This window comes from Chrysoperla carnea, chromosome 4, assembly GCF_905475395.1.
Source record: "Chrysoperla carnea chromosome 4, inChrCarn1.1, whole genome shotgun sequence".
Classification (NCBI taxonomy): domain Eukaryota; kingdom Metazoa; phylum Arthropoda; class Insecta; order Neuroptera; family Chrysopidae; genus Chrysoperla; species Chrysoperla carnea.
The window spans coordinates 32,610,122-32,682,207 of record NC_058340.1 but is presented as its reverse complement, the minus strand read 5'-3'; the positions used below and the strand labels follow the sequence as shown (position 1 = coordinate 32,682,207).

General features: G+C 27.6%; 1 protein-coding gene across 1 annotated transcript; it reads left to right on the top strand.

The window, feature by feature from the left end:
• Positions 1-42,883: 42,883 nt before the first annotated feature.
• Positions 42,884-67,867, top strand: LOC123298678 (ankyrin repeat and death domain-containing protein 1A-like). The gene is made up of 11 exons (XM_044880770.1): positions 42,884-43,093; positions 50,340-50,438; positions 51,024-51,326; positions 51,827-52,024; positions 55,657-55,755; positions 55,813-55,911; positions 57,256-57,450; positions 60,485-60,737; positions 64,335-64,463; positions 66,471-66,537; positions 67,813-67,867. The coding sequence occupies exons 1-11, from the start codon at positions 42,899-42,901 to the stop codon at positions 67,865-67,867; spliced, it is 1,692 nt and encodes a 563-aa protein (XP_044736705.1). The 5' UTR covers positions 42,884-42,898.
• The last annotated feature ends 4,219 nt before the right edge of the window (positions 67,868-72,086 follow it).

The following is a 72,086-nucleotide window of genomic DNA, read 5'->3' as shown; positions in this document are numbered from 1 at the left end:
AGGAACCTCCACTTTCTTGTGTGTTATTCTCAAATTATCTTAAAGGTATGAATAGATATCTAACAAGATCTATAAAAGAAAATGTCAGTGCTAATAAAATTGAATGATTTGCCTCCACAGGAGATTTTAGTACCTTTTATATACGATGGTCAAAAGGTCATGATGATACTACTTGTAGCTTCATTTTTACATATTTTATATATGTTTTTGATTGGGTATTGTTAACTTTTTTTATAGAAAGATATTTCGCTATATACTGAAAATTGAAATAAAATATTTTATATCACATTAAAAAAGATAAAAAGGTTGTGTTAATTTTTTAGAATTCTTTGCAACTAGTCAAAAATTGTTCTGGGCATAGTTCTTTGGTATTCAAATAATACAGAACATGGGCGTTATTGAGAGAGCTTATCTTTTTAAGTTGTGGTAAGTTTTAATTTTCATGGAAATTTTTTTTTTTAGCCTGATTAGAAGATAGATGAAAAATAAATGCAAAAATTATTTGCCCGGTACTAAACTTTCTATTAAAAAAATGTCAAAGAAAATATGCAGATATTCATCAGTGTTATGTTAGCGGCGCAATTATAAATTTGTTGGATCCAGTTAGCTAAAAGACGTGGCGCTTTCAAAAACTTATTAATGATTTGGTCTGTACCTACTACAGCTCATTATACTATGTTTTTGATTGCGTTTTATTTAATTCCAAATACTGTGTAATATAAAATTGATATTTATAATATAATTACAATACATCGATAATATAATTATTTGTAAAATATAAATTGAATGTAATTTTATCCTATATAAACATCGACAAGTTTTGAATTATAAAACCACAACAACGGCTAACTAACTAGCTATATAAAATAGATGCTTTTAGAATAAATAATAATATGTTTATCCAAGTAAAATTAATTATTATTTACGACTAAAACTTCATAACCAATAACAATATTAGGGTTGTTCTACAGACTAAAGAAGATAATGAATCCGATTTCGATTTGACATTTTTTATACATTCTAGTGGAACAGTCAAAATATTCCAGTCAAATAGTTTTAGATTTACGGCCGTTTAAAAGAAATTAATCGATAGGAAACTGAGAGCGTTTCAGGATTAGGATCACGAAGAAATAAATATTTTCTAGGTGTTTAAATAAAAAACAAAAAACACGCATAAGAAATCGATAAAATATCTGTTATTTCTTTATCCGATCATAAAAAATATACTTTTTTTTTCAGAAAAAGTTATCTCTTTTTATTGTTTTACACAGGTAAAAGTATATGTACAGTTTGCAATTTTAAAAAAAGGTAATATAGTCATATGTACTGAGTATATCAGAAAACCTTGGTTGGACAGATGGCCATAAATTGAACAGGATATCTCTCTTTTGACAGAAATATTTGATTTATGATTTTCAATGATGTTCAATGAGGGTACAGTGAAATATCAAGAAAATAAATTTAATTTTATCAAATATCTTTATAAATTACACCTCATGTGTTATTCTGATATATATGCTATATTGTCATAAAGTTTCATTAAAATCCATTGAAGAGTTTTTGCATGAAAGAATAAAAAACTAACTTTCATATTTATAATATATAGGGATTCTTTTAGAAAGTAATTTCTCGCTTCAGTGTGATTACGAGCCCTTTAAAATCTTTTAGAAATCACTTCAGTTAGTTTTCTGAATAATTTCAATTTGAGTAACATTTATCAATCTAACTCAAATTTACAAACGATAACTAGCGGACTCATATCTCGTTAATAATAAAATATCGAATTTAAAATTGCAAATGAAATTATTATAGAAATATTATCACGCTAATTGATACGATATCTACTTTAATCTTCAATTGTACAATTTAAATTGATGATATCATGTATGTCATACCAATTGGCATGACGATTAATTGTATTAGGAAGAGAAGGATAATAAAATAAAGATATTAATAAAATCTTTTATGTATACCAACTGATGAGTTTAATTTTAATAAATAAATAAATAATTAACAAGCCATTAATTCTTATATGTTCATTATTATCTTTTTTTTTTAATAACGAATTATTTTTATTCATTCATTAATTCTTTTCATTACATTTTTTATATATTCTTTATTTAACGTACCTAATTTTAATCTCAACAAGAATATACAATTCAATGACGTCATTATGATATATTTATTAATTATCAATGGATTTCAATCTCAATGAATCGTTGACGAATGATGATCATTCGATGAAAATTGTAGACAATAATAGAATTGGAATAAAAACCCACTTATTCTATGATGATTTATATGAAGTATTAATGTCTTAATCAGGCGCCCATCAGTATTCTTGGTCATTATTACACTTTTAGAAATTGGTAGACATTGAATCTGTTAACCAATCGTAATTTGTATAAGAAGGAAGATAATGAAATAACAAAAATAATAATAAAGGCTCTCCTACAAAAAAAAGGAATACAAAAAAAATGATTAAAATTAATTGAGTTAAAAATAGCCATGAACACTTTTCGATAGACAAGCTATTTTAGGAGTGTTCAATCAATATAATTTCATAAAAAATATGTCTCAGCAGATGGGTTAAGGTCGACCTTAAACCGTCTCGCCAGCTATTATAAATTTTTTAACGGTTACCGCTTAAACTCGTTTCTTTTCATCATCGCTACAAAATTTATTATAAGTTATAATATAAACTGATGAAAACTAGCCTGTAAATGAAAAAAAATTATGATTTACATAATCTTTTCTTCATCCAAATCATTTTGTTTTTACCAAACTTGTGAAAATAACAAAAATATTTTCACTTCGATAATATTTTAAAAAGAAAAACACATATTTCTTAGACAACTGTCTTGTTTATTTCCAAAAATAACAAAAATATTGGAAAAAAATTTTCTTTAAGTACTTTTTGGACTAAAATAAAAAAAAAAAAAAGTTTGTAAGAATATTATAAAGAAGTAATATCAAGTGTATAACACCGTTATATCCCTCTTGATTTCTTTCATCAAATAACATATAAAATTCTCATTACTTTAACGAAGTTATATTTTTATGCTAAACGCAAATAACGAAAACCGTCGTTGGAAGCGAAAACTAACCAAACAATTTCTTATGGTTATTAGGTTTGGTTTGTCAACTCTAGTAGCTCAGTTGGTTAAGGCGTACCCAATTCCGTTCGCAGTATGTCTAGGATAGCGAGTTCAATTCTCGCCGACGCAACAAAAATTAATTTTATTAATAGTTGTGATGGGCTGGTGAAGTGCATGGTATATGCATGAAGGAGGTGCACTCAGCCTCTGAAAATGATTGAGAAGCTGATATTTGCAATTATCAGCGGAAATGGTGGTAAAACACATATATGGTATCACAATAGGCTCTATAGCCTAAATGTGTCCTTCGTGGCCAGCCAATATAACTTAACCTAACCTCACCTAGGTTTAGTTTCCATATTTAACTCTTCAACCTATATCACACGCAAATTTGATCTTATTTTGATCAACCAAGTTAATAATTCTACTGAATTTTGATTATATTTATACCAATTTTACTGGGTCAACTAAATTAAAATTGTCTGGGTTAGCCAAAATCGAATTTTAAAAGCTGATGACGTAATCAAAATTCAAAAAATGTGATTACGTTTAATCACACTTATGTTTTTACTAATATTAATTCATCGAGTTTAGTATGTGTAGTCTGAATTCAATTGAGTCATGAATGATTCAGAAATGAATTAGTATTCTGCCCACATTTAGTATATCGATTAATATAGTATCAAAATTCAAAAAATCTTATTTTGCTCTATCATATGCAAATTTCATCTTATTTTGGTAGAAAATGTACTCATACAATCTTGCTTAACTTGGGTCATATTTGGTTAAATTTAGTACATCTGTATATATTAAAATGAATCTCTATTTTCCTGAATCATGGCATCACGCGTGAACGGATGAGACAATTTCTTTACATCTTTTTTGTTGTGTTAAATATAATCAGGAGCAGATTTTTATGAAAGAACAAAATTAAGAATGTTGAGCGAAAATTTAAGAACAAAATTAAATACAATAAATGGTGGAAACGCATAGAAATAATGCATTTATATTATATAACTATGTACTTATGTATTTATTTGCGCTCCCACCATATTTACAGAGAATTGTAAACAGGTAGGTATTTGAATACTATTGAGGTTTAATATATTCTTATTTATTTATTGTGAATATGTAATTATTAGAGCTATATGCGACATTCTAGTAAAAGCTTTGTTAAGTTGGCGGGCTAAGCAGAGGGCGGGCTTGCAGCTGGGCTTAACGGACTTAGCGGGTTCGTTGCAAGTTAATTAAGATTAATAATCGTTGATCTACAGTAACAAAAAAATAAATTGTAAATTAAAAAGTTGACCGCGTCATTTAATCTTTAATTAATTTCTAAAATATAGTAAGATGATTTCCAAATTTAAAATAACGGCTAGGTAGTTAATATTAGCGATTAGCTAATACAAAAAATGGAAGAATGGTCTAAAATTAGACAGTTTCAATTAGATCGTATCAAATTTGTCTAAAATATGCAAAAAATGACCTTTAGAATTCTATCCATAAAATTTGATTCTGCTCAATTTTGATAAAACAAGAATGTTTGAACTTATGTTGGGCATAAGATTTTATTCATCGAGAATTTTCGTTCATTGATTATTTCAAAGACAAATACAAAGTTTTTCATATATAGATAATATTTACGTATAGAAAATATATAATTTTACCAGAATAGAAGGTATCATCAACGATATGAGATGATATCTGGAGTTGATACATCTGTTGTGGATATTCTAGTGATATGAAAACATTTCATATCTCGTTTTAAAACTTATGAGAACAGGATATTCGATTACATTTACGTTTATCTTAATATACAAAAGTTCTATTTATTCAGGTTACTATACACGAAGATAAGATATGTAATATGCTTTCCGTTGCTCAAGTACATCCTAGATAAACAAAAATTGAGCCTATCTAGATGATAAACTCAACGAAAAGAGCGTTATGAGTATCTTTTTGTAAAATCAATTATCAGTTTTAATAGACGTGCACTTCAAGCTCAAACTGAAATTCAAATTACTTACTTCTTGAAAAGCTGAAATTTGATGAGTTTGAATATCCTAATATATTATTTTTATCAATAAATAGGATGAATTAGAAAAAGTTTCACAGAAAGCCATTTTCCAATCTAATCTTGCCGGGTTCTTTAACAACTTTTACCAGCAAATAAAATACAATATGCAAGTATGCTCGTTCCAGTTTTCAGGGTAATTCTAAGATAACGTAATTTTAACAGTAAACGTTTCTTTAGAAATGATTTCGGGACGGCTTTTTTAAAAACAGCAAAACAATAACAGAAGATTTGAGAATTTAAAGTTTATTTCATATTATCATTGTATAAATTGTTTTTAATTTAAACTTTTATCTTTCTGATTTATAGAGACATGAATTTAAAGAGACGAGGTGTGATGTGAAACTTTAAGTACCGTAATTTATCTACATTATTCCAGATCAATGAATATTTACTAACTTTTGATATTAGCTACAGCTTAATAATTAAAAAAAAGTCTACGTGTAAGAATGGTTAAATAAAAAACTAAAACAATTTCATTATCATTGGTGAATTAAATAATCGGAGTAAATTTTTGGCAAGCTATTTATTTAGTATCACCTGTCTGTCGTTTGTGATCAAATCTTACAAGTCAATAACAATTTTACTTAAATTTAAAATCAAATCGAATATCTGCGAATTTGATATGCATTGACTATTGCTTGAAAGTTTGCCTCGCCCTAAAATATATAAAAATCCTGACGTAATTCATCTGCTTTGAAAAGGTTTTTAATTCTTTATCGATAGCATTAACGGTCAAAATCTCATTTGATATAACTCAAATCTAATCCAAAAAAAAATCTTTAAATTGATATTTTCCGAATGAAACGTGATTAAGACTAAAAATGTTATTGGAAGACGTTTGATCAGAGTCAAGATCTCTTTTTCGGGCTACATACCAGCCTGGCAGGTTCTTTCGATATTTTAATTTTCAAACTTCAATAATTTGAAAACTAAGCTAGATATCGAAGGATTTTACTCTTGCTTCTTCGTGTAATTGCAAGGAACTTTAAATAGATTGAATATGAAAATAATTTTTATTTTCTTGGGAATTCCCTTAAGATATACGAAGTAGGTACTTGTTTTGTGTAGATCAATCTCTATAGATATAATTTCAATGTGTCTGATTGAATGAATTCAATTCAATGATTTCCATCATATTCAACAAAGATACTATTCATTGAGTTAATTAAAAATATGGTTTCTCCTTATTCCATACACCTATATAGGTATGCAAAACATAATTTGTAAAATTTCTCAACACCTGTGTTTGTAGTAAATTGTTACACTATAAGTTTGTGTTATTTTTTTATAACAAGAATTTAATTAAATCAATTTTCTACATCAACACTAAAGCATCTACCTATATACCAACATTGGTTTTTAGAAAATTGAATTATTTTTGTTTAATTAAAAGTTTAAATTGATATAGAAAATTTACAAAAACAGAAGGAATAATTTTTTTTAAAGAAATAATTAAGTTTTTATTTCGAGTTATAAATAAATTGGAAAATACTTGAAGACCTATTTTTTATTCTATGTGTACATCCCTGCAATTTTTTGTAAATGTTATTAATAAATATGCACTAGGCAAAAAAGCAAAGCTGTATAGAAATAAAAATTGAGTAGTAAGAAATTAACTGCAATTTAAAACAAAACAAAAAATGCATTACAAAATTAATTAATTTTTTTATGTTCACTAAGCGAGTTGTTGTTATTGCTAATAATGGTTGAGTTTCTTTGTTCGATTTTTTGCTTTAATATCTTAACCAATAATTGATTAAACCGTCTAGAAAAATATACGAATTTTATTGCGGTTCATGACCTCCTAATCTCTATGCAGTAACTCTATATTATATTGGATTTCAAATATCGATCTTTTTACCTTAGTTTCTAAATAATTTTGTAAATATTATTTTCTTTCTGCTTTTAATCGAGTCACAGTCGAATCACAGTTAAACATACCAAATTTAATTTAACGACTTTTAAATTTTCTTTAATTAATTTTACATCAATAATAATCGAATGACTTTTATGTTTTAAATTTGTATACAAAATTTAGTCATAAATACCAAACTAACCTTTGTAGATCCACCAAAAGACAAGCAAAATGAGTCACATAATTTTTGATTCATTATGAACTATTTTACGAAAGTAAGCTTCTTCTGAAGAGCTGACAAGAGATTGGTCTATTAGTTTGGCTACTCTAAGGGTAAAATAATGAGTATAGAATTCAAAGACAAAAATGGACCATTCTTGAAACAAACTATATTTGAAATTTTGATTCCGTAAACGGGATTTATTTCAACTTACACTCTTGCGCTCGGTTAGACTTCGAAATAGAATACTGCTATTTTGTTTTCCCCGTTTTTTACAATCAGTTGGTAATAAATATTTTTAAAAACAACTTTCTACAAGTGTAAAAATGTGATCTATCTTTTTACATTTCAATTACGAATACAATACATTTCAAGATTTATATTTATAATATCAATTCGAACACATTATTCTACTCAGTTAATACAAGGCTACATTTTAATGGCCAATAAAAGAAAAATGTGTTGTTATTGAAACTGACTGTAAACAGTAACCATGTTCTAATAATTTTGTAGAAATTTATTGTATTATACTACTTTTTTTTATATATATATTTTTTTAATTACTTGATAGAAAATTATGTTTTTCACTCCGAAAACCAAAATAAAAAGTTTGTTCTTTACGTTTTATGGTGTCTACAATAAGTTGACTCCCTTACTAAAAAAATGTATTTGGGTTGTGGATGTTTGCAGATCTAATGAGGGACAAATTTCATGGCAAATAGGTTTTTTGCATTTACATTCGGTACGTGATATTGAACCTATTTAAATAAAAAAACAAGTGAAAACAAACAATAGAATGAGTTAATTGTTGAAATACCATGTATAGACAGTGTTCATTAATCTGTCACATTCCATATACATGTCACACATATATATCTTACGGTTTACAAGATGAGTCCTACGGACCCAAGAACCAATTGACCTATGTTGCTCATTTACGTCCTCGGCACGCTATAAAAATTTCAGCTTGATATCTCTTTTCGTTTTTGAGTTATCGTGATGACAGACGGACGACAAACAGAGGACCGACAGGCAGACAGACAGACAACTGGAAATGTACTAATTAGGTGATTTTATGAACACCTCTACCAAAATTTTGTTCATAGCATCAATATTTTTACAAACTTGCGACTAAACTTAGTATACCTTGGTATATTTAATATACATGGTATAATAGTCCCTGTAATTTAATGCAGAAAAAATTTCTCTGTTGTCTGCAATAATATTTATCAAAAATTAGAAATATATCTTTCTAAAATTTATCACTTTCGCTGTAAATTTAATGTTTGTCCAGATGATTGTAATTCTAATATCCTTAAATACAGAACTTATTCAGTTTGCTATCGTTAACTATGTTTACCTATAAAAAATTGAAAAAGTTGTAGAAATGAGATTATAGTATAATTTTATCGATGAATGCAATAATTTACGATTGAACGTAATCAAAATGTCGTTGATCACATGTCTAAACGTCATATGAACTTGTTTCAATTCTTTTTTCATCTATACGTTCGTCTAAGTGGAAAACAGAACCATTAAAGAAATGCGGAAATACCAATTTACGATGAGCTTTATATACGGATTACTGTATACAATTGTGAGAACCAAAACACTATAAATACAAAATTGTTAAAAACAACACTTTATTAGTTATATACAGAATGTTCGATTTATATCTAGGCATATAAATATCACAAATTACATGCGTTAAGCAATGTATCTAAGTAAGGGGTAGGTATTATAGGTGTTAAATGAATTAGTAACTTGTTACGTAATTAAGTAATTAGAAAAAGTAACTTGTTACGTGGCTTATCTGTTGTAGTTCATCTATTCAACTAAGAAACTCCCATTCTCTAAGCGTTTTACAACTATCTCAACGCATATCGAAGCTTCAACTCATGTATATAATACCTCTTACTTAGATGCATTGCTTAACGCATGTATTCTGTCATACTCGTAATATTTCCTAGATGTAAATCAAACATGCTGTATATGTATATGTGAATCTGTAACGGAAATCGTATCTATTAACCCGTAGATAATTGTTCAACAATTTTCTTTTTTTGTTTCAAATTAATTGTTTTTATTAATAGGAAGGTTGAAGTATCATTTCAAGTTTTCAATTATAAAAGATGAAAAATCAATCACATCATATTTTTTTCAAGTAGGTTATTTTGATAATATGAAATATTCTCAAGTTTTTGATTAAAAAAACTTTTCACGATTGAGATATACAGGGTGGACGAATTTAATATATAATGGCAAATATTTCGTTTTGTAGTTAGCCAATAAAAAAGAACTATAACAAATATTGCAGAGTTTAGATTGCACCTAGTACTTCTGATTGCTTTAATAGCCAATTTAGATCCTAAACAGTATTAGATAGAATAACATAACATAAATTAGAAATTTGATCCTCATAAAAAAAATTTACAATTGTTATTCAAAACATGTCATTATTATATTTAATCAAAAGAAAATATGCTTAAAGTTTATTGATAATTGTAGGTCAAAGTTATAAACACGGGCGAATGTTCTCTATTGACCTGGACAACTTTTATCTAAAGCATTTTTATGCAGTTTGCGTTTTTTCTTTCAATTAAATGCTGGCTCCTAAAGTTAACGATTTTCGAAAAAAAATGGTTTAGATTATAAACTTTAGTTTCTTTATGAGGAACAACTTTCTAATTTAAATTGCTATTCTATTTTTACCGTTTAAGATCTAGTTTTGCTATTAAAGAAACCCGAAGGACTAGGTCCAATTTGATGTCATCACATGATGGCCCGCATTAAACTCTACAACTTTTTTAAAAGTTATTTTTTGATTGGTTAACTACAAAACGAGCTATTAGCCATTATTGAGTAAATGGTTCACCCTATATACCTGAACAGATAATACATAGAAGAAATTATGGATTTAAGCTTTGGTTTGCTGGGAGAACGATGGGTGTACTTAGCGGCTGTAATATAATGATGACTCATTTACTATAGCAGTTAGAGGTACAGCTAGCTTTAAACTAAGAACGATTTTATAATAAAAGCTTTAAATAATTTTTTTTGGGAAACTTCAAGTTTATTTGGATCATCCTCGAATTGAAGATAATCTTTTTGCTCGAAAAACAAAATTAATGCGTATCAGAATAGCATTTGATTTTGAAACATGTTAAAAATATGTATTATATACATGGTGGAACCACTCAAACCATTCTTTTATACTTTTGACCGAAACTCATTTTAATTTTCAACAAAACTTGTTAACCTATTTTAAATTTTATAAAATTATTAATTAAAAGCGCTCACATTTCCCAATATTATATATTCCATCGAATATCGAAAACTAATTACAAAGCATTTTTTATTTTAAACAATATGAAAAATGAAAAACTATTGGGAAATTTTAACATCATATTTGCCGCTATCCATCTGGCTAAAAAACTTGCGCCTGTATTTGATTCAAATTATAGCGCCCTTTCTATATCTAGAATGGGAAACAATGCATTTTGAACGTAAGATATTGATACAATAAGGCCCGTCACTTTCAAACTTTTATATCTTAACTGTTATATTAATTCATGTGATTTCACTTGTATTGGGAAAATTATTTTGCCATGCGCCAACCGATGTCTATAAATAGAACTACGATAAAAGGCTTAAACTTAATTTTCATCAGGCGTTTAATAAATATTTGAATATTAAAATCCATAGTAATTTATAACAGTACTGTTCAAGCGAACTGTCATAAAATAGCCTACTTTTTAAAAAATCACTTCTGTTTTCTAAAGATTAACGCTGGCTTAGGACAGCCATATTGACTGTTTGACGCCATTAGTCACTTTCCCAATAGTTTTTCCTGTATATTTTCATGTTTTCGGCCTCTATGAGCTCTGCAAGTTTACATTTTTTTTAAGAAACTATCGAACAAGTTTAGTAAGTTTTTAACAAATAAATTTTACTTAACTTAGATTTCACGTTTTCAAATAACATTTAACAACTAAAAAATAAAAATTGTTTGTGAATTGTAAAAAACAAAAACATTCTTTTATTTATGACTTCGTTCGTTATTTTTGCGTTGTTGTTTTTTTGTTTTTATTTTGTGAGCAATATTGATATTGTTGAATTTTTGTTTGTTTATATACAACAACAACAAAAAATATAAATATTTTTTCGGTTCCTTATATACCCTCGAGAATTGTTTTATTCCGTTTTCTGTTGTATTTGATACATAAATATACCACCTATATATCTAAAATAACCTGTAAACAGTAATGTTATAAAAAGTTCTCTTTCAATGTTCGAGGTATGTTTACAGAAAATACAAAGAAATAATATCCTTTTATTACAAGAAAGAAAAGTTTCAGAATATTTTGTTTCAATAGTTTTCAATTTTGATAAACACAGGATTTATTTCTATTCGCTTCAGAAGGTGGAAATACACATCAACGAAATGTATAAGAATAAAAAATTTACAAAAAATAAACATTCAAAAACGAGATTTTGTTCAACATACGAAATAGGGCAGTTGCTTGATGTCGAATTTGCTATATTCCGCATAAAAATGTAAAACTAGACTTGATACCATGACAAAATTTGAAAGAGATAATTAAAATTGGTTAAAAAACGAAGAAGCTATCAGCATTCAAAGATTGTTGCCCATCTCCTTTTGGCAAAACAAAGTTTTTACATGTATTTTATTTGAATCCTTGTGGCGATATCGGATATTGACGTCACTAACCAATATCTTCCTCTTCGATTAATTTGGAATTCTAAACGTTCACATTTTGCGTACTTCACAGCTCAAAAAATCAGCTAAGGACTTTCAAAAACAACTTCACTTTTTTGCCCGGGCAGAGAGAATCTTCATCTCCAATAAACATAGTCTGCGCTTTTGAATATACAAGATAGTGATACATCATTATTCTTAACATAATCAAGGCTTCCAAAAATACTTTTTTTATTTTTGACGAATTTATTAAGTTTGGGAAAAATTTTTCGACCAAAAGTTGTTTGTTAAATACTGCATAAATAATATCGGCCTAATATAAGGTTGCTCAATCTACTATCAGTAATAGTTTGAAACGAACATGACCAATCCCTTTATCTCGAATAAGCTAATTAAATTTTTTGAAATATGTTTTCTAATCCACTCTGCACGATTTTATCGTTTTGATAATCTTAAATATTTCTTGTGTGCGTGTGTATGTAATTGAACTCCTCCTAGACGGCTGGACCGATTTTGATGAAATTTTTTGTGTGAGTTCAAGGGGATTCGAGGATGGTTTAGATTCACAATTTGGTCCAGTACAACTGTTTTTGAGGGCTCCGTACCAAAAAAATGAAATTTCATTAAATGGTGGGAGCGCATATAAATCATATCACATTATTTTACAACTTACTATGTGTACTATGTATTTTTAATAGTATTCAGGTATTGTCAATAGGCATTTATTAGAGCCATATGCGAGCGCAGCGAGCTCTACTATCAAAGACCAGGCCAAAGGTCGAAGGTCAGGCCACTCCAATAAATAGGAGTTAAATTGGGGTTTAGCGGGATGGGTTTAGCGGACAGGCGAAACGTAGTATAGGTATTAATGAATTGGAGTTACGTTTTTACGGGACAGGACAACGTCTGTCGGGACCGCTAATTGTGTTATAAATTTATGTACATCTTAATAAAGCGATGATTTCTGCCTTGAAGAAAATGAAATCGAAACCTATATTATCTTAAAATATAATGTAGGTTATTTAACATAAAATATATTAATTAGTATTCGAAACTCAAATATTCTTGATTTTATGATTTTAGTGATACATTTTGTACAAAGTAAATCGGAATTACTATCGGGCATTCGATAATAGAAAATTATAATACGAACTTATACGTTGGAATAACTATATATAGTTTTAGATGTTTCTAACATTTATGTTCTCTTTTACTAATACATCTTTCTCTACCAAAAGGAAGTTTTGAATGGATTCAGGTAAATTCATTTATTGACTTTTGATTAAGAAACTAATATCTGGTTATGACACGGCTTTTATTAAATAAAACAAATATTACCAATACATTTTCATATATAGAAGTACTGAGCTATTTCAAATAATGATGACAAGTTTGCGATTTTGAAAACGCTGTAAAAAAGAAGAAATTTTTTCATCTATCACCTATCTTTTTACCTACTTAAACTACATAAAAAAATACTTAAGATAACCAACTATTGAAATTGAAATTACTTGTATTGGAAATCCGTGAGCCTTGTAGTTCGCTCGTCTTTTTTTCCCTATTAATTCAGTTACTATAAAGCGTCAGATACTCCAGTATTAGCCAATGAAGTGGAATCGTTAAAAAAAACTATATCGAAACACAAATAGAGCGGATTCAACAAGAAGTACGTCTAAGCGGACGTTATCTTATTGAAGTTAAATATAAGGAACCAGCGATAGGATCCTGTTTCGTGCGTGTGCACTGGAGTTTTTTTCAGAAATCGTAACGATAAGATCAAAGTCGCGGTAACGAAGCACTGAAGTTCGAAAATTTGAACAGTAAGACGGATTTGAATGCGATTTTCTGCATTCGATTCGTTAGAGTGCCAGGAAATTTTCTGACCTAAATTGATTTAAAAGAAATTAAAAATATGCAATTTGTTTATATAATATGTCCTTCAATTCTAAATGCATTTTAGAATTGCATTTTAAATTGACGGTAAATATACTTAATTCACAGTTCAGTTAATAGTGTTGAAAATTATTACGTCTTATTGTTCAAATTTTTCGAACTTTGACTATTTTTATAGTGTTTCTATGTCTGATGTCTATGTGTGATGACCGTACACGTACAACCTTAAAAATAAAAATCAAATCAAATCCAAGAAAAAAAAATTAATTAAGATGTTGTATTTAAATATTTAAATTATAATACAAATTTCCATTTAGTAATACCATTTTCTCTTAAAAATATTTTTAGATTTTTTATTTTTTCATTCTAATTAAATATTCACTTAATGATCCCACATAGACTTCGCATTTACTATCCTGCAAATGATAAAAAAAATGCTGAATAAAGCAAATTTAATTTCATGTTATAATACACTATAAATTAAGAAAATGTACTCATTTTATGGGGAAAAAAATCTGTATATATTATAAATGCGAAAGTAAGCATGTTTGTTTGTTTATTTGTTAAGCTTTCACGCTAAAACTAGCGAATGGTTTTTAATGAAACTGCACAGCAATATAGCTGATATATCAGAATAACACATATAATTTATAAAGATATATTAATTAAAAAAAAAAATATAATAAAAAAAAAGTAAAAATTAATTTAATTTTACATTACCATAAATTACAGATTTCTGTAAAAGTAGTTATTTGAAATTACCATAAATATCTGATTTCTGTAAAAATAGTCTATATAAAATATTTCACGGCCATCTTTTCTGATATACTCAATGAATAATTACGACTATTATACATTTAAAAAAATAGAAAACCATACATATATTTTATCTGTGTAAAACAATCCTTACCATTATTTCGAGTGTTATAGAAAGGGTATAAGCAAGAGCAATCTTTATCAATCTTCACTTTTAAACCCAGCGAAGCGGGTGGGTATCACTCTAGTAAGTATATATTTTATTCACATTTTCGCAAGACTAAAATGTTTATTCATACAGTACTGGAAAAAATTTGAATTTATTATAGCTATATGCTTATATTTTTATTATTTTTAATGGAAATTTAATCCAAGTTTATGTAGAAAGCTTGTTGCATTTGCATTTTAGAAAGCTTCTCTTGAAAAACTATTAAAGTTATTTCTTATAAGCAATAGGCTATGAGCTCTGTAAAACTTCTACCGGATGATTAAGTAAGTATGAACTGGTAAAATGTATCGAAAACTAAACGTAAAAAATGGGTTTCTGCTCGAAAACTATCGGTTAAAAAATTTTGTGGCCTTGAGAGCTTTTGATCGGAGACCGATCAAAAGCTGAACGGAGAACGATCCGGAGACCATTTTACGGTGGGTTAGAAAAAATTTCGCAGAAAGCCATTTTCCTATATATAAACTTGGGATTCTCTTGAGAAAGAGTTCTTTCTCTACATTTCGCTTCCAATTCTTGCAGATTTTTTGTTTAATCTTGAACTTCAAAAAGTTTGACATATATTTTCCATTATTGTATAATTCCGTCTCGCTTATTAGTTCGTTTTTTTAATGTTTAAAATTTAACAACATATACCCACTACTACACATCAGATTCGAAAACGAACGATTTTACTCATAAAAAGTGTATACATGAATGTATATATTTTATTCATATCTGATAAGATTTTCTCTTTTACATTTTCATTCATTCATATTTCTGTAAGTCTGTGCGAAAAATATATTATTTTTCTTCCTACTTTATTTTTTGCCAATTCATGATTTAATATTCAAATCATGCTAATGTGTGAGCTTATTATTAGTGATGGACTGAAACAATTCTAATTTACGATTACATAAAATGATTGTTCATATGAATCATTCATTTCATCGGGTGTTAAAACTATAATATTCTTTGTATGAAAACACAGGAAAATAAAAGAGATTATAGACCGTGGGACAGAAAGGGTGCTTTGTTAAATGATTAATAGTTACTTGAAACTTCGTGATTGGCTTCTTTTTGGTGAGTCAACCAAACTTTTCTCTACGACATTTTTTGAAAGAGCTGTGTTTTCAAATGAGCATGGTAGCGGCATATGAAAGCAAACGGTCTGAAAAAACGCAGCTGGAAATTTGACGGACACTATGGCCACTTGACAACATTAATAATTATTAAACAATAAAATATTATGGCCGACAAAAGTACTGCACCAATGAGCTTGTCTACCACCTCGAACATACTGTACTTAAGTAATTTTGTTTTTGAATACGTACATAGTTCACTTTTGCTGAATTGTTTAATAATTATTATGTTATCAAGTGGCCATAGTGTTCGACAAATTCCATGTCGCTGTTTTTCAGACTGAAGAAAATTTAAATATGCCGTTATGATGCTCGTAACGAGAAGTTGGGTAGACTCGCTAATAGGAAACCACTCACGAAATTTCAAGTACGGTCATACGGTCTATTAATATTACCGCAATTCAAGTCTAAAAATAAAATTAAGAAAAATGTAATGAATTATAAACAACTCATCAAACTTATATTACTATACCAGCCTTAAAATTTATAAAACCGTTAATCTCCGATATCATAGGCAAAATTCCCAGAAAACTTATTATTTTTGTCAATGCTTTAAAAACAGAAACTTCGAACATTTTCACATCATTGATAGATGAAAAGTATACCCTATATCGAAGAAAAGTATACCTGAGTAAGGATCAAACCTACCACAATCTCTGGCTTTTACTTAGTCATCTCCGTTGCCTATGGAATATCCCTGTAGAAACCCTCAACATAAAATGGATCACATACCAATTAAAACGAAGCAATTCAGAAACAGTGCTCTATTTAGTGTAATGAATTGAATCAAACTGAGTATTCCAACACTAATTATAATAGGTGGATAAAGAACGTTTAAAGAAAATTGTGGTAAATTTCATTTTTAAGAAAAACACAAGTGATATTTATAAATACTTATGACATTTAATATAATGGCCATTGTGGGAGTAGGTATCATACATAAAAAGGTATTATTTTACACAATTATGGGGTACTTACTTCAATATTACTGACCTAAGGATTTTTATACAAATGGTTATTAAGTATATTTATATAGTCGAAATGTATATACATTTGTACAGGGTAACTCTTTCCTTATTTAGTCAGAAATTTGAAAATAAAGAAGCATTCTTGTCTACCTATAACATCAAAAACTTGTTTTTCTAAGCCCGCTTTTGTGAAAATCGGTAATGAAGTCAAGCTGTCAATAAATAATAATTAGGTTTAAATTTTAAGGTATTTCAACGTCAATTTTAAGGAATTTGTAGCAAATCCATATCGATTCTCTGTACGGTTTATGAGGAATTAATTACCAAAGTCAGTGTTCTTATAAAAAAAAGGGCACATTTCTCATAAACCGTGTAGAGAATCTGAATTTTCCCCAAAAGACCTACACAAGATGATTAATTTACAAATTAAATTTTAAATTTTTGGTACCATTTTCATTTCATCTCTTTAAGGTATTTCGATATCATAAAAATGAAACCAAAAATTTGAAATTTATTTTATCAATTAATCACCCTTTCGTCTTATGAGAATTCATAACGATTCTCTGTACGGTTAATGAGAAATTAACTATCAAAGCCAGTGTTTTAAAAAAAAAAATTGCCATTTTTATGCACAGTTCTTAATTTTGGTTTTAAACCTTAAAGCTTGAGGAATATTGATAAATATTTTTTATGTAAATGGTAACATTTTTTTAAAGCATACTTGACTTAAAACCAACATTTATTACGACTTCTTCATATACCACCATGTAAAAAGTCTGTTCTTAATATAATTATTTTATCGTAAACCGTACAGAGAATCGCCCTGAAATTTATACAGAAGGTGTGTTAAGTTCTTATTTATGGGCCCACAAAGTTTCAGTTTTTTGGTAACACTATCGTGTTTGTGTCAAAACGCCTTAATAAAAAACGACGCTAGCGGTCTTTTGAATGACTAAACATTAAAAAAATTGGACTATTAGACAGACAAAACATTTATACATTTGAAAAGAATTGTTCTAAAATACTATGGTTTCTGAATATCCTTCTTTTAGAATGCCTTAATCGAATCCTGATCGGGGTATATTTCGCATAATAAAAAATGTACTAACGATACTAAATTCTATACAAGACAAGATAACAAATGTTGAAATTGTGCTCTTAGTATTCAATATTCTGAATACTTTATTGTACAACTTGTGCGATAAATTATCCAAAAACTCTATCTAGAACTTTGTTTACCTGTCGTGATGAAATTAAAAAATTTGATACGAAATTTATAATTAATAGTGATGGATTTAACGGTGGAAAAAAAATTATTTAATTTGAAGAGCACATAAATTAAATCAGTAATTTTGACTCAAAAAGCTTTATCTTTTAAAATCTCTTTTTAATAACTTGTCATGCACGACTTGTTTATTTATAAACCATTTTTGCATGTTTGCAAAACATGCAGTCATGTGCATTTACCTTTAGCATATGTATTTTTCATGTTTTTTATTAAATTTTATTTAATTGGAGCTAATTATAAAATGTAGACTTTTATTAGGTTAACAACACATTAACTATATCCTTAAAGTTTTCTCTACAACTTTACAAAATAATAATAATAGTTCTTATTTAATATTTCTATTCTATATAATTTAATTATTTATAAAACTAATTATGTATATCACTTGAGATTACAATATTTTAAAGTTTACTTTTATTAAATATCTAGTAAGGCCGGTATTTAGCTGAAAAATGGATCGGTACTCTGATCCTAACATAGCTCATATCAACTGTCTGTGTATCTGTATATTTGTGTATCTGTCTGTGGAATCGTAGCTCCTAAACGGATCAACCGATTTTGATTTTTTGAAAGGTAATTTGATTGAAAATGTTCTGAGAAAAAACAATCGAAATCGGTTCAATCGTATAGAAGCTACAATGTCACAATCCAATCGATCATGCCTGATTTTGTGTCTGGGGTTTCTTTACCTTTTTAATTTATATGATATTTTCAAAATATTCTTCCTTGTCGTTTTTTTAAATCCTGTTAGGGTGCCTGTAATACAAGAATGTAATTTAAGCCTGAAAGAAATTAGGTTACTTTAATAGCGTTACTTAACTGTTCACAGGTGACTTTAAGGATTACACCAGGCTAGACGGTAAAGAGGCTAGTCCCACTTTTACTTTGATATATAAATAGTGATTTAAAAGAAAAAGTTTCGAATCGTTTTATTTCGAACTAAGCGTGAAAAAAACATTATCGGAGTTATTTTGAATTGTTGTGTCAATATGTCTCAACAATTGATATAAGTTGCGTCAGGTTCAAGTTTCAACCAATTGTTATAGCTAAACACCGGTCTATGTTGATTAATTATAAATAATATTCAGTTCGTACACTAATTAGAGCAAATGGTTGTATAGAATTTCATTCAGTGTTTTTTTTACTTGAATATGTGGGTATATAGAAAATTACAATGCTTTTCATGCATGATATTACATGAATTGCACGTAGGTAAAATTATTTTTACCTATGGGGAATCATTTTCCCAAAGTAAAGACCAGTTTTACGCACTGATATTAAACTGAGATATATTTTATGATTTTTAAATATATTTTAATGTATTTTTAATAATTTAGAACTTTGTACTAGACCTGTGATATTTTTCGGTTAATGACTAAAACATGTTCATGTTTGTAATTTAAAATCTGTTTAAAACACTACCAATCTTTTTCGAAAGCTATCCAGCTTTATTAATAATAATTGAAAAAGTTTTATTTCAAACATTACTTTAAAAATTTTTTCAATTTAACCATTATTTAGAAGATAGCTCCCACGAAAATAACTTTGTAATCTTATAATAATGTTGTTGGATACTCAATTCTTAATATTGTTTTTGTTTTAATCGAAAAAGAAATTTTGTGTTTTTTACTTTTATTTAGATTCTATTGTTATTATTATAGTCTAAGATCCCAATTAGGATCGACCTTCACCCATCTGTTTACCGAATGAAAGTTATTTTTTATGAAATATATAATGTTAACAAATATCCCTGCAATGGGTTGCCTAAAAAAATGTGGTCAAGACTACTTTTAGTGAAAATATCAAGAGTAAAATTTTTTGAAATTTTTCAGACTTGCATATCTAACGAATATTGATCTACTCGAAAGTAAAAGCCATAAAGAATATGCAGCAGCTATGCTGTCTGCCTCTTTTCGTTCACTATTTTCGCATTTATACAAGTTGTGAATAGTAATTACGTTCATCTGTTAATTCATTGCCTCACATATATAAATAAAGATAATTTTATTGCAAATACGGTGCTATATGATTGTCCACAAAATATCAGTCAAAAAATAAAATTTACAAGCTTTCCAAGTTTTGATATTTTTATTAAAAGTTGTCTAAACCATATTTTTTAGGGCAACCCACAACAGGGATAAAATAAATTATATTCTTTTTTTAGATTTTTTACAGTAGTAAAGATCTGACATGCGATAACCAGGGCAATTAACTATAAGACAAATTATTACTAAGACAATGTCTGAAATCAATCCAAGAAATTGGTCGTCCTATGGGGGTTTAGGACAATATCTCAAAAACTATGCGTATATCCCACCATCCAATAATCCAAATTTTTTTTAAATTTGAGTCCAAATTTAATTACATTATATACGTTTTCTTATTATCGAAATTGAAGATGATTTAATTTTTATTTTTACACTCCTTAAAAAAAAAAGATAACTTCTAGTTTCTTCGGAATTTGTTCCAAGTCGGAATAAAGAGTAATTTTGTTCCAAAAAATGCATAAGTCGAGTACCATTAGACCCCTATAGAAAAAATTTTCAGCAGAGTCTCGAAAAGCACTTATATAGTTTTGAAATAAATACAATTTTGGAGATTTTTATTTTTATTTTTTTTTAAATTTATTAATTCGAAAAGCTGGAACAATGTAAATTATTAGTTTCTTGGTGTCTTTTGAGCGTGCTGGTAAAATTCCTAACAACAGAATCGGCAAATTCGAAAGAATCATAGATTGTTTCTGATTTGGATAAAAATTCTTATCTGACCCCAAAAAGCATAGATGTAAAATCATGATATTTATCGTTAAAACATGAAATTTGTAATTTTAATTTACTGCAGCTTCGCTTCTGAGTCACGCCAACAGATACTATATGGTGGATACCCCCGAGGATATGGGACAAAGAATATTGAAGATAATTTAGATGTACGGATAAATTCATTTCAAAATCAATTAATATTTATGAATTCATGCAAACATTACTGGTTAAATTGATAAACATGTGCACTCAATTTTATGCTAATTATACCTAACAACCAAATTATACTATCGTTAACCATAATATTAATTAATAATTCACTTATACATATAATTAATTAATTATGGATATGTAAATGGATTATTATTATTTTGGCATATATTTATTGCGAGTTCTATAAGCATCTACGTCATTTAATCACCATTTTTTTTTATTTTCGAATACTTAATACGGAAAATATCAGTTATTGTCTGTGTGCGATTTTTCAAAATTTCTTAGAATCTTTGCGGCATCCCTCCAAAAAAATATAGCAGAAAAAGAGATAAAATTCGTACACTTTATTCGTCACATGAAGTTGGAAACGGGTTCTATTAATGTCAGGGGATAACCGAAATGAATTAAAAATTTAATAGAAAGTGCTGAGAAAAATAAAGTAACAATAAATTAGATAAAACTTAGAAACTGCCTAAAGTATGCATTTTCAGTATGGAATTTCTCAGCAGGTATTTCCTTACTAAACAACCTTTGAATTGGAATAAGGATATTTTATGAGAATGCAAGTAGGCTGAAGTTGTCATACTATATTCCAGTTTTGCAAAGGCATTTACCTTGAATCTAACAACATAATGTAACATTGATAACACAGAAGTTTTTTTTTTCTTTTTTTTGACAAGGATTAAAACATGAAAGTAAAAGTAAAACTCAGTTGCTAGGTTACTAGTCTTAAGGACTGGTTGTCTTACAATGTTCATAAAACCTGAAAAACTACAGAAAATTGAAATACAGTCAAACCTCGATAAGCGAGAGTTCAAGGGAGCACAATCTCATTCTCGCTTATAGAGGTTTCTCACTTACCCGAGTTTCACGCTAATGCAGGTTGTAAATGGGTAGCGTTTCTCTCTTATAGAGGTACGCAGCAATAACAAGTCACAGCAAGAACGAATGTAGTAAATATGTAACATGATGATAAAATTATGTGCATAATATGCACAACATATATTACGTATATATATACTGTCGCTTATAGAGGTATAGATAATTAGCAGCCTCACTTACGGAGGTCCATGAGGGAAAAACGACACTCTCTTACAGAGGTTGCTGTTTCTCGCTGATAGAGATTTACGGAGTTTAAAATGATGGGTCTTGGCTATTACTCTCACTTATAGAGTTTTCCCACTTATCCAGTACTCACTTAGCCAGGTTTGACTGTACATATACGTATGTAATCAGAAACCTCGACATCTGTCGGTATTTTAATATATTTTATCATAAAATACAACAAAAATATATGACAGGAAAATGTATATATTTTTAGAAATATTGTGTCTATCACTGTCTTATAACTGAATGTGGGAGTAGTATGTTGTAGGTAAACTCGTATTCTGGTAAACTAAGCTAAGAAATATTACCTTCTTAAATATTTTGATGTATTTATAAAAACGTTATTATATTTCCGCTAATAGTATAGGTGTTGTATTAATGTATATGCTTATACAGATGTTTATACCAAATCTAAATCGCAAGTTCAAGAAATTAGTTCGACTAGAGATGATAATAAATAAGTGAAATACATGATGAAAAAGATATTCCTACTTTTCGAAAAATTTTCGAAGGGCAGAAGATAGTTCTCTCTTTCAATTTCTAAACAAGACGATAATTTTCTTTAGAAATGCACAAGATATTATATATTACTAGCGGCCCCGACGGACGTTGTCCCGTAAAAACGTAACTCCAATTCATGAATACCTATACTACGTTTAGCCTGTCCGCTAAACCCATCCCGCTAAACCCCAATTTAACTCCTATTTATCGGAGTGGCCTGACCTTCGACCTTTGGCCTGACCTTTGATAGTAGAGCTCGCTGCGCTCGCATATGGCTCTAATAAATGCCTATTGACAATACCTGAATACTATTAAAAATACATAGTACACATAGTATACATAATGTGATATGATTTATATGCGCTCCCATCATTTAATGAAATTTAATTTTTTTGGTACGGAGCCCTCAAAAACAGTTGTACTGGACCAAATTGTGAATCTAAACCATTCTCGAATCCCCTTGAACTCACACAAAAAATTTCATCAAAATCGGTCCAGCCGTCTAGGAGGAGTTCAATTACATACACACGCACACAAGAAATATATATATTAGGATATTACATTACTTAAATTTTGTTGTATACTTGTGTTTCTGATCACTGAAAGATTGGAAACCGATTTTTAGTGCTTTTATCGTCAACATGTTGTTCTAAACATGCGTTTTTAGTAGAAAAAGTATATCAATTTTCTTATACTCTTTAATTCTTGCTATATTTTATATAATAACTTAAATGTCAGACAACAACATTTATGTAATTGCTTATTTTCTTGATAATTGTTAGCGATTTCGTTTATTTTAAACATCAATGATTTCGTTTGACATTCAAAAATATTTATGTACTTATATCTAACAAAATAATGACATTATCATTTAATAAAATATTTTATTTAAATGTATAATAAAAGCTAATTAATTTATTTAATTAATGTTTTTTTTAACAAGAAAAAAATTTGCAATAAAAGTAATAAAGCAATTAATTTTTGTTTTCATTTTTATGATGATTCGTGATGATGTTCCTTACCAAATTGAATTGAGGGCAATGGAATTTACACATGAAAATATTCACGCTTAAATGATATTAAGGATGTCAAAATGTACTTTTTTATTGTTCGTAGGTACTTGACAAGTTTTTGTATGTTTAAAGATATTTTGTATTTAGGTCAAATTTTTAGTAATTAATATACAAATTGGTGTTAGTAAAAAAAATTCATAAACCTTGAAGAATCAGAAACTTATTGTTCAATCACCAAATCAGCAAAATTTGCTTGTAAATAAATTAATTTGCGAAATTTGAACGCAAAAATATAAAGATTTAACCAGTTTGACGAATAGAATTTTTTTTTTTCGAGATAGATTCAAATCGATTCGATGTAAAAACTTTTGGAGCGCTATTGTCTTAATAATTCAATAAATACTCACCCAACCGTTATAAGAACTTATTTTTGTACTTATTGAGTCAAAATTATCCTCAACAAGTTTCGTCAAATTCCGAAACAAAATATTTTTTAATTTTTTTTGGATTTTTAAAAAGAGACACTTGTTTATCTCTAAGTAGGTTAGAAATCATTTTTATAGGGTTATTTAATCCTCATAAAAATAAAAACCGGGTCCAATTGAAGACTGGACAATGGATTTCTAAGGTATCGACTAAGAATATATTCGTCGTATGGTATTATTGAGCAATATCTGTAGTCGATAATTCATAAATTCGGCGTAATTACGACCCAAAAGTATAAAAAACCAGGTCACTGAACTGGTTTTTATAATCATATTTATCCAGATATTTCCATAATATTTTCGAAATAAAAATTTTCGTACAAGATCTTAGGAAATATCGTAAAGACTACCGAACCTTGAATGAATTCGAACTCGTACTTTTTTAGTTATAATAACTCTATATACCAAGTTTCATAATATTCCATAACACTAATTTTTTGGTAATTTTCTCAATTATTCAAGGGGGAAAATTACAAAGAATCCAAACATTTAAAAAAAATTATATTTTTAATAAAAAGAAACTTTTTTGGCCCTAATAATTTGGCCACATAAATTAAAATTATCCTAGTTATTTTGACCCCAAAAATGTAAAAAACGGAACTATTTGACGATTTGAAGGATAGTATCTGAAATTCCACTCCGAGAGACGTTTCTGCAAGGATAGGACGTTCCTAATGAAGTTTCTGCAGCCAATATCTCAAAATATAACAAAATAAAAAGTATGAAATTATTTATTGCTCATAAAAAATTAATTACCTTCAAAGATCAAAAATTTATGAATTCCAGTTTCCATTAATAATATATTGATAAATACAAAGGAAAAAGGTAGTCTAAAAACTATTGAAAAAGCGGTCCACTCCATCTTTAATAGTACTAATTTTTATCGCCAGTTGACGGGATTTGTTTGATTTGAATTAAAATATTTTGATTGGCCTTAAAAAATGGTAAGTAAAAGTATTGCCATCTGGTAGTAGAAATTGTAACTAATGAATTCGGGTTTCTTCTGATTTTAAAATAGTACGAATTATTATCGCCAAGTTGGCGAGTTGCAACTCACAGTTATCAATACTTGAATAATTTACTTAATAAGATACTTACTTAATGATCCGTACTCTAAAATTCACCTTCACCACTGCCATGTATTAACAGCTTTGGTTTTAATCAAATAGAATTTATCAATACAATGATTTTACATGTAATTTTAGGAATTGCTTTTAAATTTGCATTATATTATAGTGACAAACAGGATTAATAAATTTTGACAGTCCATTATTTTAAAATTTTAATACATACAACAAAACAAAGCTTTTGGTATAAGACTTTAATAAACTGATTGATTATTATTTATTAAAACATGCCAACAACATTATTGAAATGTACATGTACATTGTACATACTCAATTTTATGCTAATTAATCTACTTAAATATTCAATTATTGAAAATGTATATCAATTTCAATTAGAGATACCACAATTTCACTATAACCAAAATGAAGTTGGCACACCTCCATCAGTAAATCAAACAAAATTTAAACCTTTAATGGACATTTTTTAATCCCCGAACTAAAAAAGGGGTATTATAAGTTTGACGGCTATGTGTGTGTGTCTGTCTGTCTGTGCCATCGTAGCTCCTAAACAGATGAACCGATTTGGATTATTTTTGTTTTGTTTGGTAATTTAAAAAGTTATTTAATGGAGAGTGTGTTTAGCTATGTTTCAAGTGCAAATTTAGGGTTTCGTAGTCGAAAAAGCCAAAAATTGGCGATGATCTCCCAAATCGGCTCAACTTTAAGGAAAAAAAGCAATTAATGGAGGGTGTTCTTAGGTATGTTTCAAATGCAAGTTTAAGGTTCCGAAGCCGAAAAATTTGTTGTGTTTTTTTTTTTTAATTTTGGTGATTTTACTTGTTATATATAGAAATTTTGTAGTTGATAGTATACGGGCCTCGGTAGAAAAGCTGTTCATGTGAGTGTGCTCCATATATTCAACTTCCCAGATGATGTTACGAGAGGTTAGAGATTAAATACTCGTTTCCTGCGCAAGTGGTATTGCGATAATCGGAAAAATATTAATTTTACAAATTTTTAAAATCAATGTACGTTTATATTTCTCTAAATATTACTTCTGCAGAAAAAATTATCACGAAATTAATTATTGTTTAAGTGGTTTTCCATAACTTCACTATAACTATCAATTCAAATTTCTTAATGTTAACAGGAAAAAGCTCTATTTTTGTCCTTTCCTCAATGTCCTAATTTACTTGCTTTTAGCAATCTTTTAAGCACATCTTGATGTTATTACGCTTGGCTCAAATCTAAGCTCGCTATCACCTTTCTTTATACCTGCTGTTACTTCGTCAATATCCACTTTAAAGTACAACAATATTGAAATATCAGTTTGGAGAGTAATTTTTTCCTGAGGGCGGAAAACGATACTATACTCGAATTATTGTCTGTTTCATAAGGTCATTATGTTACTGGTTAGTTTCTTAATATATATATAGATAAATTAAAAACATGTAATTTTTTCAACACTTAAATTATCAGCATCAAAAGTTCTCACATATCAATGATTGTTGAGAAAACTTTGAAAGAGATTTTTCTGTAAATATAACAAAAAATACACATTTGGAAAATCGATCAAAAGCACTTAAAATTATGAAATATTTACTTATATTATAAAACGGAAAACTTCTCATGTCATATTCTATTTAAATAGTGACAAGAAAAAAAAACTATGAATGATATTAAAATATTCATGAGGACGCCACTCAATCTCCATCTAGAGACAAATTTTGTATATAGAGGAGTGCCACATATTGGATTTACGGCATATTGAATGAAATCAGTGTATTAGGCACTGTAACCTAGGTAACCAAGCAAGATGACGAAAGTGCACACTTTACATTTAACTTAAATCATCGCACCGTCTATTATTTTAAATTTTACAAATAATCCATCAGTATACAAGGTGGCTTTTTCAAGTTGACATATGCTTGAAACTCGAAAAATAACTTTTATCGATAAAAATGCTTCAAGAGAAAATGTTGAAGGTGTAGATGCACATCTTATGCAGACATCAACTCGACGTAGTATTTCAAGCTCCTTGAAAGTTCACTTTACTCCAAAACGTGCAATCGATAGAACACTTTAAATTAGAAGTTATTATTGATTAAAAAAGTAACATCTTTAGTTTGAAACATTTTTCCACAAACCTTACAGTTTAGGCCACAACGGACTGAAAAGCTTAACCCAAAGTTGTATCAAAAATTTTTCTGTTTTAAAGACCGTTTTTGTTCAACTTGAATGAACAAACGCACAAGAAGCTAAATTTTTCCTACCAATTACTGTCCGTTACATTCCGTTTACAAAAAAATCTTTGCATATTTATAAAGAACAACTTTTTAATTTAACACGTTCATCTTATGTTTGTCAGTTAGGAATCAGAGTGAGGTTTTGATTGAACTTGAAAGCTAAGATCGAATTCGATGCCGGTATAAAATGTGTGCCATTTAAAATAACATTTATTGTTTGAAGCATTTTCCTCGATAAAATTTTTTTATCGAGTTTCGAGCAAGCACCGTTAAACAAGCACCCTGTATAAGAAAAATTGACTAAAGCCAAATTTGTAGAGTTTGGTGGGCTATACAAATCGATTGAAATGGTCCAGCCATTATATATATCCTTTCGTATTTAAATAAGGGGAATTTTTTGGCAAAAATCTTGAATTGTATAAAAACCATTCATAAAAGTAAATGGCCAAAAATAGATTTTTGCATCGTCGCTTCCCGTAAATTTGAAACATTGAAGTCAACAAAAAGAACATCTTCCGTTTTATAAATATTAAAATTTTTACAGAATATTCTAATTAACTGCAGCTGTATGCTAATATTAAAACCATATTATTATTACAAAAGTATTACGAAGAATAACCACAGAAATAATAAAACAAGTAAAATAATCTGTGAAACTTTTATGTACATAATACATATCCTGGGGAGTATATTTCAAACTTGTTAAAGTCTACCTATAATAACAAGTCTGACATCGGAACTAATTAAACTGCATTTTGTCTTTGGATTCGCTTTGATATATTCAACAACGAAAAATAACATTTTGTAATGATTTTTGTGATTTTATATTATTTAGAAAAAAAAAGGTACAAAAAAAACTGTCATATTTTTCTGTACAGAAATAATAATTAGACAGAGAGCCGGTCTAACTAATTAATACCTCTAAGGAATTAGGAAAACTTTTTGTAAACTAATACAATCCTAGAGGGAACCATTAATCTATTATAAATATCTGTGTGTGAACCTTGTAGGAAAGAACAACTGGACCAACAACGGGACAAGTCTGGATGGAGATGGTCTAAGAATTAGCGTCGTATAATAACATTGCCTATTAATTATGTCAAGGTTGAGTATGTGCCCAAATATAAATAACATCTTAATGGTCAGGACATCAAGTCTTAGTTCAACCTTCGATTATCAGATATTGGCCAAAACCTCATCTCCAATCTTAACCCACGCCTGGGCGCAAGCATAAATTTAATTTCACGTTTTTCATCGTATCATCTTCGAATTTTACTTGAATCCAATCTTTTTATGGTCCGTTATTAAATATACATTTTATTATTGTGTTTATATAAAACCATTTATATGAATTATTAATAATGAACTTGTTTTTTATCCTTGGGCAAGGCTAGAATAAGGCTAGCCCAAATCTTAGTCAAGACTATTATACCCATCTTTGCCAGCTTTTCCAGCTTTTCCCTAAAAAAAATCTTTGCCAGCTTTTGCCTAAATCTTGATTTATTAGCCATGATCATGGCCTGGGCAATCATCCAAAAAACAAGACTTGATTTATTATATTTAACCTCTTTAAGCCCACAGGACTTAGGTAAGATAACTGAAAGATTAAGGTTCGATTTATAAGCCTTTCCTCAGGCGTGGGTAACGAGTGCTGAAAAAAGGCCCTATCTTACTCAAAGTTTATAACAACTTATTAGACAAAAGTAACAATTTTTCAATGGATATGAATACGGCTGGCTAGCTCCTGGTCTATGACACTCTTTGACGAGTGAAATTTTCATCCTCTTGTTCAAATACCTGTCGGCAATTTAAAATAAACATTTTCATTTAATAATTTCATATTATTATAGAATTATTTTATATTTTCTTACAATATTGACTACTGTCATGTTTTTGAAACATCGGTCTACGGTTTTTTTCTGTGCAAATGTCATTAGTCCGTAAAATTTTTTTATACATACTAACTTGCATCTGGAAGTAGTAATTAAATCTTCTACGGAATTAAAGCTTCGATTGGAGATAGAAAATTGCTTTAATTATTAAGTACGTACTAAACATATTAGTTTAATTTTTGAGATAATTTCGTTTCATTTACGACTTTAACCAATGTGAACCAATTCAAATAATTGAAAAGTGCATTGTTTCTATCTTTAGCGACTAATTTATTTAGAGTCTTGTAAGTTATTTGCTTTCAAAGATAATGATATTTTCGCATACACGACTATCCACTAGTTTTTTGCTATCCAGATACACTAGAGTTGCCGTTGCAAATGACTCAACGTTTCGAGAAGCCGGTAGATAGTGAAATAAGTCTAATTATATCATTGAATCCATAATATTTTACGATATGCTATTGATATTTTGTATTCCAAGTTCTCCATAATTTCAAAAAAAAGTTGCTCAGAACTGACGAATTTATCTGAATATATATAATTTTTGTTGATATCCAAAATCGAGAGACGGAGAAACTATTAGATTTCTGGAATGACTCGATCGATAGCTACATTCTCATTTGTTTCCGGAGCTTTCGATACTATAGAGAAAAGATTACGATTCCGATACTATAGAAAAAGAAAAAATTGGCAGATAGGTTCGAGTTATTTATTTATTTTTATCCATAACATTTTCCGATAAAATAAGGTAAGAAATTTCCCGTTTTATGTTTGTTTGTGGGAAATTGAACATTTCTCTGATTTTATGATTTCAAATAACTTTTGTTTGAGACAAGCATTGTCTTTTTTAAGAATGATAATTTGAAACGAACTTTTTCACCAAGACAACTTATATTTTAGTTATAACTTGCACACATTAAAAATATTTATTTCTTAAAATTAAAACTTTGTTTATTTTTTAGAAAATGAAAGATAATTTCCATTTCTTTTGTCTTTATTATAATTATTATGACTATTACTTTATCTTCATGTACTATTATTATTATTGTTTTGAAAGCTTATAAGCGTAAAACGTTAGTAAGTAAATACAGGGCGTTCTGTTATTAACTGCAGATCGTGGGCCTACAGAATAAGCTCATAAAGACGAAGGAAAAAGTCATTTACCAATTTTGGATCTGAGCCCTAATTTGGGCGCTACAGATATGACAAAAATTGATAAATTAGTAAATTCACTGGCTATCATTCGATAAACAGTAGCCAATGATTATAAGTAGATATTAATAAATGTCATTTGATAATATTCAACTAAAGAAGGGGTATGAACTGATTTCAATTGGGTTATATTATTTTGAAAAAAACATTTAAACAAAACTATTATGTTATCTCATTGGCTTGTTCAATTCCCACTTTTTTTATTATTATATATTTTGCAAGAAAACATTAAATTCTTATTAAAAAAACAAATTACGTCACAAAAAGAGTTTTTTTAATTTAGCGTAAATAAACAAAAAACGCCTTCTTTGTGACGTTATTTGTTTTTTTACTAAGAATTTAATGTTTTCTTGCAAAATATATAATAATAAAAAAAGTGGGAATTGAACAAGCCAATGAGATAACATAATAGTTTTGTTTAAATGTTTTTTTCAAAATAATATAACCCAATTGAAATCAGTTCATACCCCTTTTTTAGTTGAATATTATCAAATGACATTTATTAATATCTACTTATAATCATTGGCTACTGTTTATCGAATGATAGCCAGTGAATTTACTAATTTATCAATTTTTGTCATATCTGTAGCGCCCAAATTAGGGCTCAGATCCAAAATTGGTAAATGACTTTTTCCTTCGTCTTTATGAGCTTATTCTGTAGGCCCACGATCTGCAGTTAATAACAGAACGCCCTGTATAATTTATTTTGAATTCTACAATTCTTGTATTATATGAGATGATGTTGGATGGTTATTGTTTCATGAATGATTATATTTTGTTAATTAAATTTTAAAGAAATATTATATATATTCACTTAACATTTCAAATTATTGTTTTATGTTGCTTCTCTCTCAGTCATTATAGAATATAATATACATTAAGTATTGTAGTTTATTGTCATTTATACCAAGTGTTTATTGAATAATAAGTCTCATTCATAAAGTTCACAGGTCACTGCAACTAAAAAGGTTGGTTTTATAACTTCTTCTCATAAATATTTTACTCACTAAAACTGGATACTTATATGTATAAAAAAAACTTCTTTAATGTCAAGTTTTACTGCAAAATTCATTCGAAAATCGAGAATTCGAGGAATTCAGAGCTATAATATGATGGATTTTGACTCAAAAGGGAACTTTTTTACAAATTTATAGTTTGAAAACGTTTTAAATTCAAAAGTGGATAAACTTTTTTCAAAAACAAAAAACTGAAACTCACAATTCAGGAGTTTATAACATTTTTAATATCATCCAATTCAATTTTTGCCATTGACGTTATAGTTTTATATAGACTGAGCATCGCCTTTCTATCCGTACAATGAGAAACGTGCCAACATATGAGGTAATTGCTAAGGTCAACTAGGGATATTTATAAAAAAAATACATTTATCAAAAAATTATAGAGACATTTATCAAAAAAAATATACATTGAATATTGGGACTTTTATCAAAAACACATACATTGAATGTGAAATTTTTATATCACAAAATGTTTTACATAAAACATCGTGATTTCACTGAGGTTTTTCGTTTTTGACTTAAAAAAAACTTATTACATATCACTTTAAATTTTTCCTTACGAATCTACAATGGTTGGTCCTAAATAATAACTTCAGATGTTGGCCCGCTTAAAATCGTTTGACACTCAGTCTATATAACTCAAACATCAATGATGTTTGCACACCTGTGTAATGACAAACTGGCAAATTAAGGTAGTACCAGCATGAAATCACTTTTCGACAGATTTGGCCGAATTTTTTTTCTCGGGTTTATAATAGCTTTATTTATGAATTCCTAAAATTTCATAATTTTTGACCGTTTAGATCGCGAGATATTTAAAGACAAAGTTCGCGATTTTGAGGTTCATGTCCCATTTAAAGCATGTAAAATGTCCGGTCTCTCCAACTATTTTTTATGATATTATTATATTTTGAAGAAAAAGTAGAAAAAAATGTTTATACAATACAATTCTAAAAAAAAAATTTAGAAATTAATTTTCACTTTCGAGATATTAATTTTGACGTAAATTGATCGAAATTGGGACGTTGGCATAATTATTTCCCATTTTAAACGGTCAAAATTTCTGAAACTTTGGGAATTAATAGTAAGCATTATTAAATTCTTAAATTTAATTTTTCGTTAAATTCTGTCGAAAAAAAAATTGTACCATTGCTTTAACATAGAAACTGCAAATACCATGCTGGAACATCCTTAATGCTTTGCTGACCAATTTTTATTACTTTGTACAAAGTAAAGAATTTATTGTATGCTCGAAAAACTTCAATGTAAACTTTTCAACGAATGTAACCCTATATCTATTTTGATTGGTTTTTCTATAAGTGAACAAGGTATTCGTATGGTATTCACAGTTCACAATCAATCCTTTGTTAAAGTGTTGTTGTTTGAAGAATTTCAATTTCTCAAAAAAAATTTTTTTTGAAAGCATGTTGACTTTGCTGTTGTTTTTGTTTTGAGACTAAAATTTACTGGAAAATACCTGAAAATCAAAACTATACCAGCAGTTTTATCTTGTTTGACATTCACCATGAATGAGAATTAATTTATTATTTGATAAATTTCCTGTCGTTAATGAATTCTGTCCCATTTTTATAGACCTTTTAATTGTTAAATACCACATCATGGCCAGTTTTTGTCCTAAAATAAAAGAATTAAACCCAAACAACTTTTATCGGAAGCTTATTTTTTGATAATTTAAAATTCGTCCTTTACACGGTTTTTTTAAAATGCATCCTGTAATTTTTTTTTTTGCAAATTTATACAGAACATTTAAATATGAAATTTAAATGTTATCAAACGTTGCATCTAATTACACACTACTGTGAATAAAATCTGTTTCTATGATAAAAATGGGTGAATGTAAAATTTCTTCAGGGTATGTATAAATTCATTTTCATTTTTTCTTGATATGTTAATGCGATAAATTTTAACTAAATATTCATTATTTGAGTAAGAGGAGTATGGACAAGTGAAATTTACAAAATTTAAAAAACCCCCGACAAATGCGATTGAATTCTTGTAAACTGATTTTTGAAAACTTAGCTATAAAGAGTTCTCAATCAAGTCAGTTCGACCGTTTAGGGGCTACGATGCCACTGAGAAACATACAGACGCACAGTAAACACTTTAAACTTATAACACTCCTTCTTAAATTAATATCAAAGTGATGGTCAAGGACATGAAAAGAATACTAAGAAATCTATCATTTTTTGGGACCGACTTTTGGAAATATTTTAATTGAAATTGAAATATTTGAGTTGACTTTGTTCTTTTGACTAATTATTTTGAATTACTTAATTATTTGACCATTTCACTTTTCGAAATGAATTGAGCCCGGTTTATTTGACCATTCATTTCCATAGTAATTATTTATATGTTAAAATCATATGCCATTCCTTTTCCAAACTAAATTGATTTTAGTATGTAACCCCTTCGCTTGCACTTGAAACATAACTAAGAACACTCTCCTTTACATTATCTTTCAAAAGAAACCAAAAATATTAAAATCGGTTCATCTGATTAGGCGCTACGAATCCACAGATAGACAAACACACAGACACACACACATAGCGGTCATAAACTTATAACACCCCTTTTTTTAGTTCGGGGGTTAATAAAATAATTTTTTTTTTGCTAACGTGTGACTACACAAACTAAATTACATATAACATTAAATGAACAATAAAATATAATATCTTTTTAATAATTTTGATCAATATTTAAACAAAATGACTATTTCAATCACTTTTTATTCGATTTGTTTTCAAATGAATGGAATATCTTTTTCGTTTGTAATTATTTATGAAAATTGATACTTTCATTAAACAGCTTTACGATATGATGAAGTATAATGAATGTTATTATTGTATGTACATGATCGTGTTTTTCATTGGTTTTTATGCAAATTGCGATGTACAATTTAAATTTTATTGAAAGTATCAATTTTCATTAATGATTACATATTCCATTCATTTTTTATTCGACAAAATATTTATAATGGTGAATGCAATAAATTACGACAATGTAAAATTTGAAGTGGGTGGTAATGAAAAAATGAATTTTAATCGACCAATAACCTCATTAGTTCCCCACCAAATGCAAAAAAACCATCCTTTAAATTTTTTAAACATTCCGGAATATTCTAGAATAATTAAAGTCATTTAAAATATCTCAATATGCTTAAGAAGTTTCTTGATCATTATTAAAATTTCTAAAACTATCCAGAATATGGACTCAACTTAACATTTTCAGCTCATTTAATACAGTTTAATGTATTTTAGAGCTTTTGAGATTATTCTCAAAGTTTCTAAATCGATCTGGAATATTTCAGATTATTTTAGAAATGTCTAGACTAATCTGGAACGTTTTAAATCATTTCAAAATAATGGAGAGGAATAATATAATAGTAAGATACTATCGAAAAATACATTTTCAACCTTTTTACCGATCTTATCTTTTAGACTCCTGCAACTATCGACACGCGACAACCATAGAGACACTTAGGAACATTGGGGCTACAACCATCCACAATCATCATTGCTCTGTGATGTGTAGTTTCGGCTAAAAAGTGAAATATATCTACGGCCAAACACGTCCATTTCAAAACGTTTGGATATATTAATCGAAATCAGTGTTTCTGATTCGATAATAACCATTTTACCAGGAATTTATTACAATTTAGTACAGTTTTTATGTTGGCCTGATAGGTGATTTGCTAAGAAGGTTTGGACGGTTTGAAAAATCGAAATCAAATGATAATTTCATATATTTTTAATTCTAGAACCACTTTAATATTGCAAAAAATTTAATTTTAGAGAATTTTAGAATTTTGAAGTTAAGATGGCCTTTATTTATAATTAAGAATTATTTATTTTGCTTTTATTACAATTTATATTTTGTTTATAATGTAAATCATAGTACAGTAATCATGTTTATTTTCACAATCGCTTTGAGGTAGCTTATCAACATGTATGTATGTAAAACAAAGTACATGAAATTGTATAATATGTTTTAGTTGTATTTAACTTTTTAATACGAACTTGTTACCTTTGAAAATACACTCACTCACTCTGGTTTACAATTCCATAGAATTAGCATAACAAACTTGTTTCGTATTTAATACGTTTTACGAACTCATTTACAAATATTTAAATTATAATAAAAACATGGTTTTCAAATTCTAATCAAAGCTGGTAATACTTAAGTAAATATAAAATTAATCTTGGATCAAATAAATCCTTGGGATAAGTTTTGTCAGACTTGTCTGCAATAAAAGATATTATCTACTATTTATTGGACTGTAAAACCTAACGACTTCTTTTGATGTTATCATTATAATGGAAATGCAGTTTTATATTATGTTTTTAACCTGCCATTTAGCTTAAAGGAAAGTCATTGAAAATTTAATATGTAAGGAAAATTCAGACGCCAGGAAGATTTAGAAAAAGCTATATTTAAAGATCCAACTATAAGTGTAAACCGTTTCGACACTTTTGACATCTGGGTATTACCTAATATAAATATTGTTATTTAATTGAAACAAGTGAAAAAAAAATAATTGACTGAGTTAATTGTTGAAATACCACGTATAGGCAGTGTTGATTAGTCTGTCACACATATTTAACTGATATACCCATATAATACATACTATACAATTTGCGCATAATTTGCGCTCTCACGGGTAAAGAGTGATGTTTACAAAAAAATGTTCCAAACAAAAGTTGTTTATTTTTTTATAAGGAACATTTTTTTATATATAAACTTTTGTTCTATCTCTAATGGTTTACAAGATGGGTCCTACGGATCCAAGACTCAATTAACCTATGTTAGTCATTAACGAAGTAGACCTCACTTTTTATGTCCTAAGCACTCTATAAAAATTTCAACTTAATATCTCTTTTCGTTTTTGAGTAATCGTGATGACAGACAGACAGACAACCGGAAATGGACGAATTAGGTGATTTTATGAACATATATACAAAAATTTTGTTCATAGTATCAATATTTTTACACGTTACAAATTTGGGACTAAACTTAGGTATATTTCATATACATGGTATAAAAATTGATCATAATTAAAAGTAAGAACAAAAAATTTAATCTACATAAAATTTGTTTTAGTACAAAGTACACTGTAAAAAAAATTTCTGAATTGAAATATATACGTTTTCTTGACCAATCACGTTATTATATTAAGAAAATATTTCTTGAGTCAACGATTCGATTGCTTAAAATTTTCTTGAAAACTTTTGCTTATTAAATATAAAAGATAAAAATAATTCAAAACGTCAAGGTAAACTTTTCACTTAGAAAATATTTTCGACAATCGATTTGAACACAAACCTTAATATTTCTAAGAAAGAACTCTTAACACAAATAGAATATACATTTTATACAATTTAGGATTAAAGATAAGTGTTTTGTATGTAACATGATAATTGTTGAATATAGTTGAGTTTTTTCTTTTTATTTTGTTTCGTAACACTATAAACTTTACCCCCATAAATACACACACATAATAGGTGATTCATTTAGAGGTATTTTTGACATTTATTGGTTCAACAATTATTTTTTTCAAATGTCTGTAACTGCGATTGACATGGTCCATTTTGCAGTTCCAATTTTTGACAACACGTCCGAGCATTTCGAGTAATACCAGTAATATTGGGTTGTTCAATCGTACACCGCTTATCCATATAAATTTTTGACTATACATACCTCTAAACGAAAACGCCTTGACGTGTGATGTCACTGGATCGAGGCAGTCAACTCACCAAATTGTTCTTGCAATAAACCAAATAATAATACCAAATGTCATGGTGAACATGATCTTCAAGTTCAAGAATCAACTAGTCCGTTGCCATGGTACAATAGCCGTTGCTATTGACAGTTACATTTTGACCGGCCCCATTTTTGAAGAAATATATACCAATGATTCCATCGGCCTATAAACCACACCAAACCGCTGTTTTGTTTGGATATAATGGCATCTCTTAAATGTCTTTAGGTTGTTCTTCAGACTAAATACGGAATTTTGTTTTTTGATACATTCGTTAAGTCAGAAATGTGCCTCAAAACTAAACAAAATTTTTTTCGAAAACAGTAAATTTTCTTGAAGCTTTTCAAAAAATGATTTTTAAAAAGTAAGTTTATTTTGAGAGTAATTTGAACCCGATAATTTTTTTTCTTTATTTTTTATTTTCAGTTTAGTTTTAAAAAAAGTAGCTTTGAATGAATCACTCATTATAAACAGTGTTCCCAGAAAAGATAGCTCATTGTATAGGTACATGTATAGTCGTGTTTCAAAAGAAAATCAATTTTGTTCTGAATGTTTGAATGTTGTTTGGATTAACAATTTATATCACTAAATCCGTACTTTATTATAGTAATAGTTTTTAACACGTAAGTCAAGAAAAGCCACTTTTTCTTTTATTATAAAAAAAACTTTGTTTTGCTTATCATAAATATATTAGAATAGAATTTGACAAAAATGCAAAAAATTTAAATTGTTTCAGTGATTATTAAGTAGAAATACACGATTATAATCTTCCTATTTCCAACTTTTAAAATTATAGAGGGAAAAGTTAGATGATACAACTTTTCCAGCCTGAAACGCTACAAGTGTAAACCACACCCGGCTCCATAACGAACCCTTCCTACTTCAATATCTTCCACGACCCTTGGCTTGAAGAAGATGTAGAAAGAAAAAGCTGTCTTTATTTAATAATATAAACATTTATAAAATTTTAACATTAAAATATATTTTACATTTAATTAAATAAATAAAAGAAAATTGATTGCAACTTTCCCTTTTTCATTTTAAATTTATTTATAAAATACTTACCTGTGATTTTCAACATTTTCATCCAAGGTTATTTTCAATGGATGAGTATGGAAAAGACCCTTCTCACAATCAATGTGCTATTTTAGCACATGTATAAATTGAATTTGAAATGTATATTTTAGTAAAGCTGTAAATGCTGTTTAATAATTTAATATTAGGTATACCAGTTGTTCGTTGGTAAATAAGAAGGTATATTTTCTATTAGTGCAGTATTATGAAACATAAAACGTTATTTTCATATGTAAAAACATAAAAAAGTATGATTCATGGTACAAGATGTCTAATATATCTTACAAGATCATAATAAACCATGAATCACACTTGGATGTACTTAATTTGCAACGGCACAATCTTCCTAGTACTATTAATTACTTGAATAATTAATAGCTAACGGAAAGATGTGTCCGTTACAGGATCAACCCTATTTTTGTGTTTCTGAAGAAGTGATTGGAATATTGAAAACCTACAAATTTCCCTGATTGTGCTTTAATTTGTATTTTCAATGACTCGTACTGAACGACTTTTCTTTTACTACTTATACTACGTCTGGTACTCCAAAAAAGTAGGAAATAATTGAAAAATTTTGTGAATTTATGTCTATTTTCATGTATCAGTGGTTCATTATGTTGTTAAATTCAAGGTACATGATTGTGTCTTTTAAAACTTCATACCCTCACTATTTTATGTTGGCATAACAAATTTAAAAAATTTCTAATTTTATGTTTTATGGCATAACAAAATATCTATTATTAAGCAATGCTTCACGTATAACATGATTTAAAAAACAATTTTAAAAGCAAATTTTTTTACTATAAAACTTTAAAAAATGTTTTATACATATACACTTTACTAGAAAACTTGAAAACTTTGAATGCTTACCTTGTAGTAGGTATACTTTGTCTTTATATAGTTGCTATTTTATATATAGTAGTGACTCTACTTGAGCATTATAAAATTCGAAAGCTTCTTACATCAAGATTAATCATTCATAGATAATTTTATCTATGTATATTTGCAGGCATATGGGTCGAAATACGAAATACGAAATGAATTAGTCAATGAATTCTTATTTTTTTTTAATGTGGGCTATCATAGGGGTACGGACCATCACAGGTTCAAGTAGCATAGAAATAATAGTGATGAAGTGTTTTTTTTTATCCGAACTTTTCACTCTCGTATAGAGACTATGAAGAGATAAAATTTTCAATCAATTATTTATTGTCAATTACTTTGTTTTCATATTCAATTAAAATCGTATTCAAAAACCGGTAATTTTGTCATGATTGATGTGAAATACACGATATATCTTTCCTAAGGTATCTGTATCTATTCAAGTATAAATATTTAAATATTATAATAGAGATATTCAATATATGAATACATTATTGTATAAAAACGAAGAAGAAGCTCCTTTTTCTTTTATTGTAAATAATAATGGAATGATAAAGCAAACAATGTCCTTGTCTTTGCTATTGAACTTTCAGGAGAAAATGAAAAGCGATATAGTATGAAAAGTTCAAATACGTAAATGATTACGTTGATAATATACATTAATGTTCCTTATTTATATAGTTTGTATAAAAAAAAAAATCTTCGAAAAACATGTTGTTAGACAGCTGTTCAACTTTAAAGGCGTTAAGTATCTATTACTCACAAATTTTTACTAAGAAATACTCCCAGAAAAACTTTTTTTGAGGTTTTATTGCTGGATATTCCCCTTTTTTGTTTCTATCACTCCACTGTTTCCATTTATAGAACTTTTACAAACGAAACTGTTACATCTTTCAATGCGGTTTTATTTTAGTAAAAAACTAACTTGATTCAAGTTCAAATAAAATACTCGTAATGAAGACTCGAACAGTTTACAACAAATTAAAAACAAAATAATTTTTTGCTAAGTATTTGTGTAGAAGTCAGGTGATAAATTATTGTTTTAATGATTTTCTGCAACTTAATTATTATCAAAATTTACATTTTGTAAATATTAACACAAAATTTTTAAATTTAATTTTTCTCCAAACCACCCGCCTCTTAAATGCCCCAATTTTTACGCATTACTTTTGGCCATATTTTTAGCACATTTTGATGCTATTATACAACGAATGGAACACATACTTAAGTGCGTGCACACAGACTTCAATCTTAAATTGTTGTCAATAATTTGTCCTGATCTTGAAACGTGAAATTATATTCAAAATTTCGGTTTTCGTACTGATTACAAGAATTTGGGAAGTTAATAGTTATTAGATAATAAGTAAGTGGCTATTACTATTAGTTGGAATTTTAGAATTACTTACTGAATCCTAATAAAAATGACTAAAGATAGGCAACCATAATAGAAGAAGCAAGCAAACTTAAATGATATGATTTATACGTGATATTATTTTGAACATAATACATTGTACAATGTACAGTCGACTAACATTATGGTTATTAAATTTTTCATGTTATCATTTCTCTTCTCTAGATAGTCTGTACATGTAGACAGTATGGCTCAAAAAAACATGTAAATTTTTTGTGTAAAAGCTAAGCATATTTGTATTAAAATAAAATTTATTTAGACTATATTCTAATAAATAAATTATATGATAGAAAAATACATGAAGCATTGAATGTGAACCACACGGTATTCCTGTAGAATTTTATTACATTAAAAAAATATTTATTCTTCTAAGATCAAGGAAGGAGCAGTTTGTTAAAATTTATGTTATTTCATATCCCATATCTATATTGAAGGAATAATGAAAATAATTACGTGTGATATTCCTGTTAAGGACACAATTTTCGATATATTTTCTTTTTACAGGGTGTTTCAGTAATACCAAAAAACGAACTTCTAAATCTCATTTTATTTTTTTTTTGTATAAACTTTTTTAATTTTATTCAACTGACAACTCCTAAGATCTTTTGTGTAATAGTCAGTGCATCAAATACCTACTACCTGTACCTTAAAAAAAAGCTGATCTTAATCTAAACCTTAAAACTGTTCATAGTCGTTAAATATTTCCAAACTAATTTACTTGCCATGGTATAATTTGAAAACTAAGTGAATGTGAGATGTTTGCGATAATTCAATAAGAAATTCCTATAATTTTTACAAGCTTTTGTAGATTTTGTAAATTTATAAACAACTTTCATTATATTCCAAACAACATAAAAGCTATTATAGTGCCTATGAATGACCTTAAGAAGTAAGAGTAATGGCTTTGGTATTTAATGATAAATCATATGACCTAAAATTATTTTCTTTCACTTTGATTATGACAAGTATTTACATTTTTATAAAACATGGACTTCAAAAAAATCATGAGTAATTGAAAAAAATGTTAAAAAAATTATTGTCTAAAATTGCTACAATTGTGCTTATAGTATAATCCAGTACATGAATGATAGATAACCTAGAAATTCGAGCCATCCTTACGAATTTGAACCTTCTCTCTAAAATTTTCCGTAAAATGATGATGTAGACGAAAATATAATCAAATAAAACGAAATCTCCTCAAACATGTAGTCTCATCGAACATCTTATCATAGACTTAAAACACTAAAATCTCAATTTTCGAGGCGAATATAATAATATAAAATTTTTTTCGTTTTCTTTATCTCTATTAGCCCTCAATTCTTTTAAATCTGTTCGATTCAAATAATTGTCTTAATTGACAAGTAGGCAGACAAATCAATCGGAGGAATGACATAACTTAAAGCTTAAAGATGTCATAGAATTTTCGATGTGAGCTCAATAATTTCCTATCAGGAAATTAAAAAAGTTATTTACTAAACAAAACAAATACCTTGTTGTTTATTTTTTTTCTACCGATACAATAATATCAACTAATATTTATATTTATATATTTTTTTTTTTTTTTTTTTTCAGTTATACATTATTTATTGTAACCGGATATCCGTACGTGTATCCACATACATACCAGACGTACGACGTCTATATAAACCATTGTAACAAGCACCACCTACGCAAGCAGCACCAAATACCGGACCAGACCGACAAAAACAAAACCTGCAACCATGTTCAAATGTGATAAAAAATCATCATATCAAAAACTGTACATATTTACAATATTATTAAAATTCTATTCCTTTAAAAAAATATAAACATATCCAAAAAAAACAATTTAGTTAGAAAATAATTTAGCTGAATTTTCACGAGAAAATTCGGTAGGATATTTCAAAGTCAATATATTTCACAAAAAATGTAATTAATTCGCTTTAGTCAAAATTTTTAAGCACAAAGTATTTGATAGAAATCTATTTTGCACACCCTATATATATTTGTAAATAGAAATTTTTATAAAAAAAAATAATAATGGAACATTTGGAATTTAATCGACAATATTTACGACGTACAAGTCGAGCATTAAGTTTGACACCCGAAGAACAAGAACAAAGGACAGTGATTTTAAAAAATGATTTGTTATTACATGAAGCAGTGATCAAATGTGATTTGGATGGGATTAAGAAAGTTTTAAAACAGCCTGTGGATGTGGATTCCAGAAATAATGTAAGTAAATAAATTAAATTCAAGTTCAATTTTATTAATATCAAGTTTCATTCAATAATCTCAAGTTTTAAAATAAAAGTAGTCAGTGTAGTAGACAGCACAAAGTAGACAAAACAAACGCTTTTCTCTTTCATCCTAAGGAAATCTCTATAGCTTCAGATATCGCCATTTCAATTTCATCAAAATCGGTTCAAATGTTTCCCAGTGAAAGCCAAACAGATGGACAGACAGGGTTACTTTCATATTTGCAATATTGATTAGACTCATTTCTAAGAATTTATTTCAATGTTAAGCTTTATATTGTATTCTTATGCTATGATATTTTGATACTCATTTTTATACCATGTATATGGAATATATCAAGGTATACTATGTTTAGTCCCAAGTTTGTAACGCTTAAAAATGCCACGAACAAAATTTTGGTACAGTTGTTCATAAAATCACCTAATTAGTCCATTTTCGGTTATACGTATTTGTACATGTCTGGCTGCCCGTCTGTGGACACGATAACTCAAAAACGAAAAGAGATATCGAGCTTAAGTTTTTAAAGCGTGCCCAGGACGTAGAAAGTGAGGTCGAATTTTCAAAAGAGCAGCATTCATAAATTGGTTCTTGGATCTTGGAAAATAATTTTCCCCGGATCACTTAACTTAGTATCCTAACCATTTCGGCCTGAGTTTATATTTTTATTTTATTGCAATAAAAAAACTCAAGCTAAACAAATTTTTAAATTCTCTTTCTAGAATTGAAGACCTTCTTATATTTGAAATCGGATACATTTTTTGACCTCAGATATTTATTCTATTTAGAATCTAATTGGTCGAGAAAGTTTCCTTTTTTTTTGATAGAAGATGTTTTTACGGTTCATTAAACTTGAAAGGAAATATTATTATCGACATTTATGAGAAGAAAAAAAAAGGAAAAATTTTTGTATTTCACAACAAAAATTGTATTTATACATAAATTATTTACGCAAAAAGTATAAATAAATAAATACAATTTTCTTTCGCATGACATGTTTGAACAAATATTTTGAAGAAATGAATTTTCTTTCTTCATTTCCCTAAAGTTATTCGATCATTGACCCAAAATAAAGATAATCATTCATTTGTTATTTATATTAACTGATTGTTATAGGGATACAAGCAAATTCAAAATTAGTTACCTCTGAAAACTGCTTTATTCTTTATCTTTTTAATTAGAATTATGATCAAACTCATGTGTTTTAAGTAGTTTCCATTTCTTGAAGGTCCATAATTGTCTTCGATTGTCTTAAGGAGCGTATTTCTTCGGTAAACTTTTAAAAAGAATGCATTTTTTGTATTAAGTTTTAATGAAAATCGTTGCTTAAGGAAACTTTGATCCAAAAATAATAGTTTCTGCTTCATTTTATTTTAAATTTGAGATTTGTGAAGGTAATCGTCGAGTTCGCATTATCTTAAAATAATGTGTTCGTTAAATTAGGAGAAAAAAATATGAACCGAATTTTTCCTATTATCTATTTCCTCTTGCCTTTTTAAAAAATGTTTGTATTCAATTTTAATGAAAATAATTTATAAGGGTATTTTAATCAAAAAATTTCGAATCGGGTTTCTTGAACGTACTTTCTCTCTATTTAAAAATATGGCTTTATCGGTTCATTGAATTTTTAATTTGATTGGTGTGAAGCTGATATCTCTAAAACCATAATTCAGAAAAAAATTTTTCAAATTTTTTTATTTAGCGAAATGGTTATCTTTTAAAGTAAGCATAATTAAAACACAATATTATTTTTTATAAAAAATAAGGATTCACATGACACCAAACACTAATCAGAAAGTGTTACGTCACGCCTTGCCAAACGCTATTAATGATGCATATTTAACATAGAACGTAGCAGGTTACTTGATTTATTGATTAATCATACACAAAAAAAGATTGGTTACTGACAACTGCTTATAACTTTCATACACAAAAAGCCTCTCATTCAAGAGGCCATGACTCTCTACACTGTTTTCGAAGTAAATTTGAATTGGTTTTTGAAAATGCTAAATACATATTGCAAATAGTATGTTTTTTTTTTTTAATAACTTTTTTGGTGTAAATCAGATATTAATGTACCGTATAAGCCAATTTTTCAAATTTCGGACAAAAGCCTAGTATCGTAGTAGGCCGTATGTGTTTTTTTGTAAGGATTCTTAACAATGGATGTCTGGTCTATACTTAATTATTACTAATGGCCCCGATTTGTTATTTAATATAAATTTATACAAAGATTAGAATAAATATAAACTCAACAAGTTTTTTTTTTTGTATATCTCTAAAGCTACACAATTTCAACATCGAAACAAACTAACAACATACCTACCCATATTATATGAATGTTTACAAGTTCACACAAATTAGTTTAATATGCGAAAGTTTCTGTGGCTTTATAGAGTAGGAAAACAACAATATTATGAACCCATTAAAGTATATATAAACTAAACCAAGTGACGAAAATGCTCGATAAAGGAAAATACAATCGTAATTTATTGTATATAGTTATAGAAGTGAAAATTACAAAGTTTAAAAAAAAAAGCCGGTACAGAGTACTAAGCTCGCTTTTGAAACATATCTGAGAACACTCTTCATCAAATTGAATTTTTCCTTAAAGTACAATCTGAAACAAAACTAAAAAAATCAATGTTGGTTCATCCGTTTACGAGCTACGATGCCACATGCAGACAGACAGACACACACACGTAGCGGTCAAACTTATAGCACCCCTTTTTGTAAGTTAGGGGGTTAAAAACGAAATCAAACTTATTAACTCGTCAGCACTCGCGTCAACCGTTATATTCTTTAACTTTTTAAATCATAACCTCTACATAATTTTATATGAATTAATTTTTTAACGTACTAGCTTATTAAAAATGGTTTGATTACGTTAATATTGAACTGATAATTTGGGAGTGAAAATATCAATCAGACCAGAAAAATAATCTAATTAATTAAATTCATTTTAGCTTATTTCATCATATTTATATCAAAAGTTTTTTTTTTAATTTACTGAGTACGGCTTTTATTTAACTACCGAAAGTAGACGAACAGAACCGAATATTTCCGAAGTTGATATTTTTTGCTTACACTTTCTTTCTCGTGATGAGATGAAATTCTCAAAAAATGAAGATAGAAAAAGTTTCTACCACATATACAATATGAAATAAGTATTTTATGTTTTAAATTGAGCATGAGCAAAATGCTCAAAACGTGAGTGCTGGCAGATCAAATCGAAAGTAAAGTTTTTTTTTTTTTTACGAACATCATTGCTCTCTGTAAATAAAAAATTAGGCGAATCTGAAGTAAATTTTTTTTCTGGTTTGTAGTGTTTGAATAAAATACCAACGAATAAGCAGTGATAAAATTTAGACCAATAGCTAAGTTGAAATAAACAAACAGTAAAGAAATAAAAAACATTAAAAAATTGTTTGCTAAAAAATGCTACATGCAAACAAATGGACATGGATAATCATTCTCTACGTTGCTTGCCTTCTACTAACTAAATTTTGAATTCGTATACATGCTATCTTCATAATATGGATCGAGAAATAATGCGAATGGACGAACGACCGTAGTCTTTTCTAGAGTGGGGAGAACTTTTTTACTAAGTATTCAATTTCATATTAAAATCTGCACAAGGGGACATCGTAAGAATTTCGATACCATCATCATTTTTAACGATTTTCCACAGCTTCAGCTATAAAATTAAAAATTGAGCTTTCATAAAAATTGAGTCGTGCATAAATGTAGCTATTTCTAAACAAATATAACCTGTACGAGCTAGTAACGTGTTGTGATTCATTTGAGAGACTTCGGTCGCTGATGATAATTTATTTTCATCAGCTGTATTTACAAACAACGGTTGTTTATTTTTCCTGAGTAGTGTTTATTTATTTATTTATTTGGCTGTTTTTTTTTTTAACGTTATTGATAGCGTTACAATAATAATTCATATGAATTTTATTTTTTTTTTAATTCTATACCCTACGGGGGTTTGTTTTTGTGATTTTATTACAGGAATGAATAAATAATTTTCTTTACTTTAATGTATTTTTCCGCTTGGACTTATATTCTGTATTTATGAAAACTAGCGTCTAATTGTCTGATATTTTATTTCGCACACAACAGCCTGATTTTTATATCCTAGACAAAAATTGGTAAAACAGCCGCTCAAAATTGTTTTGAAATAAAAAATCATTTCATGTCCTTATGGAAAGTCCTTCCTCTTAGTCTGAAGTGGTAGATATAATTATAATTATATCTTATTCATTGATGTTCAATCACGCCTTTTGAGCGTCGGTGAAGCTATGAGATCTATTGCAAGGCATAATAACTGGCCGATTACACTTTCAAAACAAAATGAAAGTTGTGATATGTTTAAAAAACCAAAGCTTGATCGTCTCTCTGTACCCCCCCCCCCCACCATTCGAAGGAATAAAGAAGCGCAAAGATTCTATTTCAAAATTGTTTATTAGATAGTTCATTTATTCATTTGAACAATACTGTTGTAAGTTACTATGATTTCCCAATATCTATTTATTTATTCAACGCTTGTTGAAACCCAGTTTAAACCTATTACCTTAGCTCTATGACTTTGTTTTGAAATTTATTGTGTTCTAATGAATACGTTGTCTTTCCAGGTTATAGACCCATAAATTCCATTTTCATTCAATTCAATGCAAATAAATTAAATATAAGAAAAGTAGTTTCTACTTAATCCAGTAAGCAATACTAATGTAAGCTTTTGACAGGATTAAATAACGAAAATCAAAATTAATCTCAGGAGAGAGATTTTGTAATGTTAAGAACTAAATGATAAAAAATATGTGTCTGAGATCAACTACAGTGTATAAAATTTTATTGCAAAAGAAAACTCCCTGATTAAAATAAAGAACTTTAAGAGACTATATATTTACACAAAACTAAAATGTTTGAAGAAGATATGTTTTGTGACTAAAGGAATCCCTTAAGAGAAAATACATTAAAACATATAAAGGCAAACTTACTTTATTATACAAACAGTGATTTCAAAAAGTATCCTAGCATTTCTTCTTTCCTTGCGTTTCTTAGAATCAGGAGAAAATTCGATACTTTTTGAAAACACTGTTTGTATAATACATTTAGTTTGTCTTTTTGTATTAATGTATTTTCTCTATAGAGATTCCTTTAGAAGAAACGCAAGGAAAATTTGAAAGCAAAAATTGATTCCTTACAAAGAAAATGAACAATTTTTGAAGAAAAATCTTGATTTTAGGATATACGAGCATCATGGCAATTTTAAAAAGAAAGTATGATTTTTTATATATGAAGGACTAAGTCTACATCAATTCTCAAAATTATACTGGTAGACAAGCCCCCTATTTATTTATTATTTAAATAAATAAATGACTTCAAAAGTAGGCATATTTAACATGGCTTTTATAGTAAAACAGTAGATGAATGATATGTTTTCATAAATTTCTCCAAAAATAGTCGGTGGAAATTAAAAAAAAAATATATTTCAATTATAGTTGAAATCTTAAAAAATTATTGAAACCAAAAAAAAACCGTTGTGCACGACTAATTAAGGATGTATGAGCACGGTAGTGGAACACAAATTTAATTATGTTATAACTTGACCATATAATACGAAAAGTAAGGACAAAATTTTTCGATATCTGGAAAATTTTCAAAATATTATATTAATCTATAATTATTAAGCTTTCGGTATTTCGAAAACCAAGACAGGTATCAATTTATGCATATTTTTCGTCTACATTCATGAAGATATAACAAAATTCATCATCAAAGTTAAAAATAAGGTATAAATAAATTTAATTCTAAATTTAAAATTATCTTGGTTTTTAAAAGGTAGTGTTCGTACTACCTTAAAAGCGCACGAATTATGAACAAAACTGAATTTTTTTGATTTTCAAAAAAAAAAATTCTAATTTCAGGTGTTCCTTCATTTCTTACCCTTTTCTTTTGTATCTCGAAATCAAATTCAAGGCTGGAATCATATTTCCTCTTTCGATCCAACCTTCTATCAACTTTTACCTTCTATTTTGTCTTTTTCCCCATACTTTTTGAAAACCTAGTACCTATAAATACATATACTTTCTAGATTCATTTATTTGAGAGAAAATTTATAGAATACAAAGTTTAATTGATGCGGTTTTTAAAACTGGTTAATGCTCCAAAGCTTTTACAAATAAATTACGATACTTTCTGTCTATATTCATTTTATAGAGTTCTATACAATAATTCGAAGTTAACTACATTTATTTATATGATTCAGCTATCGATTAAGTATCGAAAAATTGATTTAGTTTGTCTTTTAACAATGTAACGCAAATTGTGAAAAGATTAGCCGACTAAAATTTGAGAACCTACTCTAAAATTGTTCGAACTTAAAGTTAGTAAATAACTAAATCCAATTTTTAATGACTATGAGATAAGAAAACAAAAGTTTAGAAACAAAAAATATTAATTTTTTAAAAACAAAAAACTATGCAACATTTTTTTCTTTTTGTCTACAGATTTGTCACAATATGAGCTCAAATTCTATAAATTCGTCACTTTAATTGTCGATCAAGGTTAGGTTAAGTTAAGTTATATTGGCTGTCCACGAAGGACACACTTAGGCTATAGAGCCCTTTGTGATACCATATATGTGTTTTACCACCTTTCCGCTGATAATTTCATTTATCAGCTCCTCAATTTCAGAGGCTGGGTGTACCTCCTTCATGCATATACCATGCACTATACCAGCCCATCACAACTATTAATTAAATTAATTTGCGACGGTGGGAATCGAACCCGCTACCATCAAACAAAATATGAAAATTATTTTCAAAGAATATTGCTATTAAATTTACAAAAGATATATTATGATTTTTTTATAAATATAAGATTAGATATGAATTCCAACATCTATAATCTGCCTGTAAAACTGGAAAATGAAACATTGTTTTTAATTTTTCTTATGGAATTTTTAGAATGTAAATCCTTTCAAAAAAAATTTACATGAATTATTAAAAAATTTATAATGAAGATTAATTAGCACTATTATTAAGTTAAAGTTTTTAACAACCACAATGAATTTTAATTATTTTACTAATATTTTTTATAATTAATTTTATTCAATTAATAAGAAATATGTAAGATGTCAAATACTAATTTTTTTAATTCAATTTATTGCATACATTTATTTTGTAGTCACATTCAATTTATTATTGATTTTCAGTATGGACGAGCCCCAATTCATTGGGCAGCATCCCGTGGTAATATTGAAATTATGGAATTATTAATCGCCGCTAAATGTGATATCGAAGTAGTAGATAAGGTAATAAATGTTCACTTTATGGTATTTTTACAAGCTTTTATTTAACTTAATTAAATCAGTGATTCGTCTGAAATTTTGTATACACGTTTAGTTTGAATGACAACCTAAGTGGCTAGGTTAGCTTAGTTACATTTTATGCACTCCCACGATATAGGTATCAAATGAAAGGGTTTGTTGGGAAAAATACGAATAGCATATGTAAATCGGATGACAATGCATTGTTATGGTTAGCATGGCCTAATTTTCCTGTCGCTTCCACCATATTTGATAAGCATAAACTTTTTTTATTTTAAATTAAAAATTAAAATAAAAACTAATTTTTATTGTACTAAAAAAGGGCTCAGTGGCCATGCGAGATAAAGCACAATCGACTTTACTCGTTTGGTTACTGACTGGGAGGATTTGTTTGAATGAAAAATCCATCGAGAACGAATAGTTAGTTTTACTCTTTGAAATTTATAAAAAAAGATTTCCCACAAAAGACAAATCATTTAGTTTTGTTTGTGCTAAAATCAATTTCCGAGTTTTAGTTTTAATTAGCATTATTTGATTAAAAATTGATATTTTTTTATTTTTTGTTGGCAGTATGGTATGAGACCAATTCATATGGCTGCATGGCGTGGCCATAAGGATGCAGTTCAATTGTTAATAAATGCTGGTGCTTCTGTGAATGAATTAAATAAAAAACATAATACGTTACTTATGTGCGCAGCTCAAAGTAACAAATCATCTGTAGTCAATTTTTTATTGGAAACCTTAGAAGAAGTGGATGTCAATGCGGTGGACTTAAGTGGACAAAGTGCATTATATTTAGCGGCTGCAAATGGATTTGCTCAAATTGTCAAACGTTTAATCGAATTTGGTGCCTCACATGATCTTCGTAATAAAGTAAGAACAATAACTTACTTTGGAAAGGAAAATCGATTTTGATTACGACTTGGGTCTTAGGGGAGTGTTGATTCTAGTCTTAACTCCACAATCATGTTATACCCTGTGAGATATATATCAAGGTATACTAATCTTAGAGAAAAGTTTGTAACGCTTAAAAGAATTGATGATACGAACAAAATTTTGGTATAGGTTAATTGGGTCTCGGGTGAACCGTTTGAGACAAAACCAAAGTTTAAATATAAAATTTATCCGTAAAAAAAAAAATTTTCTTTGAATAATTTTTTTGGTAAACGTCATTGTTTTTCCGTGAAGGATCAAATTAAGGCAAAACTAAAACTATAAAAGATAGAGAGATGAAAATTTGTGGGTGACTTCAACTTGTAACCCTTATGGAAAATTAAAAAAAAATTTGTAAAATTTCAAAATTATCGAAAACTAGGACAAATGCTGTGAAGGCGCAATAAATTTGAAATTAAAGATATCATTCCTTTTCTCAGAATAAGAAAACACCCTTACATGCAGCTTGTGAAAATGGCCATATTGATGTAGTCAAATATTTATTAAGTCAGGAATCAAGTGTGGAAGCGCAAGATGAAGATGGTAATACGCCGTTGCACTTTGCTGTGGAACATCAATTTAATGAGTTAGTATTATTATTGTTGGATAATGAAGCGAATCCAGATACTAAAAATACGGTAGGTAAATGTACAAAAGCGCAAATTTTTGAGTTTTATTGTTAACTGTTGAAGCACTAGAAAATTTTTGGCTAGGGAGACAAAATGGTTTCAATAGAAAAGTTGTTGATTGCAATTATATAGCCAAAATTACAAAAACATTATACTTTCTTCTATGCCTAATTATCGATTTCCTCTCATCTCAAAGAATTACACGAATATAACAACAACCAAAATACTTATTTCTGCACCGGAATAAGAACTAGGAACTAGCTTACCTCTACATACAAGGAAATTCATACAAAATAACTCACAAAGGAAACACTTTTATTTTTCTTTAAATTGAAAACTGAACAAAGAAAATCTTTCAAGGTTCTTGCAAAAAATTTGTAAAGAATTTCTTATTTTCAATAAATTAGAAGCTTAGTTGGTCATTTAATACGTATTAAATTAAATATTCGTCATACTTAACATTTAACAAAAAAAACTACGTAAATGTTCAAAACATTAATTCCAAAAAAAAGTTGTTATTATCAATAGGCGATCAATAATCAATAGGACCTTTGAATTGGAGGTTAATCAAATAAACATTGAACAAAATCATTATTAAGTAATCGTCATAATTAAATCATTCCTAAAAAAGCAGTAGTAAATTATGAATATTTTTTTGACTATGTAAGTAAACATAACGTAGGTAATTGGACAAAAATATTATGAATAATTTTTTTATACAAAGAATGATAATTTGTTTAAATGTAACTTAATCGCTTCTCATAAGTAAATTTATTCGTTGTGTGCGTAATCATGGTAGGGGCAATAAAATCGATAACAGCGCTTCCAGTGAAAAATTTTGTCGATAAAGGAGGCTGTTATGACTTATTTGCAATTCTTTACATGTTAGTATCATAGAAAATGTCAAATTAAAATTATTGAAAAACACTAATTAATTAAACTTAATGCATTAAAAATTGTGAAAATAAGAAATCAAATTGCACAAATATTATTTTTCAAATGTAAATTATCATAATTATTTATTTAAATTTGTGAGATAATAATATTAAAATTTCAATGTAAGTCATAAATTCAATCCATACAAATATATATGCATCCATAGAATTCTTAAATACAATAATTAAATAAGTGTATCGTTATCATGGAAACGCCTCCAATAAAACTCACAGACGGTGCGAATACTTGAACACAAGTAAAAATTTTTTATGTATTTTTGAACAGATTTAACTTAACGTCAACTTGACGAAATTTTTGACGAATACACACGCTTTCTTACCAAAAACTTAAATTAACCTTTGAACCTTTTTTAAACTGTCAAAAACGCGGGCATCCAATTTGATGACGTAATATGGGTATCACCATACGAAATAACACAAATAAGTTTGACAGATATATTCATAGACATCTAATTATAATAAATATAAATACTTATTGTCTATGTATACATTATACCCAGCTGTCTACACTGAACTAATTAATGGTCTACGACTTATACTGATATGACATCACAGCAGAGCTTACCCGCGTTTTACCTCTCGTGATATACAGTTTAAAAATTACGATTTTTAATTTTAATATTTAAAAAAAAAAAAAAGTGCTTTTATGACTCAAAATCAGAATATTTAAGTATATTTTTACATAAATTTTAACTTTTTTCAAATTTCATGATTTATTTTTGACTAACGATAATACCCTATCCAAGATGCATTCACTCACTTCGTACACCATTTGTTAACTTCGTTTTAGTTTTGAATTTCTTTATCGAGCAGATAAAATTTACACGGACTTAGCAAGGCTGCTTTTTTGAAAGAATTCCGCTATTTTGTTTTTTTTTTTTGTTATGACCTATTGTTTGATATTTAGTACAATATTCAACCATTTTCTCTAACATAATACAAATCTTTTAACAAAATATATTCTGTTTGAATAAATGAATATTTTGCATAAAAATTATGTAAATATTATTAAATTTTTTTTTTCAAAAGTACCTATTTTCTTTTTTAATGAAATACAAAGCAATTTTTGTGCGATTATGGTAATTTACTATTTTTATATTTAATTAATTATAAACAGTAAATAATGATGCATTAGATTTTTACCTAAATCAAATAAGTCTTCCTACTAAAAATTTATGATCTCATATTTATTAGAAAAACCAATATTTTGGTTAATGATCAAAGATCAAAGTTTGTATAGCCTCTTCTCTCCAAAGTTCAATGTATTAACAAATTTGAAAAATTAATCAAATAAATAATAGGGTATTCCTCTATTTTTGAAAAAGTACCTCAAAATGTTGATTTTGCTAATAAAAAGCCACCAAAAATTTATTTCGGAAAAATACACACGCTTTCTCGCCTAAAACTTAAATTCAATTTTGAACCTTTTTTAAACTGTCAAAAACGCGGGCATCCAATTTGATGACGTTATATCGGTATCATTATACGAAATAACACAAATAAGCTTGGCAGATATATTCATAGACATCTGATTATAATAAATATAAAATACTGCTTATCTATGGATATATTATACCCAGCTGTCTACACTGAACTAACTGATGGTCTATGGCTCGTACCGATATGACATCACAGCAGGGCTTGGTGATATACAGTTTAAAAATTATGATTTTTAATTTTAATATTTTAAAAGAAAAATGTGCTTTTATGACTCGATATCAGAATATTTAAGTATATGTTTACATAAATTTTAACTTTTTTCAAATTTTATAACTTATTTTTGACTATCGATAGTACCCTATTTAAAAAATCAAAAACGTGTAAGAGAATTAGCATAAATTAAAATTAGAAAAATGTTCTTATAAATGAAAAACTGTTTGCAGAAATATTATCTCATTTTTTACGAAAAAAATTGTTTTTATGTCGCGTCTACTAGTTCAATAATCACAGCCATGCTTTAGAATTCAATTCACATTAAATATTTCCCACAAACAATGGTATCCACTTAAGTTCTGTCTTACAATAAACATACTTAAAATTCAATTAATTTGTAATTCTAAGTACAAACACTCCAAAAGCCTCCAAAAATATTGTTTAGTACATTTTTAAATAAACAATAAATAGACCAAGCCTTTTTTTATTGTATTGTACAATAAAATTTTTTTTACAAGCCTTTGTGTGTTAATTTTTAATCCTGGGAAATAATAGAACAATTTTTTATTAATATTCAGTCTAGTTAGCCTTGTATATGATTCAGTCTAAGAAAAATAATTAATATTTATAATAATATTGTTATAATAATTAAAAAAATTGAAGATTTTATCTGCTTCATATTTCATCTTTTTTGACTTGGTCAGCCAATAAAAAACTGAATGATTGCTAATATTAATAAATTTTTCAATTTTGAAAACAAGAAAAAATATTCTGCAGTAATTATTGACCTAACTAACACTAACTTTGTTCGCATTTATTTAATTTTGCTCTACTGTTACTTATAACTGATAACGAGTATCTAATTCAAACATTTATATTATGTCTCTTCCCAACGCTTCCACCAAATTTATATTTAGTACGTATTTTTTAGAGAGTAATTCAAAATGCTGATGTAAGCTCTAGCTTCATTAAGTTGAATGAAACTTTTGAATAGCAGTTAATACTAATTTCTTTATTCACTAAATTTTTCAGAAAGGCTTAACGCCTTTACATATTGGGGCCAAATTAGGATGTAAAGGTATTATAGAAACTTTAATTCAACATGGTAGTTCCCTAAATATTCAATGTAATGTAAGTATTTATATAACAATCGTAAAAAGTAGAACTTAATTTTACAATTTTTTTCAGACTGGCGAAACTCCTTTACATCTTGCCAGCCATGCCAATCAAGTGGAAATTGTAGAAATACTAATTGAAAAAGGTGCTGATTTGAATTGCTTAAATAATGTAAGTACTTGTATAAAATTTGAGACTAAAAATGTAAACATTAAATTCAAATTGAATAGAATTTTTGAAGCGCGGCGTCTGTCATAAATGAGGCTAAAAGTTTTTGAATCCATATCAAAAGATGTAGAAGAGAAAATATGACTGATTAAATTAAGATTTCTTTAAAGTACTTTTCTTAGGATAAACCTCCTCTATTTAGGAAATTAAGGTCCAAAAAGTGGGTAAAATTTCACATTTTATACTGGTTAGTAGTAAGATTCGAATAATCTTAAGAAAATCGTAGCAAAACGCGAGATAAATCACGTAATTTGATCTCTTTTACACACCTAATAAATATAAAAATTTTTTCTTCAATTCATTAATAATAATTAAATAAATGCATATTTAATTAGGAAGTTTTATTACAAGTTAATTAATTAATTTAACGATAATTATTACCATGCAGCAATAAATTCATAAATAATAAATTAATAATTACTACAAAGTGTTTTTTATTCATATTTATATGAGACGAGTTTTACCTCTCTAGGAAAGGAAAGAAAACTATAATTGTTTTTATTAAAAAAATTTTATTACATAATTTTTTTGTTTTGAATTATGTAGAATATTCGATTTATAGTGTCAAGATCGTATCATAATATCTTTTTCGCTATGAATGTCAACAGAAAAAAACGAAATAATTGTTGCCGGACAGATTCCAGGCAAAAAAAATTTCAATTTTCAAGATGTAGAAGAACAGGCTCGCTATTTTAAATGTGCCTGGCATAACAACTTTTGTATTTGTTGTTCAATTACCCTCTAACTTTAATATTGTATCCTAAAAAGAGGGGTGTTATAAGTTTAACGTGTCTGTGTATCTGTGTGTATGTCTGCGGCATCGTAACTCCTAAACGAATGAACCACTTTTGATTTTTTGTTTTTCGTTTGAAAGATAATTTGATTGAGAGTGTTTTTAGCTATATTTCAAGTGCAATTTAAGAATTCCGTACCGCAAACAACTAGAAAGAGATGCTTTTTTTGAATCATAGCTAAGAACAGTTTCTATCAAAATTGGTTATTCTGTTTTGGAGCTACGACGCCAAAAATGAATAGATCATATCTGATTTTATATCAGTGGTCCGAAGATATAATATAATATCTTCGACAAGAACCTGTGGAAGCTCTTCTTTCTTTTATAAAATTTAACTCCAAAATGTACCGTAGGCCTAAATCAGTTTCAAACGTACCTTGAATCGCTTATATTTCTTAAATCAATGAAGTTTTGAAGTTTTCTTTCTAGTATCTAAATAGTTTCTTTATTTTGTGTATAGCAAATTTTATCAGCAGGTTTATTTCTATTTATAGAGATTACAGTCTGCTATTCATATTGGCGCCGAAATGGGTCATACTGATATATGCCGATTACTATTAGCGGCTGGTGCTGATATAGAGCAACGTGAACAAACTGGAAATACACCCCTATATATAGCGGCACGAGGCAGTTTTACGGCTATTGTTGATATGATAATTAAAACGGCCCGATTGGATTATCCAGCTCACGTAAGTTGATTGAGTTAGCCTAAATCATTAATTTAATGTGACTGTCGCCATTATGGTTGAATTATTCCCTTACGCCTGAATGGCTTTAATTATCTGCAATAGGAATTGTAGGAACTCTACAGTATTTTTAGAATCTTAGAAAAATGTATTAAAAAACCCCAACAGTATGCATAAAGCAAAATATAAAAAAGTATTTCTATCTACACTAACATCGGTTAACTTTCCCCTAAAAATTTACTTAGGTGTAACAAAATTCCTATCACTAGAAAGTCATTTAAAAATAGTAGAAAATTATAGTCTTTAAAACAAATTTTTCAAAAAAGCCAGTTGGTTTTCGAGAAAGTGTTATAAGTTATTTCGAAGCTAAGCTTTTAGAATTTTATCGGTGATAAAGCTCGTTGATCACTTATTTCATGATATAATCAATAATTCATAAAAAATCATGACCTTGTCTATCAATTAAAAGCTTGTTTATTAACTTTATATGAATAAATTTTATTATGCTATAATTAAAATTTAAAATTTTATTTTCTTGGGTGCAGTTTGATTAAATCTTGTGCATTAGAAATTACAATCAAAAAAATCTACATTTATGAGCATTTATGATATATGAAATACAGTAGCACTATTTCCAAGTGCAGAGATAACCTTCAAAAATGTAATACAAATCTGGAAATGTTTAAATTGCTCCAGGTTAAAATTTAATATTTCTGTTGTTAATTAATTAAATTTTCGTGTTTTTAGTTTATTGCAGAATTCTTACAAAATTATACATATATTAATAATAATTTAAGTATTTCTTGGAAGTAAAAACAAATTTTTTGACCACTTACTAAACAAATACTCTATGTTCAAAGAATCGTTGCAATTAGTAGTTGATAAATATATCTAAATATATATAATTATTTGTTTTTAACTGTTAAATATTTTTGACCTTTGAATCTATTGATCATAATTGGGAAATTTGGATAAATTGACATAAAATAGTCAAAGACTCGGGCAGCAAATTCCATAGATAGGGTGTGAACATGCCACTTACATTTGTTGGAATATGTACTCATTTACAATGTTCTATTATACCGTTAGCCTATAAAAAGGTGAAGTTGGTATGATTCTTTTTGTCTTTCATTTCGCCTTCATTCTAATAGGGTTCGATCATCAAATTTATGGAAATAATGGAAATTAATTCAATTCTTAAGTTTTGATTTTCATTTTTCATATATTAAGAGACTTGACCTCATATTTCGCAAAACTAACGGCAAAAAATTAACAACATTCAAAAGGGTTGGAAATATAATCCAATTTTTCTAATTTTCAAATAGGATCGATTTTTGATCAATTTTTATAATTTTTACTGTAAACGTCAGGCAAATAAGAAACGTTAAAATACAAAAATTGAAATATGAAAAGAAAGAAAAATATAATTTCGTCACTCAAGCCACAGCTAAAAACTTATTTTTCTTTATTACTAAACTTACATGGATTCAATACTCCAAATAATGGACAAAAATAGAGATTTCGATTTATTATGAACTAACGGTCTAAATGGTCAGTTGTCAATTCTTTGCTTCTAATTTATGTCTACAGTAATAGAAAAAAGATTATAAATTTTTGGCATTTAAAAAAATTATATACCTCACCAACAGACAGAATATTCCGGTATTTATTAATCCATGAGTAAAAAGGTTGACTTGAAATGAAGTGAATATTTATGATAAATTACTTGCCGGAAATTTTGAATAAAAGTGAAATGGATATAAATATAAGCCTTCAACTTTACAACTATTAATCCATAATAAATTTTATATAACGATTAATTTTAGAATAATTTTTCTAATAATATGTGATCTTACCTAGTTTATAAATAAAATATCAAAACAATATTATTAATCAGTTCGAATGTATGAAAAAAAAAAAGTTTGACCTTAACATTTTTTTCTCTGGGTAAAAATTCTTTGTGAGTTCATCCATAATTTATGAATGACAAGATATTTACTGTCAACTTCAGTATATTTTGCCCTTTTATTATTGTTAATATTTATTTTAAAAATATTTTTTAACATTTAATCTTTGTCAGGATTATATTTTAATCTATTGAGAGCAATTTATTGTAGATTGTTATCCATTGTCTTTAAATAAAATCGGTGATTTATCTAGAATTAGAATCTAAAGCATTTAACATATTTTTATTAAAATTATGATTTCATATCAATAAATTTGCATAAATTATAATCAAGAATGCAGGAAAATGAAGCAAAATAGATACCCGGCCGCTTTGCTGGGGAACTTCTCCTTTAAAAACAAAGACTATCAAGTTATAGCCCTCGCTTATCCTTCCTTTTGTTCACATTTTTATGAATTTTAATTTTTCGATGGGGAATTCTAACTTTTTTGAAAATTTAGTTTTGCCCATGATACTCGCTGACGTTGTAACTTTCTATAGGTCCAATAATTAAAATTAACCTGATTTTTATACTTTTTGGATCAATATTACCCCATCCACTGTTTCATCAAATTTCAAACTAAAAATTTTTTTTTCGGTTTTCTCGATTTTTTCCCTTCAAAAAATTGCAAAAAATTGAGAAAATTTGTTTATCTCCAATTTCGATAAAACTCAGTATATAAGGTAATTTTAACCAAAAGTACAAAAATCAGGTTTATTTGATGACTGGTCGAATAGTTTTTGAGATACGGACTAAAATCGATCCAAATATTACGATATCACAGAAAATCTGCATTCAATCATTAAATTAACCTGATTTTTCCTTACAACTAGGAAGTATATCTTTGAAACGTGCGTACATAATAGTTTTTTTCTTAGCGCATAATCTAAGTTTTTAAGTCTACTATTTATGTAATATTTTCGGTTGGATCGTTGGATCAAATCAAACGTTTTATGGAGTAACTTTATTAAGGAAGCTATTGGTCAAACTACATCTTTAACTTTTTATATACCTTAATTTTTTTTATTTTACCATTTAGCTTGGATCAAAAAATTTTCAATAAAATTCAAATTTTTAAAATTTTGGTACAGGAAGGAACTAATGGTAATACAAAAGATGTCCCAGCAAAACCAATATTAAATACCGCACGAAAAAGATGGAAAATACCAGCAAATAATTGTGAAGAGAATGGTAATCATTTAAAAGATGATAGTAAACAAGGCTTAAAAAGTATTTTATGGAAATTAGCATATAAACAATTGGGTCCAGGTGAATGGAAACGTTTAGCATTACATTGGGCATTCACAGATGAACAAATTCGAGCCATTGAACATCAATATACCGGTAAATTAAATTTATCATAACCATTTTCAAATTTCGATTTTCGATTTTATGATGTAAGATATTAAAAAAGTTTGATTTTAAAAAATTTTGCTATGAAAAATCTTATCAAGCATTCCCAGTTGAAGTCTAAGTCACTAAATTGAAAAATGCACCATTTTATTCTTAAAAAGGTTCAAGGTCGAAAAATGAAATGTTTTGAATTTGTTGTACTTATTTTGAGAACCAAATAACGAAGTGCATCATAGATCAATTAAAACAAAATTTACATTAAAATGTTTACGATTTTTTTTAACAAAATTTGCATTTTGATGTCTTCCCTATTTTTATGTTAATTATTTGCAAAATTAGTATTTTATAAAACTAATTAATACAATAGTTGACGTAAATTCAAATTTTATAGTTTTTTTGAAAATTTTCCAAGGTTTCTTTCTTAATCATTGAAGAATTCGACATTAAAATTTTCAGTAAAAAAAGAATATATTTAGTTATTTAATTTAATAATCATACTTAAGTTAAATTAAAATTTCTTTAATATATAAAATGGTCAACTTTTCGAAATATTAAAATAAAAAAATTCATTTTGAAAACAAAATTTGTGACCTTAAGAACAAATATTTATCATTTTATTAATAATGTTCAAATAATAAAATTTTCCATCCCATAAAAAATTGTTTACAAAATAATAAAAGTTTTAAACTTAGCATGACAAAATTGGCATTTTTATTTTATTTTAAGTTATTGCAGAATATTTAAACCGATAAAATTATAATTATTTTCACATCACTTCAATTCATATTTAATATAAATTTTTCTGAAATTAAATTGCTTATATTTAAAAAAAAATAAAATCAATTGTTATTAAATCAATTTTTAATATATTTGATATGACAAGGAAGGTCAAATTCTCAAATAATTAATAATTTTTTTGGGAGAGTTTTAATTTGTAGGTATACAAATGTTTTTTTTTTTAATTTTCTAATTGGACATTCAATGTTTATTTACTTTAGAGCTATTAGTTGAATCCTATTGAAATCATTGTCAAGTGTAAATACAAACTCTTAATCGGACTCGGCACTCAGGCTGTTCAAGTTCTCGTAGGTTCTCTTCGGTTCTCTAGTTAGTTCTCGTAATACGTGGAAAACATTTTTTGGAATATCTACAATTTGCTTTGAAGAAACTGAAAAGCAATAGTTATGGCGGACGAGTCAATGCAGTATAGACGTCAGGTCCATACTGCTTGGCGATACCCAAAATACTTCTGGTGGATAGCCCTGCAATATAAGATACTTATGTTTACATAGATACTTAAGTATGTGTCTCTATACCATACCATCATTGTAGTAAACGCTTACTAAGGCACATTTCTTACCGTGTATAGTTAGTTATAGGTATGATATTGTCAACTCAATAAATTTAAAATTTTAACCTAGTGAAGCTATAAATTATGCAAAGACGTCACATTTATATAGATTTTATTGATAAATTTCACCTCAAGCAAATTCTTTCAAGTTCATTCAATTTTAAGTTTTGACTCCTCTGAAACGCACAAATGGTTTCGTAAATCGAGTTTCAGTGATTCATTCTCGCTTGATTTTATTTACACGATGTTTTCTGACGATATTGAAAGGAAAAAAGATTTAGATCCGTGGTAGTCCAGAACTTTCTGGAACAAATCGAAAACGTTGAAATTGTTGTTTAGTTATTTATTGCTTCATCTAAAAAAAAAAAACAATTAATTTAAATTTATTCGAAATAATTAACTTTTTTATTACAACAAAAATTTTGTTGCATAATAATTTTGTACAAAATTTTACTGAACCCTAAAAATAATAATTTTGTTTTTGCTTACTAGATTTCAATTAATAATATTTATTAATATCAAAACATTAAAAAAAAATTAATTTATAATATATTGTTAATAAAACCTCATTTAAATTAATTATTAACCAGTTCTATTCGGTAATATAAAATCGTAAAATTTTTTGTAATCAGAAAATTTAAGCATCATTTATAATTTAAGCTTATTTTTTTCTGATTATAATTTTTTGTGGTAATTTTTAATTTCTTGGTAGAAAACTATTGCATTATCGTAAATCAAAATAAAATTTTAATGAAATATCCTTTATATTGAGGTATCCACAACTGTCTGTTGGTCGGCTTATCGAACCTAATAATAAAAGGGAGTTTGAAGAGAGAGAGAGCGATAAATGCCAAATTAGTTCAGAGATACATCTAAATGTCAAATTCATTAGTAAAAGCCCACCCAACCAACAAAGCCTAGGATTGATGCTCCAACAGTGAATAGACATATATTTAGAATTTCTCGGTTTTTAGAAAAAGTAAATATTTATTTATGAACAAAATTTTGGGAAAGACATTTATATAGGGCACTTGACATGAATCCAAGAAGTCCAGGTTCGAGTGTATTTTTTTCAATTCTCTTTTATAAAGATTACGAGACATTTGTCAATATTTAGTTTACACTGTATGTATCATATTAAAAATCATCAATTATAATCGAGAGACCATGATGTAAATAAATATCGTATACATGATTAAAAGTAAACAAAAACAAAAAGTAATTTTTAAAAGAAGTTACATGTTTGGCTTTTAAGGTTCACATCTACCACGGATTAGGTTCACATCTACCACGGTAGTGTGATTGTTATACATAAATTTTAAATATTAAGGTTCTTAATAACATAATCTAAATTTTTATTTAGATTTGCGACGGGTATATTTTAAAATATAATTTATTTGGCCATAATTAAAGGTGATTAAACTACAAATTTTTTATACAATTTTGATTCAATAAATTTTTTCAACCAAAATAATTGTCGTATATTGGAATAAAATCAACCTGTTCATAAAAAATTCTATAGAAAGATTTATTACTTGTTGCTTATTTGAAAACTGTACATAAATGAAAAATCATGCCTAAGTATTTAGGGGAGTAATTTTCGTGATTGAAATTTGAGTTGAACTATAGTTAAATTTATTATAATTTAAAATAATAATAATAATGTAATATTTATGATACGTTTTATAAAATAAATTATAATTTAATTGATTAATACTTACAACTACCGCTCTTGTTATTATTCTTTATATTTTTTATGTTACAAGACATTTCTGGAATAATAATAATTCGAAAAAATGTAAAATAATTCCACTTTGACTTGCCATCCTAAGAAGAAATAAACTACATCTCTTTTCTAAATAGTTGAAATTTGGAAAACAATTTCTAATGAAAAATCAATAAATAAATCAATGATTCAATCTTAACAATTCGTGTTGATGCTTATTAATTTCCGTTTATCCAAAAATAACATTTAGTTTCAGGCATATTTTATTAAATAAAAATAATTAAATTTATTTTAAAAATTAATTAATATTCGTGAGATGATTTCTCGAAGGACAATTGAACACTTTCACCCTGCAGGTTTTATTAGTTAGGTTTTATTAATTTTGCCACAAGTAAACAGGAAATATCCCTGAAATTATATTTAAGAATATTATTTTTAAATTAAAAAGTGACATTTATTGGTAATTTTTGATAAAAATTTATTTTATTCTTTATTTTTTTGTCTGTTGCAGGGTCTACAAGCTACAAAGAACACGGATATCGTATGCTATTAATTTGGATGCATGGTTTATCCGATGATGTCAATCCAATTAAAGAGTTGTATGAAAGTCTTGTAGCAATTGATAAAACTTCCGTTGCAGGTACATTTTATTAATTCTAAAAATTCTTCCGCCTATTTTAAATATTGTAATGATAGGCTTATAATCAATCGTAGTATTTGTCAGTTGATATTAGAACCACTGGAAATTTAAAAAAGCCGTTTTTAAGGTCGCATCTAAGCAGTTTTCACGGGGCCTGGAAAAAGTAAAATCGATTTATATTCATTCAGAACGATATCAAATAAGAAAAAAATTGATAAAAAATTTAAACAATTTTATTATTAGCTACTACAAAGAAGGAAATATCCGTGTTTGGCATCTCAAATATTGTAATTTTCCAGGAATTTGATGATGGAAACGTTTATTTTTTCATGTCAGACAAAACGATTTTCATATTTTTTATTCAATTATCTGCTTATTTGATTACGTTGAATATTCATCAATTTTAAGGTTACCACGGAATTAAAAATTTTCCAACTATCCTGAAAGTGTTAAAGAAAAAACCATGACTATGGGAAACTTAGAGGAAAAAATTCTTACCCGCATCTCTGACAGCAGATTTTTTATTTTCAGCCGTTTTGAAATAATTGTCATATACCTTCAATAAAAGGGTACCTATGGGTAATCTTAGTCGTAGGTCAATGTAATAAGTTCAAATATTGTTTCCGATTCAATTTATTAATTTCCAACATAAAATTGAGATGTTGTAAGTTTGAATCCGTAATTAGTTGGTTACAGATTTATAACAACAAATAACTTTTCTATTTCTATCTTCCGAAATATTTATGATCTTGAAAAATCACACATGTGCATGAAGATGCAGTGTTTCTTTCAGAGTATTGACGACACTTTTTGAGTCTCGTACATTCAATAAAGAATAGTGTTTTATTATTTCGATGTTTTCCGTTGTTAATATTAATTATTCATCCGTTATTAGCAATAAAATTTTTATTTTTATTTCTTCTAAAATTAAAGTTTAAAAACTGGATTGAACTAAAAATAATTATTAATATTCCAAACACAAAAAGATGACATAAGTACAAAATAATTATGTCATTTTATGGTAATTTTTTCACTAATTTATTATAAGGAAAAACAATATCATATACTTTTATTAATAATAAAAGTGACTGAGCAATTTAATATCCAAATCAATTGTCATTCAAATTTTGAGAGTACACACGTACTTAACTTAAAATAAACAAAAATTCCAATAAATAATTCTAAAAATTTTAAGAAAGTCATTCATCAAACAATAACTGGAAAAATTACTTATTATCATGAAATTCTAAACTCATGCTATGCGTGTAGGAGCTTCAAGTCACTTTTTAGCTTTACGCTACTTTAACTCGAAATCAGTTTTCATTTTTGCGTTATCATAATCTTTTTCTAGGAACAATATTTCTTACCCAAAATTAATTTTCCTCACATCCAAATTTTATCCAATTTTGACAAACCAAGTATGTGAATCCTACTAAATTTAGGTCATACTTTTCAAATTGGTGCTCAAAATTAACCTAGCTCTAAAAGATTTCAAGAATGCGGAGTCCTGGTCCAGGAATTAAGCACATTAGTGATAGCTAGCAAAAAATTGACAGGACAAAAAATTGAAAAGATTGACCCAAAATTAGTGGGTTTAAAAAAATATTCCATTAAGATAGGATTAAATTTGCCTGTGTTATCAAAAAAATCGAATTTTTTAACTTTATGACGTCATCAGAATCCAAAAAATTCAATTTTGCTCTGTCACATCCAAATTTTATCGAATTTTGATAAACCTAGTATGTAAACCTACTAAATTTGGGTTATTCTTTTCAAATTAACCTTGCTCTAATTGGTTTCAAGAATGTGAAGTCCTGGTCTCGGAATTAATCTTTAATTAGTGATAGCTTCCGAAAAACAGACATAGCAGCTGAAATAAATGAAGTTAGTGTTTTTCAGTGTGAATCCAATAAAATCGCATCAAATTTGCTTTTTTTATCATTATCAAAATAACCCAGAGAAATTATTTTCCTAAAATCTTAAACAAATATTTTCTTTCTATTTCAGAAGTCTTACGAAAGAAAGTCGAAAAGGATAATTGCAGTGATAATGGAAATCAAAAAATTTGTAAACAATGCAGTATTATTTAAAATAAGAAATAAAACCTAAATTCAAAATTTACAAAGAAACCAAAAATTATTAGATTTTAAAAATGAAAATTTTTCGAACTATATATTATATATATTATATTTCTTCTATATAACTTTTGTATAAAACATATTTTCTGCCAAAAAAAAAATGTTTTTGTGACATTCTAAACTAAGAAAGAATAAAAAAAATCTATCAAATCTATTTTTTGTATGATTTATTTCTGATTTCTTTGCTTTTTACGTTTTCAGATTTATCGTCCTTTTTTTGTATTCTCGAATTTTAAGAGTCATATTCCTTGATTAGTTGAATGCAAATCATATCAAGTTATGGAAAATCATCAAAGGTACATTGTTTGCCCCTTTCTTAGTACTTTAATTTATCAACTATGCTTAGAAGATTTTTTTAACCCCCGGACTAAGAAAACGGGGTGTTATAAGTTTGACCACCATCTGTATGTGCCTGTGTATTTGTCTGTCTGTGGAATTGTAGCGTCTAAGCTGATGAACCGATTTAAATTTGTTTTCGTTCATTTCAAAGGTAATTTAACGGAGGTTGTTCTTAATTTCAAGTTCCAGTTTAGGGCAGCATACCCCAAAAAACTAAAAAATTGGCGATGCTCTTCAAAATCGATTCAGTTTGGAAAGGCATGACATATTATTTTCATATATTCATATATAAATAATTACCATGGAAATAAATCGATGGTCAAATAAACCTGGCTCAATTCATTTCGAAAAGTGAAATGGTAAAATAATTAGGTAATTCAAAACAATAATTCAAAAGAACAAAGTCAACTCAATTATTTCAATTTTAATTAAAATATTTCCAAAAATTGGTCCTATAAATGATAGCTCTCTAAGTATCCTTTTCTCATCTCATCTGATGTCTTTGACCATCACTTTGATGTTGATTTAAGAAGGAATGTTATAAGTTTAAACTGTTTATCTGTACGTCTGTGTGTTTCTCAGTGATATCGTAGCCAATAAACGTACGAACCGACATGATTGAGAACATTTTAAAGCTAAGTTTCCAAAAATCGGTTTACAAGATTTAAATCGCATTTATCGGAGGTTTTTTAAATTTTGTAAATTTCACTTGTTTATAGGTGCTAGGTGCTAGCTGTGCAAAATTTGATTTCTTTTTAGTTATAAGGCATCACCATAATCTATGATATTAAACTTTGCGCAAGCAGAGCTAATTTTTATCCAATTCATTGAAATTAATTTTATATAATTATTTATTTTATATACCTTTTCAGATATATTGTATTTTCTCGGAATAGCAAATTTGATAGAGCATTAAATCCGTATTAAAAATCATTTAAGTTAATCACTTTATTGAATTGGGTATTTTTGAAATTTTCTTATTATTATAATCATTATTTAATCGCATCCTCCTTGTCTTATGTAATCTTTAGAGATTAATTACGAAAATTGACATAAAATTATAAAAAATAAGAGTTTTGTATAATTAAAACTTTCCAAAAATTGTATGAATATAGAATATTGTGTTTAAAATTATCAAAATTTATTCAAGGTTTGAAGCTAGTTCTTGGAAAAACCACCGAGTTTGTTTGAAAAACTTGCTTTGATTCCTTATAAATGTAAATTATATTCTTTTATTTTATTATTTTTGATTTTTTCCTCATGTTTTTGTGATATAAGTATTTGATTTCTGTCCGATATGATTTATCGGTAATATATATAATTATTACTGTTTTTTCGATCTGTAAAATTCTTGGAAAATACAGATCATTATAAAAACTGAATTTGAATATTTATTAAAATAAAGCCAAAAATTTTAAATTGTAGGTATTCAACTTTTACAAATGAAATTTGGTGCCTGAATTTTTCAATTACGGCGTTTTTGAACAATGGGGAATCATCTTACACTTTTTTTTCTCTGAAAAACGAAAAAATTTAAATGCATTGAATCATTTACATTTCAAACAAATCGATCAAATTCACTTAAATTTTTCGAAAACCTGATACGTTTAATGGGGCCCAATTTGATTGAATGCCAAATTTTAAAGAGCCACATCACTTTAGTCTTGGATATTAATCATTTTTTACCTGTAGAAGGTAATTTAGATTCACGGTCAAGATTCTTCGATTTATACTTTCTATGGAATTCGAATGTCTTTTGGCAGAATAGCATAATTTCTATACGGCTGTAACTCTGGTCTTGTCTGGTAAATTTAGCCAAAATACATGAATACATGCAAACCTTTCTTCAGGCTCTGAAGCTCTTTCTCAAATGCTGAAACATTTCTACGTTGAAAATGAAACTCGAATTTCATCAGATGCTTATGTTACATACACTAAGGTAAGTTTTAACCAAACAACTAATTTTAATGGTAAATTTAGAAAACCAAGTTTAACTTATAAAATTATTTTATTAATTTTTTTTAAATGATAAAAAATTACTCAGGTGAGGAAAAAGTTTTAACAAATATCAAATGGTTTTTTTTTTTATGCAACTTTCATCACAAAAAAATAGTCGAATATCAATGAATTTCTAGTATCAGATATTCAGTGTTAACAAATTTGCAAGAACTTATTATATGAGATATTTTTCCTTCGCATTTGTATGAAATTCTTTACATCTCATAATGGATAAATTGTTGATCGGGCAACTGGCGTATATCTCATTTAAAAGTATGCCATGAATCTTTCTATTTTAATAACAAGATAATTATTTTTACAAAGGCTCAAACCTCTTCGATTAAATAGAGTTGATAATAATTTCAAACGTATCAAAACATCGTAAATTAAAATTGTGACCTTCAACAAAAAAAATAGGTAATATATATTTATTTGTTCATGATTTATTGAAACATGTAATTAAATTATTAACAAATTATTAATTTATTGTGGACATTTTATCAGCAGAATAAGCGTTAAAAATTCATATTACATAAACAAATCAAATGAACGCCTCTTCTTTTAAAATATTAAAACATCCATTCATTCAATTAATCGTATTATAATTAGTACTCCAACCGAAATCTTACTGCGATTTGTTTATAGATTTGTTGACCAACAAGTTCATACTAATATAAATATAAAGTATTGGTTTATGAATATACCAACCAACATATCTTCCAACCAAGACAAATGATGCTGCACCATTCACTGTCAGATTTGTACGTCTCACAAATCGGAGTATATGTGGTCAACTTAAATTATTTACAAATAATGATTTGTAGATATTTTTAGAAAATATTCCACTAAGCCGCCGTTCAATGTTAAGATAAACGAATTGGAACATATTAATTCTTAATTAAATAATAAAAATTTTCTTTTTTTATAATAAAAAAAATTAATTAAGACTAATTAGACACACTAATTTATTGCAAGTTGCGCTGTTATTAATGTTAAATAAATATTATTTAATTATTTATTTCCACTTTTTGATAATTCTATTAATAGAAATAAATCCCAAAAAAAATATATTAATAGTAATTATAATAAAAATATGAAAAACTTGATAAAATCTAGCATGTGATTCTTTTTTTCTGTATAATTAAATTTTTTGTTATAATGATTATGTTTATACTAATATGTATTTTTCTACATCTAAAAAATGCGTAAATTTGTTTATTTTGAGTTGAGACAACTTATTCTTACTAGCCACTAGCAACTAGCAACTTATTCGTTCGGGTGTGGAACAAATTTTTTTTGCACGATTATTCATCAATTTTATTTATAGTTTTTCCGGTACTCTCATAAATATAAAGTAGTTAAAATACACCGTGGTCCATTTCGAAGTCACCCTTTTTTACAAATCTGGCTCAATTTCAGAACTTTTATAATTCTTTTTTAAGAATATACAAAATAATCCGATTAAACCATTATCTAATAATATTTCTTGTGATTCTATAGGTTCTATTTCTCAACTTCATCCTCTTCCTTTCATATATTATTTCTTGATCGTATTCCGGAAGCATTTTATTACAACCTAATTTATATAATTATTTTTCACTGCAGTTCTATGGGTTAGTTTCATGGATACACGTACAATATAAGTAAAATACAGTTTCTTTTTTATCAAATTTTATTGAGCTCTGAACTGGAACTTTTCCATTGAAAACAACAAATATTACTTAGCACAGTTCTTATAAGGACAGTAACCTCTCTTTTGTCATAAAAATATTTTCTGATTTATACATATTGACAACAGGTCAACGTTTTGCAAATTCTGTTATAGCTATGAGAAATTTTGCAAATAATCATATTTATTTGAAAGAAGACATGACATTTTAACTGTTATTCAAATACTTATTAATATCAATAATTTTAAAAATACCGTGCTGGGTATGCCTGATAGAGACTATTCCGATAACTTTCTGACAAAGTAAAAAGTCAAAAATTTGAAAAATTATAGAAAAACTTTATATTCCACTCCGTTATATTTCCCGCTTGGAAAATGGAAAAATTTATTTTTCGAAATACCTACAATTTATTCAGTCTCTAAAATGAAAAGAATGAAAAATTTTCAGGCAAGCAGTTTGAACAAACTTTGATTTCCTTTTTCCCCAAGGTTCCCTTTGATACTAATCGATTTGAACGAAAATTTAATCAGATAAAACCCTGACATGCTTTTGCACGAAAAACAACTTACAAGTTTTTTGATTTCTGTTTTCGGGGTGCATATAATGCTTCACTATCAAGAAATTTTTAAAAAAACATTTTTTTTCAAGCCACCTAAATCACTTCAGAAATATTGTTATTCGCTAAAAAGTTATCGAATTTTTGAAAATAATTACGTATTATTTAAGAAAATAATAAATAACACAACCTACCAATTAGACAGAGCATGTCGAAGTACTTAGAGTCTCTATATTATGATAAGATATACTTGTCTATACGTCTCTATATTATAATCGTAGATACTGAAGTTAGGTACCTTAAATTTTCAAATATTAAAGACGAAATTTTTTATTACCGCATTTGAATCAATCAGTGCGTGGTTCAGTTTAAATAAATCTATCAAGCATGAATTTGTCGAAGCTTAAAAAATTAGGTAGTGTCTCGTCACACAATAATTTTCTTATATACTGAGTTTTAGCGAAATCGGAGAAAATCGCAAAAAAAAATTTTGTTTTTAAATTTGATGAAACTCGGTGGATGGGGTAATTTTGCCCCAAAAATATTAAAATCAGGTTAATTTAATGATTGGACCTATAGAAAGTTACAATGTCAGCAAGTATCATGGGCAAAACTAAATTTTCAAAAAAGTTCCCCATCGAAAAATTAAATCCATAAAATTGTAAACAAAAGGGAGGATAAGTGAAGGCTATAACGTGGTAGTCTTTGTTTTAAAAAGGAGAAATTTCCCAGCAAAGCGAGCGGGTATCTGCTAGTAAATCAAATAATTTTAATTTTTAAATCTACTAACATAATTTTAGCTCTGATTATTGAGTTTATTAATAACGACGCATCCTATTTCAAAAATCTAAAATAGATAAATTCAAAAAATAATTTTTTTAGCCAAAATACAATTAAATTAGATCAAAATTGCCATTTCCTT

Bases quoted from the DNA above. Each gene is read 5' to 3' on its own strand.
- LOC123298678 (XM_044880770.1), top strand. From the start codon at position 42,899: ATGGAACATTTGGAATTTAATCGACAATATTTACGACGTACAAGTCGA. The intron at 64,464-66,470 runs GTACATTTTATT...TTTCTATTTCAG, and splicing joins TGATAAAACTTCCGTTGCAG to AAGTCTTACGAAAGAAAGTC. The intron at 66,538-67,812 runs ATGCAGTATTAT...ATACCTTTTCAG, and splicing joins AATCAAAAAATTTGTAAACA to ATATATTGTATTTTCTCGGA.